This window comes from Pseudophryne corroboree, chromosome 1, assembly GCF_028390025.1.
Source record: "Pseudophryne corroboree isolate aPseCor3 chromosome 1, aPseCor3.hap2, whole genome shotgun sequence".
NCBI classification, from domain to species: Eukaryota; Metazoa; Chordata; class Amphibia; order Anura; family Myobatrachidae; genus Pseudophryne; species Pseudophryne corroboree.
This window is the reverse complement of record NC_086444.1, coordinates 251,654,342-251,726,430: the sequence shown is the minus strand read 5'-3', so window position 1 is coordinate 251,726,430 and position 72,089 is coordinate 251,654,342.

Genomic DNA, 72,089 nt, shown 5'->3' with positions numbered 1-72,089 from the left:
GTATATTTGAATGGAGAAATAAAAACTTTCCAGATTTGCCGCAGTAATAAATCAGTGATTAATTATTCTGTTTTTTAACACTCCAATTGGTGCTGTATATGTAAAAGTTGTCACCTCTAAAGCGCTTGATTTATGTGTAGTACAAGTATTTGCAGGCCAAGATTACACTTACAGTAAAGATGAGAAAAGTTTGCCTAAATGGGGTGTTCCTTGATAAAGAGGAACCTGGCTCTGAGTGTACCTACCTTTGCTCTAACCTAACAAAACTTAACTTTTGCTTTGCAGATGATTATTCAAATGCGATAAAGGATCAGGGTAGGTATATTTACATGGGCATTTTCTGCTTTCAGGGAAGACGCAAAGTCATTCTCTTTATACAAATTGACTTTTTTGCTTGGTTATACTTTTAAAGTGACACATTTTGCATCTTCCAATTGCACTCTGCATTATGTCTACGCATATTTACATTAAGGCACCATAAGCCTTCAAACAAATAAAAGTGGCACGTGTATAAATACACTCTTGATAGTCCACCACTTTCAGAAGTCATTTAAGCCTGAAGCTAAACCAAGTGGTATTATTATAGAAAAACACCAATGTTTAAATCAATAGAGGGAGTTTTTTTTACTAAATTTTGATTTTTTTTTTGTGTGTTATTTGCACTGTTGTACCTTGTGCAGTTCATATCCACCAACTCACATATAGGTGCTGATTTCATGGGAGCACTGCCAAATACTGTAAAGTGAGTATATACATGACAGATAAGGAGTCATATATTATATTTCTGCAAAAAAAGAAGCATTGATGGTCATAAATAACCTACATATTATAAATAGTATTTGGAGTATAACAGACAGCATTTGCATAAACTTCACACGTCAGATGCATTCGCACGCCACTCAAGCACACTTATCTTAGTAAATAAAAACACAACAACCATAATTGCCGTGAAAGGGGTCAGCTTTTTATTTTGACTGAGAGGAAGGCCTATTAATACTAAAACTAAAAATGCAGACTTCCGTCTCTAACTAAGGTGGCGGGGAGAAGAACGGTTAAGCATGATAAACAACTTAATAAGGGTGACCCAAAATTATATGACAAAATAGAGCAATAAACATATGTGTGAGGGGGCCTTCTGCCCAGATGTTCCGGGATCGGCCTCCTGCCTCCATCCTGAGCAATAAAAACATATGTGTGAGGGGGCCTTCTGCCCCAGATGTTCCGGGATCGGCCTCCTGCCTCCATCCCAGACATCGGAAATCCAAAATCCAAGGCCAGGGGTCGACCTTCTGCCACTACCCCTGCCCACCAACAGTTGTAGGGACGGAGGTACGCTCCGCCCCTACGGGGTAAAAAATTGGGCCTACGGCCCCGGTATCCACATATGTTTATGATCTATCATATGGGCCCACCAGGTACGGTGGTGCCCATCAATTAATAATAAGACTATAAAAATATCTAAAAGTTCACCCGAACTTACTAACAATAAACTCCTTAAATTAAACTAAAATAACCATTCCGAAACCGGCCACCAAAAGCTGACACAAGTAACCACACTGTGGCAGCAAAAACCAATTCCCCAGGGCGGGAGGGTGGGTCACGGAAAAACTGGAAAGAGGCAGGATGTCCTAGGTCTGAAAACTATATGTATGTCAGACCAGCCCCTATACAGAATCCAGCCAATCACCATCCAGGCAGTTTTCCTTACGTTCCTCCCACAAAAACTGTAACCCCTTCCGTGCCAGAGTGATGCATTAAGAGGCGTGCAGCAAGCCCAGCCAGTGAGTTTATGCTGTTTCAGCCACATTATGTGACCTACGCAGTCTTAAACTTCACACGTCAGATGCATTCGCACGCCGCTCAAGCACACTTATCTTAGTAAATAAAGACACGACAACCGTAATTGGCGTGAAAGGGGTCAGCTTTTTATTTTACTGAGAGGAAGGCCTATTAATACTAAAACTAAAAATGCAGACTTCCCTCTCTAACTAAGGTGGCGGGGAGAAGAACGGTTAAGCATGATAAACAACTTAATAAGGGTGATCCAAAATTATATGACAAAATAGAGAAATAAACATATGTGTGAGGGGGCCTTCTGCCCCAGATGTTCTGGGATCGGCCTCCTGCCTCCATCCCGAGCAATAAAAACATATGTGTGAGGGGGCCTTCTGCCCCAGATGTTCCGGGATCGGCCTCCTGCCTCCATCCCAGACATCGGAAATCCAAAATCCAAGGCCAGGGGTCGACCTTCTGCCACTACCCCTGCCCACCAACAGTTGTAGGGATGGAGGTACGCTCTGCCCCTACGGGGTAAAAAATTGGGCATCCGGCCCCGGTATCCACATATGTTTATGATCTATCATATGGGCCCACCAGGTACGGTGGTGCCCATCAATTAATAATAAGACTATAAAAATACCTAAAAGTTCACCTGAACTTACTAACAATAAACTCCTTAAGTTAAACTAAAATAACCGTTCCGAAACCGGCCAACTGCCAGGTTACCAACCTGCCACCGCCACCGAACCGAAAACTCAACTCAACTAAACAAAGCAAAACACGAAGCAAACTCAACTCAAACTAAAGAAAACAGAACACGAAGCTAAACAGACCTCAAGACCCAGCGTACCAGACCATTGCCACCCACATGCAGGACCGAAAACACGGATATCCAAATCGGCCGACTGCCGACCTCGGCCAATCCAGCAGGCCATCCCAGCAGAGGCCTCTACGCCCCAACCAGCACACAGCCCGCAGTTCCGGAAACCGGATCATGTCGCAAGCCAGAGCCGACACCGACAGCCAGTACACGTAGGAATGGCCGACAAACCATATAAAGTGCTGATCTAGCCGCCGTCCTGCAAAAGAAGGGTGTAACTGAGGTTAATAAATGAAATATAGGTAGTATGGAGAAAATGGGTAACCTAACCTGCGTCCCTAACAAGGGGGGGGTCGCCCAATTTGACTTGATGCAAAAACACAAAACTTCGTCAGCCGGCAAAGGCCGTAATTAAAACCGACGATAAAACAAAAATTCCTCAAGGCCCCCACAATCGCAAAGGGTGACTGTGACGAGCGGCTAATCCTCAAAGGGAGCGCACCAAGGAGGAAAAGGCCTGATATAGCGCCTGACTGCACCAGACCTCCACCTACCCAGTGCCCGGACTTCGACTTCGGACCAACCCACCGCAGCAGCCGCCAAAGCGCCGATGCGGAAAGAGTGAGTGCCATAGTCAGCCGGAGATAGACCCAGGTATAAAATACAATGCCCCAAAACCGACCGGAATTGATATCTGGTCAACGGGGAACCGTCCTATGGATGAGCCACCCATCAGGCGTAGGAGGCTGTACGGACGAATAAGACCGGGCCGCGGTAACTGGACAAATGCCCCGCACACGAGCCTGACCCATCCGAACCCACTGCTTTCCGCTGACTACATCAGTCTTGGAGCGCTGAATCCCACACCACAAACCGTCGGGGCGTATGACGACGTGGGCCGCCAGTATGGGCGAGGCAGAAGTCCGAGAAATGGACACCAGCTCACCCACCCTGAACGCACCGTGAAAGGCCATCGTAAAGGCCGTCATGAAGAGGCGAACTTCATACCCTGAAGAGCAAATACTCCAGAGGGATCCTAAAATCCGCCTCAACAAAGACCCAGTGATTGGCCGGCGATTGGCCGACAGGGGTGGGAGTGCCCGTGCCCATCCTTTCAACACCCTCAGGAGGAAAAAGGACTCAGTAAAGTCCTCTTCCCCCGAAGCCGCAGAAAGCATGCCAGCGCCCACCCCACATACGCTCGCGAACTCCCGTCGGTATACAAAACCCAGATGTAATCCAAAAGTAAGCCATGAGAGGTCTTACCACCATGCCCTCTCTCCAGAAGGTAGTGACTCCACCGCTCCCAGGCGGCTAGAATGTTGCAGGAGCCAACGACCCATGGGCTAAATCCTCCTATCCATTCCCCTTGATGAGAGCTGCAGGAGCCAATCGCCTAAACCGCTGCCAGTCGCCGCGAGAAAGGGCATCAGCAATGTCATTACACACCCCGGGACATGCGTGGCTCGCAACGTAATATTGTTCACCAAGCATAGCAAGACTATCTGCGCAATGACCTGCAGGACCGGCAAGGACGTGGATCTCTGCCGGTTAATGGCAAAAACCACGCCCGAATTGTCGCACCAGAAGACCACCTGTTTGTTACGCAGGGCAACGTGCCACAAGTCCATGATGGGAAAAATTTCCAGGAACAGCATGTTTGTCGTGAGGTGCTCTCTAATCGAGGCCCTCAGCCAAGGAGACCCGCACCAGCGGCCAGCGAAATAGGCAATGAAACCGCAAGCACCAGAGGCGGTCGTGAAAAGCTCCAGGGATGTGCTAGACACAATCGCCTCTTGCCAAATACAGGCGCCGTGGAAACGAACTAGAAATTCGTCCCATGTACGTAAATCCCTCCGAATTTCGAGGGATAATCTAATAAAATGATGCGGGCGTCTAATCCCAACTGTTGCCCGCCCCAATTTTCTACAGAAAACCCTACCCATGTGGAGAAACTTGCAAGCAAAATTAAACAGGCCCAATAAGGATTGAGCCTGCCTGAGGGCAAGCTTGCCTGCAGCAAGCGCTTAAAGGATACCATCGTGCAGACGCAACACCTTATCCACTGGGAGCCTACATAGACCAGCGACCGTATCAATCTGAATCCCAAGGTAAACTAAGGAGGCAGAGGGACCCTCAGTCTTCTCAGGCGCAACAGGGACCCTGAAGTGTGCAAAGAGGGCCACTGCCCTCCGTAGCAAGCATACGCAATGATCTGAGTCCGGTGGGCCGATCAAAAGGAAATCGGCCAAATAGTGCGAAATACCCTTCTCGCCCGTCACATGCTCCAGACACCAATGAAGGAAAGAACTGAATCTCTCGAAGTATGCGCAAGAGATAGAACAACCCATAGGGAGGCGAGACGGAATGCTGACTGGATATCCAATTTACACAGAATTGCCCCCGGACCAAAAGACCTAATGGTGGCTATGGCCGAATAAAAAGGCAAACGACCCTACACTGATCATCAGGGATCGCATCCTTAACCGAGGACCCGAGAGGACAGGAAAGATGTTGAATGAGCCCAAATTTTCCCGGGGTCTTCTTGGGCACTATACCTACGGGGGACAAGACCAAATCAGCCAAGGGGGGTCCCGAAATGGGCCTATCATCCTGCCCAACGACACCTCAGCCACAACCTTCTCCCGCAGCACGTCCGGAAGCTCCTTAGCCAAACGCAGGTTCGTACCAGCCCCGGGACCCACAAGCCCATGTATCGGCAAGGGGAAGCCAGACGTGAAACCCGAGTGTAAAAATTGGGCGTTCTCCTGCCGCGGGTACTGTCACAGCCAGGGTATGAGCGCCAGAAGTCTAATTGGTGTGGGGGCTGTGGCCAGCGACTGGGGCCACGGGAACGCGGCTCTGCAGGTCGGAATTACCCCCTGTCCCTGGACTGGGGCAGTCCTTGATCCCGTGGCCTCCGCCACATCTGATGCAGGAGTGACGAAAACGACACCGCCCTCAAGTCACATTGGGCATTATTGAAAGTAAAGCATTTGCTATGCCCCGCGTGCGATGGACCCCCTCAAAAGCCGGTAGAATGAGAGGCAGGCTGTTGCGCCCATCGTCTCGCTGTACCGCCCTCCTCAGTGCCCACTGAGCCCTGCGTTAGCTCCGAGCACAATTCAACAACCTTTTTACCAAAATTATAGATCTCCCGCCTGTGCTGTCTGCGCCGGAAGTCCTCATCGTAATGTCGCCAGGCCGACCCATTGTACTTATGGTACAGCACGTGTATAAGGTGATAGCGCACGAGGTTCATGTGTTCGTCCGGGCGCTTTTCTAAGTAACACGCCGCAAAGATTAACATGCACCGAACCCAATTCGGGTAGAAGCGCAAAGCGTCTTCGCTGCCCTGTCCCTTTGTCTTAGCTGATAGCAAGGCTTTACGATCATCGCAAGTAAGAGCAAAATATTGACGTATAGGCCCTCACGGATCCGGTCCGGACCCGGGGCCCAAGACCACGTTGCACTGCTGTGTTAGCGCAGTGAACAGTGTCCGACTCAACCGACACTTGCGAGGTGGAAGAGGTGGAATACCGATGCAAGTGCAAACCACTGTCGGAGGAGGACACACCCTACGAGGACGTGGAGGCAAGGGAAGAGTCCATGCCCCAGCGCCAACACCTGTGTCTACTGCGCGTGACGGAAACCCTACGCGTATGTCTGCCCCCGGTAGAGGAGCGGGACTGAGTACTTGATCCCAATCCGGTACGGGGGGGGGTAACTGCGCTCCCATCGGACCAATCAGGGTCCGATGAAGACTCACCTGCACGAGAGGCTACTCCGTCTGTCCCTGCTCCCTCCGGATGACTTGCTGAGGCACCGGCCGACTCCATTCCAGTCCCGACATCCACGGCTTGGGAGACAAGAGACATTGTTCCCGTGCACCCCCACTGGTCCCGCAGCCGCCGTGAGCGGGGCGGTGGGCCGACCGTTCTGCCAGAGGACAGGAGCGGCGTAAGAGTCTGATGCTATCAGCCAAAGAAGCGTTGGCCTGCCCCTGTCCCCCGGGTATGGTGGAAAACAAGGGAGTCACTGCCGACACGACTTCGGCACAATTGGCGGACAAAACGGAGGCATCAACCAAGGGTGCAGCTGCCGTCACTAGTGCACTGAGCCCCGACACAGCAAGCGAGTTCCACTCCCGACGAGAGGTTTGCAAACCACCCGTCGGAAGCAAAAACCTGGACGAGCCCTCACTGTTGGTTATCGTGGCATCTCTGTCCCCCACCGACAAGCACAACCCGGCGGGTTGGCATCCGACCTGCTCCTATCCCTAGCATAGGTCTCAACACCAGATCCCCGAACGCTGTCCTGCCATAGATACGCAGCGCATCTTCCGACTGTGGGCCATTTGCAGCAGCATCCGGAGCAGAAGGCTGTCTCCAGCTGGGCCTAGATAATGCGCTGACCTGCAGCTGCGCTTCCTGTCTGTGGCTGGCCGGGAAAAACACGGGCACGTAGGCCAGCATTACTACGTGCCGCTAGTGCACCCCCAGAATGTGCTGTTGCCATAGGCCCATTCATGGCAGGGGCATCGCATTGACCCGTCTCACCATGGGCGGCCATCGTGCGGCCCTGTGAGTCTTTAATATCAGCCGCAAAGTGGCCAACCAGAACATGGCTCCGGAGGGACCTCCTGCGAGGGCCGATGGCATCACCAGCCCAGCAGCAGCGGGGCAGATGCATTGCCCCGACCTACCGGGGGCAGCCGCCACGTGGCCCTGTGCCTGCGCATAAGCATCCCTATTTTCATTTAAAAAAAATTATTTTATTTATATTGTTCATTTCATTTGTTAACTGAGGAGGCCTCATGTGGGCTCCCCTGGCGTCGGCCGGCGACGATATTGGCCCAGAGTGGGTGATCTGCACCTGAGTGCTGCGTGTGCTGCCCCCCCCCCGACGGAAGCACACAGCCGCGTTGGAGGCGGTAGCGCTGGCCGGGCCGTTCAGGCATAGCGCGGCTGGCCCCCGCTCCGACTAGCAGCTGCAGGGACGTAAGAATGCCCGTCCAAGCATGCCGTCCCTGCTGCCCAAGTACTTCCGGTGCCTCATCTTCCGTATCTGCTGAAGCCAGCGGCGGGGCCAGAGACGGAGATTGTGCTCGGAGGGGAGCACAAGCGGGTGGACGATCCCGGGCGCGGACGCTCTGTGACTCAGGCGCCACAGGTGCAGCAGGCATGTCCCGACTCGGCCGGACCCCAAAGGAGTCCAGTAGCTAATCAGGCAGGCCCGTGCTGCATCCAGGTGAGGCGGCAATTGGTAAAACACACAGGGGATGTCCAATTTACACAGCCAACTGTATAAGAGAATGTAGGAACAGTAAAAGAGGGAAAAGTAGGACAGAAGGGGGAAGAAGAGAGGTAGAAATTATAAGTTGCAGAGAGAAGTATAGATCAGGAGGGCAGGGAGAAAGTGAATAGCTTGAAAGAAATAAAGAGTTTTAAAAGGAAACACTGGTAGTAGTAGGTAAATAGTGTACTTAGCAGTTCCACTGAAAAACTGGAAAGAGGCAGGATGTCCTAGGTCTGAAAACTATATGTATGTCAGACCAGCCCCTATACAGAATCCAGCCAATCACCATCCAGGCAGTTTTCCTCACGTTCCTCCCACAAAAACTGTAACCCCTTCCATGCCACAGTGATGCATTAAGAGGCGTGCCGCAATCCGAGCCAGTGAGTTTATGCTGTTTCGGCCACATTATGTGACCTACGCAGTCTGTAATGTAGTAATGCATGTACTTTGATTTTTAAATGCATATTTTTATATAAAGCATACAGTATTTTACGTTAACTTAAAAACAAAATGTTTTCAAATATATTGCTCTACAGGTCATGTTTTGAGGATTTCTGTCTGTAGAAGCAGGTGGGATAATTACCGACCCAGCAAAATAGATTACTGTAGATCACCTGTGCATGATTAAGGACATCCAGAAAACATAACCTGTTGCGTGAGGACTGGAGTTTAGAACCCCTGCTCTACTGTCAACTAAAAATATAGTGGCACTATCACTGGTAAAAAAATGCAGTCAAAATATTATTTTTGTGACAAGGAGGTGCAGAGAGCTGGAGAAACTGCAAGGAGGAGTAGCTGTGATGCAGGAGAGGGTCCACTCAGATAAGTATTGATTACCTACTTCATTGTGTATGAGATTGAATTAGCTATTTCTGTTGTGCTGTGAATATTGGTTCTGTTCACAGCTAGGTCATAGTCAATATCGTATTGCATAGTTTTGTATTGTTTTGCATTGCTCTTCGGAACGTATTAGGGAGTTGAGTTGTCAGCAATGGGAGGGGCCCTGATTGAGAATCTCACTGAGTGCGTGTCGTGCAAGATGTATGCACACTTGGGGCAGCCGACCCAGTGTGAATACATCTGCACGAGGTGCGTGCGAACGGTTGCCCTGGAAGCCCAGGTTCCTGATCTAGAGCAAACTGTTACGCAACTGAGGGATATTCACAATCTCAAGCAGAGTTGCATGGACACACACCGGTAGACGAGGATAATCAGGTAGTTAGCTGGGTCACTGTTAGAAGGCAGAAAAAGAGGGGGAGGCTGAACTATCAAATTTGAACAAATTCGCCCGATTGAACAAAGATTCGGAGGATGATAGCGGGGAAATTATGGAGACGGAAGAGATTGTTCCCTCTAGCATCCGGAGGAGTGGTCCCTCTAGCACAGATGGGATGAAAGAGAGAGAGGTACCCAGGCAGATTGTGGTGGTAGGGGACTCTATCATCAGGAAGACAGATAGGGCAATCTGCTACCGGGACCGTGTTTGCTGTATGGCCTGTTGTCTTCCGGGTGCTCGGGTACGGTACATTGCGGACCAAGTAGATAGATTGTTGGGATGGGCTGGGTGCACGTTGGCACCAACAACAAAGTTAGTGGTAGGTGGGATGTCCTTAAGAAAGATTATAGGGACTTCGGCCGTAAACTTAAGGAAAGGACATCTAGGGTAATATTCTCTGAAATATTACCTGTGCCACATGCTAGCCCAGGGAGGCAGAGGGAGATCAGGGAGGTAAATGTGTGGCTAGAGACTGGTGTAGGAAGGAGGGTTTGTGTTCCTGGAACAATGGGTGGACTTCTCGGTCAGGCGCCATCTTTTTTGTCACGATGGATTGCACCTGAATGAGGAAAGGGCTGCGCTGCTGGGGGGAAAGGATGGTTAGAAGGTTGGAGGAGCTTTTAAACTAGGAACCTGAGGGGAGGGTATAGTTAGAAACTACGGGTCATGCAGTGAGAATAGCAAGGATGATGGTAGTGAACTAAATGGGGGTGGAGAAGAGGGGAGGGAAAGAACAGCCGGCAACTGTACTTACAAGTGTACTAAAAAGGGTATTACCAAAGGTATTGCCAAAACTTTAGCTAACAACAATTGCGGGTCTTCATTACAGCATATAGAAAATAATGTAAGTAGCATAAGGGAAAATATTTATGTTGGGTCGGAGAGTTTAGAAGGACTAAATGAGTTGATCAAAGAGAATGGTAAGTATGAGAGGGGGGATGAGGGAGGGAGCAGAAGAACTGTCAGTAAGAGTAACTCTAGGGAGGCACATGTAAACAAACGGACAATGGAAACTCTAAACTAAAATGTATGCTTGCTAACGCAAGAAGCCTAGCAGGTAAAAAGGGGAATTGGAATTGATAGCATCAAAGGCTGAGTATGATATTATAGGTATTACGGAAATATGGTGGGATGACTCTCACGACTGGGTGGCAAACTTGGAGGGGTATTCTCTTTTCAGGAGAGACAGTGCTAACAAAAGTAGAGGAGGTGTATGTCTTTATGTTAAACCATCTCTTAAACCATACTTAAAGGAGATTATCTACAAGGCGATTGGAGATAATGTGGAGTCAATATGGGTAGAAATCTCAAGTGGGGGTATTGATGCAAAGAAACTAGTCATAGGCACGTGCTACAAGCAGCTGGATATTAGCATACATGAGGAAGAACAACTCTTGCAGCAAATTGAAAATGCTGCGGGATTAGGGGACATCCTAGTGATTGGGGATTTTAATTACCCTGATATAAACTGGAGTAACGATTCATGTGGTAAGACTAGGGGCAACTGGTTCTTAAATACACTAAAGGATCACTACATGTCTCAACTAGTCGAGGACCCAACTAGAGGTAAAACTACTCTGGATCTAGTAATTACTAATAATGTGGTCATTATATCAAACACTAAAGTTGGGGAGACTTTGGGGAACAGTGATCACTATATGATCACATTCGAAATCAGTTTCAAGAAACATAGCTATAAGGGATCAACCAAAACATATAACTTTAGAAAGGCTAACTTCAGTATGTGGTGAAGTGCATTAAACGACATAAACTGGGAAGATATGTTTCATGGCAAGAACACTACGGAAATGTGGGATGCGTTAAACGGGTTGCTAGATAGCAATATTCACAAGTTCATTCCCATGGGCAGCAAACGCAGGAGTACCAAACTCAAACTGATGTGGCTTAATTAGAAGGTCAAGGAAGAAATGGATAATGAGAAGCATGCTTTCAAAGCATTTAAATCTAATGGAACAGAGGAGTCATTTCAGTACAACAAGGAATGCAATAAGAAATGCAAAAAAGCAATAAGAGCAGCTAAAATTAAGAAATGAAAAGCAAATCGCTATAGAGAGCAAAACCAATCCTAATACGTTTTTTAAATATGTAAACAGTAAAAGGTTAAAAAAGGAGAACATAGGTTCAATAAAATATGAATTTGGAGTATTGATAAATGATGACGAAACAAAAGCGGAAATACTGAACAAATTTTTTTAATCGATGTTCACCAGAGAAGAACTGACGGTGGGAGTAGTGCATAACGATAGTGACGGCAATGATTTGTGGCTAGATACTTGTTTAAGTGAAGAAATAGTCCGGGAGAGACTAAGCAAAATGAAGATTCTTAAATCACCTGGCCCAGATGGACTTCACCCGAGGGTACTTATGGAGCTTAGGTCACAACTAGCAAGACCCCTATACTTGATTTTCAATAGTTCAATTAGATCAGGCATGGTACCAATGGACTGGCGTATAGCTGAGGTGGTGACATTATTTAAAAAGGGATCTAAAAATCATCCAGGTAACTACAGACCAGTTAGTTTGACATCTACAGTGGGAAAATTATTTGGAGGGAATTTTAAGGGATAGCATACAGGAGTATCTGCATGCCGCTAAGTTTATTAGCAAGAACCAGCATGGGTTTGTGAGGGACAGATCATGTCAAGCTAACTTAGTTAGCTTCTATGAGGAAGTGAGCGAGAATCTTGACTAGGGAAAAGCAGTGGATGTGGTATACTTAGATTTTGCAAAAGCCTTCAAAACAGTGCCTCACAGGAGACTGATCATCAAATTAAAGGAGCTTGGCCTAGGAAAAACTATTTGTACTGGATAAGTAATTGGCTGGATAACCGGGTACAGCGAGTAGTGGTCAATGGGATGTCCTCCAACTGGGCACCAGTAGTCAGCGGAATACCACAAGGGTCCGTACTCGGGCCACTACTGGTCAATATAGTTATCAATGACCTGGAAATAGGCCGGAAAGCACAGTGTTAATCTTTGCAGATGATACTACACTGTGTAAGGTAATTATTTCGGAAATAGATGTGGAGTCTCTACAGAATGACTTATCTAAACTTGAAATCTGGACGTCTAAATGGAAAATGGGATTCAGTACAGAAAAATGCAAAGTTATGCACTTCGGGACTAAAAACAAACTTGCAACCTACATATTAAATGGAGAAAATCTAGGTGTAACAGTATTGGAAAAAGATTTGGGGGTACTCATTGATAATAGGCTTAATTGCCGTATATAATGTCAAAGTGCAGCAAAGAAGGTAAGTAAGGTGCTAGCGTGCATAAAACGGGGAATTGAGACAAGGGACGAGAGTGTAATCCTGCCGCTGTACAAATCATTGGTACGTCCGCACCTGGAATATTGTGTTCAATTTTGGGCATCACATTATAAAATTGAGTACGAGGAAAGGCTCACTAGGTTGAATTTGTATACACTAGGAAAGAGGCGTCTAAGAGGAGACATTATTAATATCTTCAAATATATAAAGGGAAATTACAAAGAGTTATCAGAGGAATTGTTTATTAAAAGAACTCTGTATAAGACACGAGGTCACTCGCTGAGGCTAGAGGAGAGAAAATTCCATATGCATTGTAGGAAATGGTTCTTCACTGTTAGGGCAATAAGGATCTGGAATTCCCTGCCAGAGAAGGTGGTAATGGCGGACTCTATATATGCATTTAAAAACGGATTGGATAAATTTCTGACTGAAAAAGATATCCAAGGTTATAGCATTTAAAATATTGACATTGCTAATCTGGGAGGGAACATGATTTACAGTTGATAACTAAACATAAAACATTATTTCAATTGGGACATTATAATGAACTCGGTTTAAGACAAATTACAGGTTGAACCCGATGGGCATTTTGCCTCTTTTCAACCTCATTAACTATGTTACTATGTTACTATTTGCATTTTAAACCATGCATGCTGCACGTTACAAACTGGTGTGCCTCTCAGAGGCGTCACTAGAGGGGTGCAGGGATGTGGACTGAACTTCTGTATCAACCACACAAAGGTGACATTATTGTGCAGCACCCAGCTCTTGTCACTGAGAAGGATCCACACTGCAGGCAGAGACTCCAGGGGCAGCCTAGCATCTTCAGAATTTTGGGCACACCCTCTGGGTGATGTAGTCGGGGGCTTCCCATGAGGCCATGTCCCCTCCTCATGAAGCTACAACCTCTTTGCAGCCTCTAGTGCCCCATACATACAGTATATACGTTGAAGATTGAATAGACAACTTTTCACCATACCTTTTCTTTCACTGTAGTTTAGTGGTATCTGAAATGATCCAGTTTAGTGTGACTAAATATAGTTTGAAATGGGGGAGTATGAGGGAGATGTAAAATGTCGATTGATAGAACCACCTTCTAAAGAAGAGAAGGACTGTAGGTCTTAAGCTTTCTTCTTACTCATGCACATTGATTTATTTTAGTTTTGATTAAGGGCTCATTAGAAAATAATGGGGAAAAACTCTGCTATACGCTATAACAATACACTTTGATAAACTGTTTTAAACTGGTTGCAATTTTCCTGTTAACGAAATAATTGGCAGTACATACTGTAGATTGTACCTTTACATTATATTTTCACCTATATGACATAGCCTATGAAATAGCACCAAATATTGAGAAGGGTTTGTAAAATTATTGCTACTGACTTTTTGCTGCATTGCTGGAACAAAATAGTGTTATACTGGAAAGAACAGACAGCAGTAACAGCAATCTTATAGTAATCTATAGATCCCATAGTGTTACAGATACACCGTTCATATTAAATACTCTTAAATCACAAAGGAGCAAAAAATATAACAATATTTTTACAAATTACAACATATCCTTATGGGGCTTATTTATAGTAGGGGAAGAAGATCTTTCAATTAATTAAAAACTGACGTTTTGGGCGTGGCTTAGCAAGCAAACAGGGAGGACGCGCTGCACAGGAGCTCCTACAGTAAGGGCCAAAAACTACCTTACCTAAGGTGCCCGACGGTCCTGTTCCGCTTCTCCCGGCCAGCCTAAGCTCCGGACATACGGTGTGACAGGTCACGAAGCCGGGGGGCTGTTAGATCGGTCCCTGCAGGTTGTGGCCTGTCCACCTTCTCAAGCCGGGACCTCGATTGCCGGATCTCTCCCGCGGCACCGGAAGTGCCGCTACGGCAGCGGGACCTCCTTTGTTCTATGCTCGGTGCCGCTGGCGGGACGGGAGCCGGCCTGACTACTCCTTCCAGGATCGGGGAAGCTGCTCGGCGCTCTGTGGAGCGGGTCACGGCTCCCCTGTGAAGACCTCCGGCTGGTGCAGCTGGAGCTGGCGGCCATCTTCCCTTCCTCCGGGAGGGACCCGCGGTGAGGTGCCCCACTGGGAATTTACTGACGACTATTAGGGACACACTCCAGACCTCTATTTGCATGACTTGGGCCCCAGATACTCCACACTAACAGCTGAAGCGGGGAGTGTGGCCTGACCGCTGGGGAGAGGTGTCCTGTTTGCCCTGGGCTCTGCTAATTGTTAGGGGCCTCTGGTCTCCTGGAGATACAGTGCAGTCTCCAGCTTACCAGTCTGCACGCCATCTTCTGGCCGCCCGGGGAGAGGCATTTAGAGAAGCGTCATAAACGCCGGTTCCCGGCGCCGCACACTATCTTCTGGCGGACCTGACTGTGGACGGGCTTCAGTGGTCCTGGTACTGCCCCGGTCACTGGCAGTTCCTGGACGGAGGTGGACCCCCAGAGTGCCCTGTACCCTGCAGCCTCTGACTGTCTGGCTCCTCTCCAGGACCACGTGGACCCTCCTCTCTACCGAAGCTCCCCAGCCCTGTCCCACCCACCTTGCTCGGCTGGCCACGTCATGATCCTCCTCTAGAGCCCCCGCCTTACCCCCCCTGGTCCTGAGCCTTACTGCTGGAGCGCCTTCTCTACCTCCCACCCTGCTGTCCACCCCCTTTCTCATATGTTCACGATGCCCAGGGGCGGCAAAAAGTCACAGGGGTCTGACCTCACACCATTCCTTACTAAAAAGAGCACCCCGGCCAAGAACAGGCCCGATGCTCCTGACCCCCATGGTCCCTCCGATTCTGAGGCCGAAGACGACGATCTCACACCCCTTACCCGCAGGGACTTCCTCTCCCTCCTTAAGGAGATGCGGGATGTTAAAACCTCTGTTCAGGCTCTCCACTCCCTGAAATTCGATATTGCCGACATCTGCTCCAGAACGGATCAACTTGAATGACGGGTGGAAGAGGTGGTGTCATTCCAACAAGCGGTCGAGACCGACTTCCATCAACTCCGCCAAGATGTAGCCCAATTGCGGGAAGAGCATGAGGACCAGGACAATAGGGTGAGGAGAAATAACCTGAGGATTCGGGGTATCCCTGAGGAGGTCGAAGCGTCCCACCTTGACCTTTACCTTAAGCGCCTCTTTGCCCACCTATCACCTGACACTCCTGAGGATCATCTTCTCCTGGATCGTGCACATTGAGCCCTCCGACCTCGCTCCCAGGACTCCTCCCAGCCCAGGGATGTCATCCTCCGACTGCACTGCTTCACTGCGAAAGAGGCCATTATGAGAGAAGCTTGACGGCTGGGGTCTGTGACTTTCCAGAATGCCCCCCTTCAGATCTTTCAGGACTTATCCCCGCTCACCCTGGCCAAACGTAGAGACTTTAAACCTGTCACTTCCCTGCTCTCCCGTCATAATGTTAAATACCGCTGGGGCTTCCCTTTCCGTATCCTGGTCTGGCACCAAGGGAACCTGGTGCCAGACCTGCTCACGGCCAGGAACCTATCCGAGGCTCAAACGCTGCTCTCCAAGCTGGGTATCCACACCGCCGAGCAGGATATTTCTACTCAACGCCTGCCACCGCGGACACTGCGGACCTCGCCTCAGCCTCCCCCCGATCTGAGTGGTTTACGGTCCCAGCTTCTGCGGCCTCCCCAGCTCCACCTCCAGTTCCCTGATGGACTTCTAGCTCTCTGATTTAATGCCTCCTCTTTATAATTGCCTCGACCTTTCCTGGTCGTACTCCCCTAGCCGGGGAGCTGTTTCACTTTAGATCTCCCGCATCCTTATTTCCCGACCCCTTAGTTGATTCTCGACTGTTTTGATTGTTACCCCTTGTTAAAGTGTTACAATGTTAACATGTTAATATCCTAAAAAGTGATAATCTGTTTTTTCTCTACCCCCTGCTCCTCCCTTTCTTTCTGGAGCTGGCGCTCCATCTGTTCTTTGTTCCTGCTTCCTTTCCAGCCTTTTACCTCGGGTCCCCCCAGGGGAGGTTTGCCTCCTACCCATTGCTACGTGGTTTGTGATCCATCATCTGGATCCCATGCCGCACCCCCTTCAGGCTTTGAGCCCTCTTGCTGACCTAGGTGCCCTCCCGACACCTAGTATCCCTTCTCTTCTGTCAGCACTACCGGTCCTGGCCCCTTTTTCCGGATGACCAACTACCCTCCCATCCCTCCCGGTTTCCTTTCCTTCCTCCCTCCTCTCTGACCACGTTGTCTCCCGCTTTGTATCCTTCTTCTCTATCTCTCTTCTTCCTTCCCCTACTTTCAGTCTTATACACTCCTACTACTCAGCCTACCTCTTTGTTGCTTGCCCATGGGTCCCCAGATACTCTCCTTTAATGTGAAGGGCTTAAATAGCCCTCAAAAGAGAGGTAAGCTTTTTGCCTCCCTTAAACTCCATAAGGGCAACCTGGTCTTTCTCCAGGAGACTCACTTCCTACATAACTCGCACCCTACGCTGCAATGTAAACCATACCCTGAATCTTTCCATGCCTGTGATCTTTCAGCCAAGAAACAGGGGGTCGCAATTTTATTTGCCTGCCACCTCACCTTTGAGCTTCTAGATTCCCATGCCGACAAGGATGGCTGGTTTTTTGTTTTAGTTGGGAAACTTATTAACAAACTATGCACCCTAGCTAACGTCTATGCCCCTAACCAACGACAGGAACTATTCTTTGCAAAGCTAGATACTCTCCTTACTCGAGTCCGGCAAGGCAACCTCATACTTGCTGGGGACTTTAACTCTGTTTTAGATCCTAAGATAGACCGCTCTCCCTCTCTCCCCACTGCTTCTCCGTCGGACTCCCACCGCTCTAGATCCCTCCTCTGTCTCATGCGATCCCAGCTTCTCTATGTCTCCTGGAGGATAAAAGACCCCTCTGCTCGTGACTATACCTTTTATTCTGCTCCTCATAATTCCTACTCGCGCATTGATATGGTCCTGCTCAGCCATGATCTCGCCCTGAATCTCCACGCTGCCCATATACACCCATTGATCTGGTCTGATCATGTCCCTATCTCTTGCGACCTCTCGGGTCTGCTCTCACGCCCCCGCCCCATGACATGGCGTCTTAACTACTCCCTCCTTCACAACCCGGAGATACGTTCCCATCTTCGGGACAAGATTTCTGACTATTTTACTCTGAACGATTCCCCTGACATTTCTAGGTCCACTCTCTGGCTGGCACACAAGGCCGTTCTTCGTGGGCACATTATCAGCCTGGACTCCAAAACCAAAAAGCAGTCCCTCACTCAGTTTAACAAACTCTCTATTAAATTCCACACACTCGAGACCCAGCATAAGGCGTCCTCCGACCAGGCTGTCTTGTCTGAACTCCTGATAATGCTGGAATATCCTTAGGAAAGAAAGCTATACCTTAAACACACCTTAAATACACTTTACCATGGAGCCGCTGCGGCCGCTGTACTTAACACACACTCTGCGCACTTTGTACGCTATTAGCGTACAAAGTCCCGTACTGCGTACGGACTTCGCGTACAAACGCCGCGCTGACGGTACAAAGTACTCACAGCGTGTACACACCCAGAGATACACCACAAACCCTGAACAGTTATGCAATGCAATGAAAATACGCTTTAAACCTTAGCAGGGCAATGAAGACACGTCACCAATTGTGATTTTACCGCTGGGTTCCGACACCACAATGGATTATTGATAAAAGGGGGGTTACAATACAAACAATACAATATAATATAACAGAGTAAATGGCTACATTCAATGGTACCTACGTGAGTAGATTCGCTTGCGCTTCCCGGCCCGGTCCTCGGTCATCTGATAGATAACTTTGTGAGTCTTGTGTCAGACCAGGCCTGCAGCAGCTCTCTTTATACTATTCTTCCAAAAAGCAATACAATAGATTATGTAATCTCTTTGTCCATTGGACACAGGAATGCACATTTACAGTACAGGAGAGGTCATAGGTCGGTTTGAATAGGTAGGCGATGTCTTTCCCAACTGCTCTTGTGGGTGGTCTCCTCTTGATTCCCGCCGCCTACATAATGTACAGTTAATACAGTTTATATCTATATTATGCTCCTGCACATAACTATCCGCAGGAACATGCGATCTTTCTCAAACCAACACCAGAATGTTACCCTTAAAATACCCTTCAGCTGGATACCAAACACCACCTTATGACCTTGTTCTGTCCCCTCCTATTCTGTAAAGGTGAATCCCTTTGTTCTGTTAACATTTAAACTGTTGTTACTTTCTGATTTGGTGCAGGGATACTATGTGTACATTGTGCACTATTTGGATTAAATATGTAATGTGTTTTGATAGCCTTTCGTGCGTTCACAAACTGTACCGTAAATACTCATACGACGCGCTAATGCGCAGGACCGAGGGAGCGACCATACGCAAATTGCGGATATGCGCACGCACAACAGAACAAGTGCACGCAGGGAGGCCATCTGTGTGTAGTTTGTACGTGATGTGTGTACTGCAATATTTTTCGACTTTGACAGTCCACCCTTTGGCAGTCACCAATAACTGCCACTATCTGATCACTAAACAGAAAAATATCTATACAATATCTACAGAAGCTTTTATGATCGGAGAGAGTTGTAGATGGGAAATGTATGACCTAGTGGGATAGTAAAAAGCATGTATGTATGAATCCATGTCTGAGGGGCATGTATCATCGTGCCGTATATGTTCTAAATAAGCTTCGAGGTATTGCGAAGTATACATTAAATCCTTCTCATCCCGTACTAAGGGTCTGTAAATGGGCCAATAAACACTACCGAGCTCTTTTCGGCTTCCTGTTCCAACAAATGGGGTGCACATTTATTTGATGATACATGGAGGGGGAACATATGTGAGTGCTAGTATGTGGATATCACCTGTTGACTATGTGTGCCATTAACTGGAGGTTGCAGAGATGAAGATAAGACACATATCTAAAATACATTCACATAAACATTTTGGGTAGGGCTGATGTCTTTTCCGGATGGATGTATCTGGGCAGAGGGGGAAACAAAAGAAAAACGGGTGAAAGAAACAGGCCATGAAATTCATTTGCAATCCTTATCATAACATGGTCTCTATGGATGGGTCATAAATTAAATCTGCTGCTGTAACAGTGCCCTTGCTCCTTAGACTCATCAACTTTGTGCCGTGCTTGCGCCGCGTCAGAATTCGAACACACCTAAATATCAAACCAATAATTATGACGACTCCCAGGATACAAAGGAGAAACTTCCCTTAACTCATAATAACATTTTGAGCCCACTCTCCTAAACCTGAGAACAAATTTTCGGGGATTCAACCATGAGACCCAGCCGGTCAGTTCATTACTCACAGTCGCCAAGGTAAGGTTGTGTTTCCTCCTGAACTCCCACTTCAACTGCAAGATATCGTCCATCTTTTGATCGATAATCTCCGTTGGGTCGTCAGTACTGTTCGTAATATATGTACAGCACTTCACCCCATATTGAGTTGCCAGAGTAACACAGTACCCACCTGTCACTGCTGTGATATAATTTAGGACCATCCTGTGCTGAATCAGTTCCTTCTTGTAAGCTTGTAACTCCCTTCCCGTATACCTGAAGGTGTCGTCATACATCTCAGTGATATTATCTATCAAGTTCGCTAGCGCATGGATATACCTATAATTTATAGTTCCTCTGGCAGTACGGGTGATGTCTAATGCGAGAAGGAACTGAATCCCGGTGGATTCATGGATTAAATCAGAGGCTGCGTGCTCTGTCCTATCTATGAGGTGTCTCTTGATGATGTGTTCATAGTGAGTATGAGTATAAGGAGCCTGAGCACTGCGGTGACCGTCTTTCATTTTATCATGGGTTATGGTCATGACCTCCGGTAGTACTCTCCCAATATAACACAATCCCTCTGAGCTCGGGGCAAGCCACTTGTACGCCTTCCTCCCACATATGAAATAGGCATCATCTGGGAGAACATAGGGGACAAAATATAACATCACCATATTACAAACTTTCCAAGTGAAGAAACCAATCCCTAGTTCTCCCATCTGCTCAGTACAAGTATCGGGCTGGATGATATGAGCACAGTACCCTGGCAATACTTTTCCAACCCACATGGTCTTGCTTCCACGAGTATACCTATACCGGAAATACCTCCCACTGTTGGCTATTTGGCGTACAAGTTCAGAGTCTATGGGTATCCTATCAGCTCTGTGTGAAAAGGTCATTGTCTGGTTATTCCACGTCACTTCCCAATTTCCCGGTTTTCGGTAATTGGAAATATTGAAACATAATAAGGATCTGTCTACATGATACTGGTGGAGCGTCAAACTAGGGGGCCTAGAAATATTGAATTTCTTGTCCACCGGTCTCCCACCCCGTAATTCGAGTACCTAGTCTATTGCTAAAGGGTATGGTACTAATCCTGACTTGCTCTGACCTTGAGGTACCTGTGAGCACACCCAACATTCTGTCTGGTTTAAGACCTTACCCACTAGTGAGTGGTAATCACTCAACGGATGACGGTCCATGTCAATATTAAGGTTGGACTGACATCTCCGGATGCACCCATCCTCAACTATATTCTCACAATTCCTACAAATGTAATATTCACCAGACAATAACCCCTCACAGTGCCTCCGAGCTCCTTGACTACCAGAGCGCTTACTGATGCCAGCCTTTACCAAAATGATGTGCTGATCCTGAGATCCTACAAATTCGTACTTGCCATCAGAACCCATTCCAGATCCCTGCTCGACCTCTCTGGGACCCTCACCAAAACAAACTGTCCTTATCAAAACCAGAATTATTAACAGAACCCGAAACGCAGTATCTTGTGATCGATCTATTTCGTTAGGGGAAAGGAGGAAAATAAGAAGGAGACAAGAAAGTAAAAAATGTAGGGGGAGGTGAAAAAAAGAAAGTGGTATGACAACCAATCTAGCTCTTGTTACTCTCTGTGCTCAGATGCCCTTCAACAGTCCTGCCTCTCAACTTTCCCGGAACAAACACTCCAGTGATACGAGATTCTCTACACTCTGCTCTTTGTCACGAGTTCTCTCCGGGTCAGCGACCTTCTTGCAGTGGGACGAGTGGATCCACGTCTCTCTTTCGGCGACTTTCAATGCTGTTGTGCTGGTTAACAAGACTTGATATGGTCCTTCCCACCTGTCTATGAGGCAACCTGAGCGTAAGAAATTTCGAATCATCACATAATCCGCAGGTTCAATGTCATGGCAATTACTGTTCGGTAGGTTAGGAATCACCAGCTTTAAATTTCTCTGTTGATTTCTCAGCTGCTGGCTCATCCCAACCAAATATTTCACAGTCACTTCATTTTTACATTTCAAATCATCCTGGGGGTCTATCATTACATGAGGTTGTCGACCAAAAAGGATGTCAAAGGGTGATAGGTTAAGGGGAGACCTGGGAGTGGTTCTGATGCTGTACAACACTAGTGGCAAAGCTTCTGGCCACGACAATCCAGTTTCAACCATTAATTTGCTCAGCTTGTTCTTAATAGTGCTATTCACTCTCTCCACCTTTGCACTCGCCTGTGGACGGTACGGAGTATGCAGCTTGCTATTAATTCCCATCAGTTTGCACATGACCTGAAAGACTTCACCTGTACAATGGGTACCCCTATCACTTTCAATTATTCTAGGGATACCATATCTACACACAAATTCCTGCACAATTTTCTTTGCAGTGAACGTAGCAGTATTTGTGGCAGCAGAGAATGCTTCTACCCAATTTGAAAATACGCCAATACAAACTAACACATATTTTAAATTCCTACAGGGTGGTAACTGTATGAAATCGATTTGTATTACCTGAAAAGGGCCGTCTGTCGGAGGGATATGGGATGGCTCTGTTGGTATTGACTCTCCAATATTCTTCCTCAAGCAAGTAAAACATGTCATTGCTCTCTTTCCTGCATGAGAAGAGAATCCTGGCGCACACCAGTAGGCTCTCACCAGCTTACACATACCCTCTTTATCCAGATGAGTCAGACCGTGTGCCGCCTCAGCTAAGCTTGGAAGATATGCTCTGGGGGCTACTGGCTTACCTTGTCCACCTGTCCACAGTCCCGAGGATTCCTGGCCATATCCCTTTGACCTCCAGACTGCCTTTTCCTATAGAGAACACAAATCTTGCATTTCAATTAATTGTTGTGTATTGATCGTGTTAAATGTCATCAGTGATGTGATGTTCGTTTGTATGGGGGTGCTGGCTGCTGATTTAGCAGCTTTGTCTGCCCGGCTGTTACCAAGTGAAATTGGGTCTTGGTTGTAAGTATGTGCTTTGCACTTGATAACAGCCACTCTGTCTGGTTCCTGTATCGCTGTTAGAAGTCTTTTTATGTGGGACGCATGCGCTACAGGTGTGCCAGCTGCCGTCATGAAATTTCTGAGGCACCATTGGGCCCCGAAATCATGCACCACTCCAAAGGCATACCTAGAATCTGTGTATATATTAGCTGACTTACCCTTGGCCAATTCACACGCTCTGGTTAGGGCGACCAACTCTGCAACTTGTGCTGAGTGCGGAGGGCCCAGGGGTTCAGCTTCCATGATACCTCTGTCGTCTACAACTGCGTATCCAGTGCACAGGTTTCCCGAGTCCGTCTGTCTGTGGCAACTACCGTCAGTGTAAAAGGTAAAGTCTACCCCTTCCAGTGGGTTGTCACTGATGTCAGGTCTCGCTGTGAAAGTCTGATTCAGGTATTCCATACAATCATGCGTATCAGTGTCTGCACCAAATCCTCCTTCACCATTATTCTCATCCTCCACCCTTTGTGCCTGTCCAGGCACACTTGGCAAGTGAGTTGCAGGATTTAGTGAGCTGCATCTCTTAATGGTGATGTTTACAGGGACCATCAGTGATAATTCCCACTTTGTAAACCGAGCAGATGAGACATGTCTGGTTTGGGCGGAGTTCACTAAGGCTGATACTGCATGAGGTGTATGGATGGTCAGGTTGTGTCCTAACACTACGTCCTCGCTTTTACTTACTAGCAAAGAGGTATTGGCTGTCAGGGTGCAGAGGGACAGAAAAGAAAGCAGAACAGAGGTCAATAAAAGTGAAAAATTTCGCAGTAGGGGGAATTTGCATGAGGATGACAGCTGGATTGGGCACTACGGGGAATTGGCTCTCAACTATCTTGTATATCCCCCTTAGATCCTGCACTAGCCTGTAACCCCTCCCCCCACTCTTTTTCACAGGGAAGATGGGACTATTGGCAGTGCTGGACGTCCTGACTAGGATGCCCTGTTGTAGCAACCGTTCTATGACGGGGTACACTCCTAATTCTACCTCTGGCTTCAGAGGATACTGAGGGATTTTTGGAGCTATCCTACCATCTTTTACTTGCACTACTACTGGAGCTACATTCGCCATCAATCCAGTGTCTTGTCCATCTTTGGTCCAAAGGGAACCCGGTATTTGTGAGATCATTTCCTCTACCTTTGATGGACACTTGTCTATAACAGCAGAGTGCGACATTAGCCTTTGAGGGGTGTCTAATATATCTTGCACTTCTTGAACGTGATTCTCGGGTATATCCAAGAAGACACCCTCAGGAGTACAATATATGACACACCGCATTTTACACAATAAATCTCTGCCGAGCAGATTAGTCGGAGCCGATGCAGCCAGCAGAAAAGAGTGTTTGGTCTGCAGGGGCCCTATCGTAATCTCTACCGGTCTACTCAAAGGGTAGTGTTGCACTATTCCTGTTACTCCCATTGCCGAAATTGTTTTACCCGTGGTTTTTATACCTACAGTTGAATTTAGCACTGACCTGGCCGCCCCTGTATCTACAAGAAAAGGTAATGGTACACCAGCTACATCAACCATGACCTCAGGTTCACTACCAAGGCTAGCAATCAACTTCACTGGCTGCAGACTACAGGTGTTGCCCAACCCCTATTGTGTGGTGAGACCCTCCTGCAGCACATTGGCAGCTACGATATGTGGGGGAGGTAGCTGAGAATTTCCGGAGGTCTGCTCCTCTCTCCTTGGTGGGTACCTCCTTGTTTCCCCTGCATGTGGCTCGTAACTTCTCCTATGTGGTCCCTGATCCCAATTATGTGAGTAGTAGTGTGGTTCGTATTCTCTGTCTAGGGGTCTATCTTAGCTATGCACTCTACTACTCTTACAGTCTTTGGCAAAATGCCCTTCCTTCCTACAAATGTAACATGTTCTAGGTCTGTCCCAAACAACAGGGGTCCGGGTCTGTACCCTTGTTCTGAGTGCCTCCTTCAACCCGTCCATTAATACTGAAACAGCTACCTCCCTATGATGTACATTGTCTCTAATGTCCTCGATCCCAGTGTATCTAGCCATTTCCTGCAGTGTTCGATGGGAATATTCGGATGCCGTTTCACCTTCCTTTTGTCTTATGGAAAAGATTTTATTCCATTTGACAACAGTAGGGAAATATATTCCTAATTGCAGATTGATTTGTCGTACATTCTCCTGAGTGTACTCATCAGTGAGAGGTACTTCTGCGTCTAAGTTGCAATCAGTTATAAATTTCGTGGGGTCAATATTGGAGGGTAAACATTACCGTAGCACTGTTCGCCAATCTTTGTTTGTGGGTTCGGTGGCGTTACCTAACTCTTTAATGAACCTCTGGCATGCGACTAGATCTTTTCTGGGATCAGGAAATTCTGACACAATTGACCTTAATTCTGTCCGGGACCAGGGACAATGCATGGCAATGTTCCTGACGGGAGTTACTCCCTGAGCGTCAGTCTTCCCATTGGGGACTGCGATCACCCTGACAGGATTTAATTCAATTACATCATTTTGATTTGACTCTACAATGTGAGGTGCTATTGTCTCTGCATAATGTATGGTACCGTACTTACCTGTGGACACGACCTCACTTATCCCTCCACTAGGGGGCCTGACTACTGCTCTTGTTGTTTGGGCCGTGCCCACCTGAGTGTCTTGTATGGTGGCTGCTAGAGAGAGAGTGCCGATATCGTGCTGGGCTCATCTTCTTGTTCGCAGTCCTGGGGAAAATTTAAAACAGGGTACAACTGGCAAGGGTTAGCGTTAGTACATTTTGCAATTACACTCCTATTCTGTACCAATGTATCATTGCCTGTAGCCATTTTCTCCCCAACAATATATGGTGGTGGTGGTGCGGTCCCTATTGTTTTCCCGCTAGGTTTGGAACCTGCTGCGCGAGCTAATTCCCTTTGCATATCCCCCTCCTGTTGCCATAAATTTAAACAGTCTGTATGTTTAATCCTTTGTTTCTTGGATTTTATCAGACATATCCTTAACCTTAAGTTCTGTAATACCTCTGGTTCAAAGCTGCCCACTCTAGGGAATGGTACCCTATCATTGTTAGTCATACATACCCACTCATTGCATAAAACTTCTGTGTGTGAACCATATTTTTCACACATGATAAACCTTGCTGAGCCTTTTGGCCACATTTCTGCCTGTACCCTGTCTAAACGTCTCTTACTTGAGCAACTGGCTCCCATATTTGTGGGTCTCTTCTAATAATTAAAAAAAAAATTCCCACAAACACCAAAATACTCAATATAAGTAAACGGTGGAAGTATACCCGAGCGCCTTCCACTCGCTCTCGCCCACGCTGGCCAGTACAACGATACACTGTTGGTAGCGGATCACAATGTACCCAACTTAGGGCTCCTATCAGACCTTACACCGTAATTTCTTTCGGTGGAAGTTCTGTTTGGAATATTTTCCTGAGAGAGGCAGTGAAAATTTCCTTTTCGGTATCTTTCAACTGGAATTGTTTGTAGGGTGAAAAACAGAGAAATTAGATAACTATCTTTCACCCTTTCCAGTGAAGCCCACCAGGGAGATTTCCCGAAGTTATCAAAGAAAAACCCCTTTGTCTATACAATCACGTCTGCGTATGCTCTTCCACAGCGCATATGACACAATAATATCACGTTGCGCTGTGCAGAACAAACGGACATGTGATGCAATAGCACAGCCTATAGATACTAGTTATCTATATACCCTACGATTGCTGTAAACCACCTAGCCTAGACCACTTCAGACCACTAAGAGTTGTATGGGATACCACTCAGTCCACTAAGACCACCTAGTTAATAACGCAGGGTTGCAAACCCTACGCCACCGGGCCTCTACTAACCCAGTGTGTTCACCTAGACCACCTAGCTTCGACCACCTAGACCACTTCAGTTCTTGGGTTCAGTATCCACTTACTCCTGCATTCGCTCACTCAAATACACTTTATTTTTCTGTACAGAAAATTAGGATTCATTCAAGTTGGCAGCTTTACCCCCAGAGGCAATTTAAAAAAAAAATATTTATACTAAATTTTGTTTTTATACTAAATTTCTTTAGAAACCGGGTGGTTTGGTGCTATTGTAGCGTGGCTACTGTCCCACCTTTAAACTAAATGAACCTATCATGTGGTTTTATTATGCGCGCACAACCCTACGCAACCTTGCGTAATTACGCAACCGTGCATACCTCTAGGCCACGTGTGCGGCCTTGCGCTACGTGCACCTTTTTGTATGCTGTCCTCACGTTTCGTACCACATATACCAATGTGCGTACGCAATAAAACAGATCACACAACTTCTATAAATGTAAGCAATAAAACTACTATTGCCCACTAAACACAACACAGTTTCTTTCTGTATAAACCTTTACAACTAGGCCAGACTGTGTTTGTGCTTTACGTTTGCTTCCTTAAATATTTATTTTTTTAACTATATAGCAGCAAATATCTCCGGTTTCACACAAGTCTAAATGAATCTAGCAATCTGAATGTTATGGCAACAATGTGAGAGAGTATGCAAAGAGTATGGGTGCTGTGTACATTTTTGGCGCCAAAAAGAAATTCACAGATTTTAAATAGCTTTTTTCCTGTTTACCTTACGGGTTCTACCAGCATCTCTACAAACCATACAGAGCAGACGCCATCTAATCAGCAATCAAGCATGGTTTTCAGCATCCATCGACCAAGAAAAGGATACGTAGGATACTTTCTGTCCACCCTTTTGCTGATAGATTGAGTCTGCTGTGACCTGTTAGGTAGTAAGTATGTGGAAAACTGGAGAGCCCCCAATTGATAATGCTGAAATATCCTTAGGAAAGAAAGCTATACCTTAAACACACCTTAAATACACTTTACCATGGAGCCGCTGCGGCCGCTGTACTTAACACACTCTGCGCACTTTGTACGCTATTAGCGTACAAAGTCCCGTACTGCGTACGGACTTCGCGTACAAACGCCGCGCTGACGGTACAAAGTACTCACAGCGCGTACACACCCAGAGATACACCACAAACCCTGAACAGTTATGCAATGCAATGAAAATACGCTTTAAACCTTAGCAGGGCAATGAAGACACAACACCAATTGTGATTTTACCGCTGGGTTCCGACACCACAGTGGATTATTGATAAAAGGGGGGTTATAATACAAACAATACAAACAATACAGTATAATATAACAGAGTAAATGGCTACATTCAATGGTACCTACGTGAGTAGATTCGCTTGCGCTTCCCGGCCCGGTCCTCGGTCATCTGATAGATAAGTTTGTGAGTCTTGTGTCAGACCAGGCCTGCAGCAGCTCTTTATACAATTCTTCCAAAAAGCAATACAATAGATAGTCTGCTCCTGCACATAACTATCCGCAGGAACATGCGATCTTTCTCAAACCAACACCGGAATGTTACCCTTAAAATACCCTTCAGCTGGATACCAAAAACCACCTTATGACCTTGTTCTGTCCCCTCCTATTCTGTAAAGGTGAATCCCTTTGTTCTATTACCATTTAAACTGGTGTTACTTTCTGATGTGGTGCAGGGATACTATGTGTACATTGTGCACTATTTGGTTTAAATATGTAATGTGTTCTGATAGCCTTCCGTGCGTTCACAAACTCTACCGTAAATATTCATACCACGTGCTAATGCGAAGGACCGCGGGAGCGACCATACGCAAATTGCGGATATGCGCACGCACGACAGAATAAGTGCACGCAGGGAGGCCATCTGTGTGTAGTTTGTACGTGATGTGTGTACTGCAATATTTTTCGACTTTGACACTCCGTACCGTCAAAGCAGAACTTGATCTCCTTCTCTCCAGACGGGTGGCCAAACATCTCAAATGGCTTCGCCAGTCTTTTTACGAGAAGGGAGACAAGGCAGACAAGATCCTAGCGGCACGACTCCGTTCCACGAGAGCCAAAACTAATATTATTTCTATCAGAAACTCTCTCAATCACCTTGTTCATGACCCCACCGCCATTAGGGCTACCTTCCAATCCTACTACGCTGACTTGTACAACCTTCCACCCCCCTCACCTGGTTCTTCCTCTCTGCCCCACTCTGACCTAGTCTCTCACTTTCTTTCAGCTTCTAACTTGCCTAGATTGCCTCAGGACGCCATGGACCATCTTAACAGCGAGATCTCGGTGGAAGAAATTGCCCAGACTATACTCATGCAAAAAATTGGTAAATTCCCGGGTTCGGATGGGTTCACGGCTCTTTACTACAAAAAAATTTCCGATCTTCTCTCCCCCCACCTTCAGTCCCTGTTTAATAGGATTGTCCATGGCGACTCCTTTCCTCCTGAGATGTTGGAGGCTAGAATTGTGGTGATCCCTAAGGAAGGCAAAGACACCCTTAACTGCGCTAGCTACCGACCTATATCTCTCTTGAACCTGGACTTGAAAATCTACGCTAAAATCCTAGCCAACCGCCTTAACCCGTATCTCCCTTCCCTTGTCCATTACGACCAGGTGGGGTTTATCCCGGGCCGCCAAGCGAGGGATAACACCAGACGTGCTATTGATCTTATACACATCTTGAACTCCAGGGGATCCCCCGCTATCATGCTCTCCTTGGATGCTGAAAAAGCTTTTGACCGGATCTCCTGGAGTTTTCTGAGAGCCGCCCTGGAGGCCTATGGCTTGTCTGGTGACTTTCTCACTGGTGTCCTGGCACTATACTCCACCCCCTCCGCCACAGTCTTAATTAATGGCGTCCCGTCTGCTCCGGTCCGCATTTCAAATGGTACACATCAGGGATGCCCTCTCTCACCGCTAATATTTGCCCTCATTATTGAGCCCCTCGCTTCTCAAATTAGAGCCCATCCAAATATACACGGTATACAAGTAGGCCGTATCGATCCTAAAATCTCCCTCTTCGCTGACGACATTCTACTTTCTCTGACCCAGCCCCTTATCTCACTCCCAAATTTATTTTCAGTCCTGCATTCTTACAGCCTTATATCAGGCTACAAGATCAATTATTCCAAATCCGAGGCTATGCTGCTTCATGTCCCTCACCGAGAGGCTGAATCCCTTCGCGCCAACTTCAATTTTAAATGGCAGCCGACAAAGATTCAATATTTGGGGATTTATTTGACCTCCCGCTACGACTCTCTCTTCCGGGAAAACTTTCCACCCCTCCTCACCAAAACACTCGCTGACCTGACATCCTGGAACAGTCTCTTCATTTCGTGGCTGGGCAGGATCATAGCGGTTAAAATGACCATAGTCCCCAAATGGCTTTACCTTTTCCAGACCCTCCCTGTGGCAGTCCCGGCCTCCTTTCTTCGCACTATCCAACGAGCCCTCGTGCGTTTTATCTGGAACCACAGATCACCCCGCATCGCTGCCAACACCCTGAAACGGCCAACCTCCGCTGGCGGTAGAGGTCTTCCTGATATCAAACTCTACTACCTAGCCTCCCTACTATCCCATATTGTCACCTCTTATGCTCCTCCGGGGTCTGTATCCTGGTTGGATATCGAGGCTGCCCTCGTTAGCCTCTAGGACCTGACCCCCCTATGGGGTCTGCCCTCTACCTCCCGACCCCCAATCTCTAAACTCCTCCCCACTATTAAATTTAACCTTAAAATTTGGGACTCCCTCTCCCTGAAGATGGGTCTTACCAATACCCCCTCACCCTTAACCCCTATCTGGCAGAACCCTATGTTTCCTCCTGGATTCTCGATTACGAGATTCCATACATGGATAACGCTGGGCTTCAAATTTCTGACTAATTTTGCCGATCGGGGTCAATGGCTGTCCCTACCTGAACTCCAACAGAAGACCCCTTCGTACTCACTTAATCCCTTCCAATTCCTACAAATCCACCACTTCCTAGGCTCTCTGCCCTCCTCCGCTTTGCTTCGAGTCCTCACCCCCTTTGAAAGTTTATGCATTAACTCTCACCTCTCCAAAGGCTTAATCTCCCAACTTTACTCCCTTTTACTAGATTCTTCCCTTCCCTCCTCCCGGCCCCACGAACTCGCATGGGAACGTGATCTTGGACCTCCTCCAGAGAGCGAAGATTGGGAGGACATGAGACTGGGGATTGCTAAATGTTCTATTGCTACTGCTTTTAAGGAGATGGCTTACAAAATTTACTACCGTTGGTACTACACCCCTGACAGACTTAACAAACTCTTTCCGTCTTCCTCCCCTAGTTGCTGGAGGAACTGCAGATCTAGAGGCACTATGCTACACATATGGTGGACCTGCCCGTCCATTGTTTCCTTCTGGAATCTAGTCCACTCCCTCCTTAACTCGCTTCTGGAATCCCCCGTGCTGAAGGATCCCTGGATTTTTTTGCTGTGTTACCCTCCCCCGATGCTTAATAAATTCTCCCAAAAACTGGCTACACATATTCTAACGGCGGCGAAATCGCTGATAGCTCTTAACTGGAAGAACCCCTCCCCGCCCTCTCTCCCGTCTCTTAAAACCAAAATTTGGCATATTGCGTCAATGGAGAAGATTACATATTATCTCCACGACCGGGGTCACATTTTTGAGCAGGTTTGGTCCCCCTGGCTCGCTGCTGAACGTAGATCACCCCCCCCTCTTGCTCCTAGTTCCTTCCGTAGACCCATGGGCATTGCCTACTGCTCCTCCTCCATCGCCTACCTCCTCTTCTTCTCTTTTCTCTTCCTCTCTCCTCTTCTCTTTCTTATCCTTATCTTCTCTCGTTTCTCCCATGACCTCCTTCTCCCTCTTTCTCCTGATCTCACGACTGCCAGGATATGTACTGTGATTGGATTATACTGTGGTCTCCCCCCCCCTGTCCCCCTCTCCCTCCCTCCCCGAATTTCATACTTGATTACTATTGTTAATTTTTTTATTATTCTCGCTGTTTATTTTAAAATTGTGGTTTCTGCTGGACGTTGGGTCTTATGACCACCTGTCCCATATGTCCATGTATTGTTTGTCTATCTTGTTTAACCACGTACAAATAAAGAATTAAAAAAAAAAAAAACCCTGACGTTTTATTAAAGTCCGAAGGAAGCAGAGTGCAATGGACATCATACTGTAGGGGCTAAATTTACTAAAGTTTCTACAAATAAAAACTGGTGATGTTGCCCATAGCAACCAATTGGATTCTGTCTGATAGTGTAGGGGGTGTACACACCCACATGGCACTGGCCACACCCACAGAGCATTGGTCACAGCTCCTCCCCTTCTCAGCAGCCCCTCCCCTCCCTTGAACATTTTCAGCCCCAGGACCGTGTGGCCCTTGATCTGGTCCTGGGACCTGCATGTTGTATAGAAGAGGCCCCATTTGCCTGGCGATGCAGTAACTTATTGCTTATTGCTTCCAGCTAGTATTGCCATGGAGCTGAGCAACGCTCGCTGCCAAAGTAATTTTGGAAAAAAAAAAAACCTGGGGCTGTTTGATAAGGGTACAATTAACTAATAAATGTCATAAATTTATCTTATCAATTAAAAAAGGATCAGTTTATGGCATGACATTATTTTAGATAACAGATACTGGGAATACAAGGCAAGTTACTGTATTTACAGTACACCAGGATAAGGTGTCAAGACCACTGATGAACTCCACTTATCATGGCAATTCACACTTTAGTTGCACGGGAGTTCATCAATCCGGGGTTCCTTTTTTGGAATCTCTGCAAAAATCCTGCTGCTATGTGAATTTTGTCTCATACTCCCCGACAACTTAACGCTATTGGAGTCCCTGCATTAGCCAAGTGTGCACATTGAGCTTTGACCCAAAAGAGATTTTGTGCAGCCTCTCTGCTTTGCAAGTCCACTATAGACAGGAGTGTAACACTTCCATAGACAGAAGGGTAACACCATTTTAAGATGGCATTATCTAACAACAAAAGATCTTCTTTTCATTGCTTGTTAAACCAAGCCTGCTATGAGGACTGAAGTAACAGCAAAATTAGAAGGACCACAGGAAAAAGCAGTGCAAACCCCTTACTTCACTGGAAATGAGGTTATTATTGCTTCATAAAACCAGATTCTAAGCAGAAAGCTATGACCCTACACTCATGTGCACCTACATTGGAAAAGCAGTTTGTCTCTATAGGGCAGCATAGGCATATGCCCAATCTGCCCCACCTTAGTTTTGTATCTCTATTGGTGTGAATTACGGTGGTGTATATTAAATTACCAGAGCTATTTAATATTGCTTAAATACAGGGATGGCTGCTCTGAAAAGCAAATGTCCCCAAGATTCCTAACACTACAAATCCCTCCACTAAGTACACAGACGAGTCACATTATTATGACCACCTCCTACATTTGACATAGGCAGTGCCCCCATGAAGTATGTCACATTACGTGCACTGGTTTGGTGGGTATATAAGTTGTGCGATAGGCCGTCTACACACATACTGTATCACTCATTGTTGTCATGGGTGAAAGGTGTATCACGACTGGACAAATGGCAACATTGCGAATATCCGCTGCGTAAACTGCGGAGCACCACGTGCCATTGACGTGAGAGGTGAACGTCGGCTGCAGAGATGCATGAGGGCCGACGACACGCTACAATGGAACAGCTCACCGTCAGCTCACTGTCAAAATGACCCTGAGGGCTACTAGACGTGTTTAAACAAAAGTTAGGCAAACCATACTGCGTATAAGGCTCCAAATGGATGGCACCTGCACCTAGCTGGTCGTCATAACAATGTCACTTGCCGTGTAGTAGCAGCAGAATTTTACACTGCCTAATTTGACTTGAATTTAAATACTATATAGTCATTGCACATAAACAAAAAAAATATGTTCCCTTAGTGTTACTGCGCATGCATGAACTGAGTTCTTCAATGTGCGCTAATGGAGGGGACACGGGGATTTAGGGATCCAGATGCATCCCTCTTTGCAACTTGAAGGGCTCAGGGAACTTAGACCAATTGGGGGTCCCAGGTGACAAAACTGTCCACACAAACCACAAAAAGGCAAAAAAATGGTTGTCTACATTTTTATGTCGACCATTTTCATGTCGACCTTTTGACCCTGTCGACCTTTTGTTCTGTCTACTTTTTTCATGTCTACCTTTTAACCCTGTCGACCTTTTGACTGTCTAACATGTGGTGTCTATCCATTTACTGTCTAACTAGACACTGTCTATCTGTTATACCAAACCCAGTTTAGACTTCTAAAAGTTGCTTTGTAATTGCCATGCTCAAAAATATTTTCTTTTTCAATAGAACTGCTTATTTTATTCCTATTATCTCTAGTAATAATAATAATAATAATAGTAATAATACATGCTTACATATAAAGGTACCTTTTACCAATATCTATTTATATTTTACACGGCTCTTCCTTAAAAAAAAACAAAAAAACACAGCTCATCAAACATTTGCCAATTTTTTAGTTAGTTCTTTGTCCCTGTTTAGATATGCTTTATATAGTGGTTAGATGTACAGATATATATCTTTCTTTCCTTTAAATTCCTTATTTCCCTTACTTAAAAGCAATTCTGTGACCGTGCTAACATTCTTTGCTGTGCAGTAAGTTCTAGTATGACAGACTTACAGTCTTCAGAGACAGCTTTGTAAATAAGTATGTCTGATTGCCTTATTGCCTTAAGTCATGCTTCAGGCTTTTATGGGTCACAGAGCAATATTGTTTTCAGTTTGCCTGGATTATTCTTCAGAATGTTATCATTTCTCATGTTCTTCATCATTGTAGGTGCTGCAACAAAGCATAGGAAATATAAATGTGTTCTGGTATTAGAGCCCTTCACCAGTAATATAAAGCTGAGTTTCAGCCTGATTTAGTAACAGAAATTGCTGCAAGTAATACAGTGATGTTGCAATGATGAATCAAAAGTGATGTGTTTAAAGCTAACAATTTGTGAGAGCAGTTTCCACCTGCCAAATACACTATATTTTGATTTCTGATACTTGAAATGACAATACAAGTGCACATTTTACATGCAATTCTAAAGTCACCTCACTGTATAAAGTGCACTTAGATTCCTTGTACTGTGTACTGCATGTGAAATTATTTTGATTGATTGTTCTTGATATATTTACTGTACTGTGTGTTGTAATTGTGCAATTTATTAATGATGTTGTTAATGATACATAGGGCCTAGGTCAGAGATAAATGTATATCTGCAATGTTTTTGGATCTGTGCATGCACAGAAGCCACACTTCGCATGTGCAGAATTGGGAGTGCAATGTCACTCGCAGTACCTCCAACATAGCATGATTGAAATATACTGTATACATAATTTACATATATACATAGTATAACTAGTAGGAGGCAGAACTAAGCATGCATTCTCCCACCTCTCTAAGCACATATTCTCCCATTCTCTATTATTCTATAAAAGACACCTTCTATTTAGAGATGAGAGGTTCGGATTTTAGGAAATTCAAACCCGCCCGCAGCTTGGATTTCCTTCTCTGCCCCGGATCCCTATCCAAAGCAAAACCTTAAGATCTCGCTGTCGAGACACGTGATTTTGCCTCGGGCGCCAATTTCAAAAATCCCTTTGAAATCAATGGGCTGACCGCTGATTGGCTGAGAGAGATGTCTGTTACGGCCCTCAGCCAATTAATTGCTTCCCCATAGAGTTCAATGGGGCAGACACAGACAAGATGGTGGCCCCCACTGCAGTGAACACACCTCCGCCCACATTGCCAACAATGGCGGCACCTCCGCACTGTCAACAAAGCATGCACCCCGCACTGAAGTCATTGCTGCCACTCCCACACTGGCGACACCGCCAGCACCCCCTTCACTGCCGACACCACTGACAATGCTGGTACCCCTGCACTAAGAAGACCACCGGCACCCCTGCACTGCTGACAATGCCAGCACCCCCACACTGCCTACACTGCTGGTGTCCCCGCACTGAGGACACTGCCAGTACCCCTGCAGTGAGAACACCACCAGCTCACCGCACTGCTGACACCTCTTGCACCCCAGCAGTACCAACACCGCAGACACCTCCGCACTGGGGACACCACCAGCACCCCTGCACTGAGGACACTGACAGCACCCCCTGTCCCAGTAAGTGCACTATTGGATTATCCAGCCTGCACTGTATCCCGCTGTGTGTCCGACCCACACTGTATCCGACCCATACTGTATCCAACCTGCATTGTATCGAACCCACTCTGTATCGCACACTGTATCTAACCCATACTGTATCCAACCTGCACTGTATCCCACACTGTATCCAACCCACATTGTATCCGACCTGCACTGTTTTCCAGTTTATCCAACCCACACTGTATCTGACCCACACTGTATCATGCACTGTATCCAACCCGCAGTGTATTCAACCGAAACTGTATCAAACCCCACACTGTGTTCAAACCTGCACTGTATCCTACCCCCACTTTATCTGACCCGTACTGTATCCGACCTCCACTGTATCCAACCCACATTGTATCCTGCATTGTATCCAACGATCACTGTATCCTGCATTGTATCCAACAATCACTATATCCTACACTGCATCCAACCCACACTGTATCCCGCACTATATCCAACCTGCACTGTATCCCACTCTGTATCCAACCTGCACTGTATCCAACCCACTACCTGCACTGTATCTAACCCACACTGTATCACGCACTGTATCTGACCAACACCGTATCCAACCCACACTGTATCATACACTGATTCTGACTGTACTGTAGCCAACCCGTACTGTATCCAAACCACACTTTATCATGCACAGTATCCAACCCACACTTTATCAAACCTGCACTGTATCCAACAAATACACAGGGGTAAAATTACTAAGATGGTAATTCTATTTAAGATGGCATGTTGCCCATAGCAACCAATCAGATTCTTCTTTTTTATCTAGCACCTTCTAGATTATACCTGGATTCTGATTGGTTGCTATGGGCAACATCCCATCTTAAATAGAACTCCCATGTAGTAAATTTGCCCCACTATATCTGACCCACACTGTATCCAACCCACACTGAATCCCTCACTGTATCTGTCCCGCACGGTACCCAACACATACTGTATCCAACCCACACTGTATCCGGCACTGTATCCATTCCACACTGTATCAAACCTACACTGTATCCAACATTGTGTAGTAGGAATACAACAGTCTCTATTTGTGTTGTGCTTTTATTAGTGATTGCACTATCCAGTCCAGGACACCATTCCTAATGAGGGGGTTGTTTGCACCAACATTCCTGAGGAGGGGACTGTTTGCCCTATGAGCTGATGTATATGTAGCTGTTGTACTGTATATGCTACTAGTTAACTTTTGTAACCAATCCAGTGTGTATTCTATACTTTGCATGTAACTGCTAGGTACATTAAATTTCTATTTCATTTTTATATGTTGTAGTGTGTGTATTTTTGTTTTCACATAATGCTCCATTGCATTATTGAAACCCTACCCTATAACCAGTTCAACTGGTAATACACTGTATCCGACCTGTACTATAATCTGCACTGTATCTGACCTGCAGGTATGTAACACAGTTTTTATGGTTGGGGAGATTTTGGGGAACTGCTCAACAAAAAGGCTGATTGATCAGAGCTTTACATGGGCAGCGAGTGCCAGTCATCAGTGACCGAGGGCATTCACGGGGGGAGGTATAGATTGGGCACTGAGAGTAGGCATGTGTTGTGGGCATGTACATTTGTGTAGGGGGCATCAATGTCTACTGTTGCTATTTTACACATGGTTTAGGCTTTTTTCTTTGCTGTTTGTTAACTATTACTATTTCAGAGCAATGATATTCCACACACAATTTTTAGTACATTTCTGTGTTGGATTGTTTTCTATTGAAAGTGCTTGTGAGTTGGTTAGGTTAGTTATTACTAACACATTAATAATTTGCAAAATATTTTTAAACAGAAATAACTGTCGTCTGTTTGTGCTGCTGCTCTGTTGCTTAGTTCAGCCAGCCTACTGTATATGTTGGTGAACAATGGGGTTAATTCCAAGTTGATCGCAGCAGGATTTTTGTTAGCAATTGGGCAAAACCATGTGCACTGCAGGGGAGGCAGATATAACATGTGCAGAGAGAGTTAGATTTGGGTGTGGTGTGTTCAATCTGCAATCTAATTTGCAGTGTAAAAATAAAGCAGCCAGTATTTACCCTGCACAGAAATAAAATAACCCACTAAAATCTAACTCTCCCTGCAAGTGTAATATCTGCCCCCCCCCCCCCCCCCCCCTGCAGTGCACATGGTTTTGCCCAATTGCTATCCAAAATCCTGCTGCGATCAACTTGGAATTACCCCCAATATTGTGAACTTTGAGATGGTATTGCTGATTGAGAGATCAGATCCACATGCCACTGAGCATATATAGCAACAACACGCCTTCTCTTATACTACAGTACATGTTTTAGCCACAGCTCTAGTAACAAAAAAATTCTGTAACATTTTGCCACTATTACTTTCATAATTGAGCGACAGGGCAGGTGGGGTCTTCAATAATAATAACATTAATTATAATTATTTAATTTATATAGTGCCCTTTCTCCAACAGGACTCAAGGCGCTTTATAGACATCAAAAACAATGTACATAATACAGAAGATTTAAGGAATACAGCATTAGACAAGCCACACAGACATACAAAAATAAAACCTACAGCAAACTGTAAGCATAATGCATGATTGGTGTAGGCAGTTAGAGTATTAACTTCCACAGGTTGTGTAGTCCATCCTCACAAGGTACCAGGTGAGGCAGCCATCTTGGGCGCACTGCGTAGGATTACCATGGGTGGAATGGTCCACCCCTGGAATCGATGACACAAAATGGGGTGATTTCAGTGTCCTAATGCTCAGAGTAGGGTCCCAACAAACTGTCAGGTCCTTGTATTTTTTATCTCATCCACAAGCGTACCAGATAAGGCAACCATGTTGAGCACACTACGAAGGTCACAATGTGGGAGGTGAGCTATACATACATGAGAAAACTGACACATGTGCTAGTATGATATACCCTGTAAGGAAAGAACCACATGAAGATATGTACATCTTACCCATGGAGGAACCATCCAAGGCAACCATCTTGGATGTACTGCGTAGGTTGCTGCTGGCATGGTTTGCAATTAGTGGAGGTACATATTATAGAAATAGCACACGGTGGGGTGTAACTCAGCTATAAGAGGGAAAAAAAGCACATGGTAAAGAAGAAAAAAAGCACATGGTAAGAACACATTTGCTGGTAACCTGGCACCTGGAATCCCCCTCCCCCTGCATTTACCTATGCGGGGACTGGTTCAGACTTTGGAGCAAAGTATGTAACTTTGCACCTGTGAAAATCCATGTTGCGCAGTGCATGTGGGGAATAATTAATATGTGCAAAGGTTTAGATATAAGAAGGGTGTGTCCAAGCTCAAATCTAAATTGCAATAAAAAATAAGGCTGTTCTACAGTTGTGAGCTACATGTATGAGAGCAGGGCACTCACCAGTCTTGCAGTAAAAATATTTATTCCAAAAATACTGTACCATCTCACAGTAAAAAAGACAACCGGAATTCGGTCCTTTCCAGGACCTTAATCATGGCAACCCATATCTCAGCACAGAGAAGATGACAAATGAGATCCCAGAGCAGCTTTAAATACCGTCCTCACAGCAGCTGTGTACTAAATGGTGTCACACAATCATGTATAATAGACACACTAATCAACCATATATAACACTAGGTGGTTCATCGCGCCCTACGGGTGCTCTTCACACCGTCGGAAGGGGCTACGCCGCCGTTGCCCCTGCACGTAGTTGTGTGAGTGGGTAAATAGTGCACGACGAAAGTGCGTTTGATGGTGAAGGGGGCGTAGGCCCTTTAGTGGGTGTGAACAGTGGCTGCAGGGCATGATGTACAGAATGTAGTGGGTACAGGGGTGACCGCGTATGGGGGAGGGTGTCTGGGGGTGGAGGAGGGGCGGATGCCGGGAGTGTGTGCGGATAGGAGAGGGGGGCGGGAGGTGGTGTGGGTGGGGGAGGAGCAGGGGACTGGGGGTGGTGGATGGGGTCTGGATGCGATGTGGGTGGGGTAGCGTTGGAGCGGGTGGGGGAGGGGTTGGTGCAAGGCTCTCGTGGATGTGGGAGGGGTTCTGGAAGCGTTGTGGGTGGGTAAGGGGTAGGTGTGCTTGCAGGTGGTGTTGGGGGTCCGGTGGTGGCGGGTGAGGGGCTGGGGTTCATTGGGTGGGGGAGGTGTAGGTGTACGGGGTGCAGTGGATGGTCGAGGGGGTCCGTAGGTGGTGTAGGGGCAGCCGTGGGTTTGCTGTGGGTGGGATGGAGGTAGGTATCTTTTATATATTAGGACAGATCTGTGACTTTTGACTCATTGCTAAAGCTGGGTGGAGTCACAATGATGGGCGGAGTCAAGTTACAGATCTGGCCAAATATATAGGAGAAGCATAGGCGAAAATAGGAGAACACACTGGCCAAATATATAGGAGAGAATAGGAGAACACACTGGCCAAATATATAGGAGAGAATAGGAGAACACACTGGCCAAATATATAGGAGAGAATAGGAGAACACACTGGCCAAATATATAGGAGAGAATAGGAGAACACACTGGCCAAATATATAGGAGAGAATGGGAGAACACACTGGCCAAATATATAGGAGAGAATAGGAGAACACACTGGCCAAATATATAGGAGAGGATAGGAGTACACACTGGCCAAATATATAGGAGAGAATAGGAGAACACATAACAGTACATTGTAATAACAGTACATACATAGTGAACGCAGGAAAGGCAGCAGCAGCAGCATGTTAACGTGACATACAAGCACCGCCTCCAGGCGCCAGCCATTGGACACATGCTGAAGGGTGCGCTGTGATTGGCCATCCGTGGGTGTGATGGGATGTAGCTACTGCTGCTGCCCCCGTGGTACAGAGCATCCCCAACTCCCTACATATAGTGGGGACGCGGGGTGAGGGCGGGTACGAAGCGGGGCTCACTGCCAGGGGACGGAGCGCACAGGCATCTTACTGCACTCTCCGGCGCCTGGCACTGTAGTGTCCGCCAGCGTCTCCCTGTGTGAGCGGGGACCCAGGTGCTAGTTGCATTGGCGGCCAATCACAGCGCACTCCTAAGCCATGTGTCCAATAGCTGGTGGCTGGGGGCGGTGCTTGTACGGAGCTTTAACATGTGTCCAATAGCTGACGGCTGGGGGTGGTGCTTATACGGAGCTTTAATCTGCTGCTGCTGTCTCTCCTGCGCTCACTATGTATGTACTGTTATCACCATGTACTGTTAAATGTTCTCCTATATATTTGGCCAGTGTGTACTCCTATTCTCTCCTATATATTTGGGCAGATCTGTGACTTGACTCCGCCCAGCATTGTGACTCCGCCCAGCGTTAGCAAATTAATCACAAAGTCACAGATCTGGGCAAATATATAGGAGATAATGTGTGCCAAATATAGAGATGCAAGTGTCTACATTATTAAACATTACCTATTGTGGTGAGAGGGCTTGTGTCTCACCACAATTGCCCACATTCTGGTGGTATCAGCTTACTCCAAGGGAGAAGAAACAAGACCTGCACATTCTGCACCTGTAGTGGAGATTTATAACTCTGAGCTTTCTGAATTGCACAGCTGCAACTGGAGAAACAGAGGTCCAGGTTTTCCAGATCACCCTGAGACAGCAGGAAGTCAGAAGCAGGAGAGATGTTTAAATGACCAATTCACCCAGAGCTCTAGGCACTGATGCCTGTTAGAGGCCAGTGAGCAGGGAACAGTTTGCATTGCCAGTAGGGATCTGCACCGGCCCAAATCATGGGGTACCTCAAACATAGCATTATTGAAATCTACTGTATGTATAGAGTTAGATGAGAGAAAGGGGCTGGGCTTTATGGAGCAGAAGGGGTGGAGTCTGGGCCAGGAAAGGGAGGGAACACATCACAGCCCATTTTTGGCAGTGTTATGGACTGCAGTGCCTACCCAGATGATGGCACCCAGAGACGGAACTACCACTAAGGGGCCTACTACTGCCCAGACCAGAAATGTGTTTGCCCCCTCCCCCTATCCTGCAGACCATTTTGAGAAATATCTAATGAATGTCCTAGTGCAGAGAGCAGGATGGACCTCACTGCCTGAGGGACTTGCCCCTTACCTTAAGGAGGCAAGGCTGACCTTTTGCGTGCCAGACTGAGTCCTGCCACCTATCAGCAAAGATAATCACAGTCGCAACCTGTCTCTACTTAACATACAGTTGTATCTATTTTTCTGATTCACTGCTATCAGTGAATTAAAGGCAGCCAAAACCTGTATAACTGGCACTGTCAGAGTTTGCCTGACCAAGTGCCAAACTGAGAAAGGCACAAAGGTCTTGTACCCTTGTCACCCGCTGTTCTCTCACTGTCACCCTCTGCCTCCCCCTGCATTCCGCTGTTACCCTCTGCCCCTTTATGTCAACCTCTGCCTCCACCTGCGTTTTGCTGTAACTATCTGCCTCTCCCTGTCACCTACTGCCGTGTGGCATATAGTGAACTTGGTTTGGGGTGGAGGAGGGGGAACCAAAATATATTTTTGCACCTGGGCCCCCCACTCACAAGTTCCGCCACTGATGGCAGCAATGCAGCTGCGTGATCTTGTGGCTAAACTAGTAACATTCCCTATGAGTCCTGGTAACCCTTGTGAGAGGGGGCCCAGTGTAATTTGCTTCCTGTGTCCCCCCACCCCCACCCTCCATTTAATCCAGCTCTGGTAGTTGCTAAAGGACTCCAAATCAAATTCCAAGATTAGAAGTTTATTTTCCAATATGGAAGATAGGTTACAGCCATAGTCAAATCAGATGTTTTATCTAAAGAAACAGGTGAGACTAGGAACACATAAAAGCACCAATTTCCAGAATTAGTAAGTGGAGAACTTCACAACACAATAATGTGTGTGGTCCTATGTCATTACCTACACCTGATTACTGAAGATATACAGTTTCTTATCTAGTGAAGAAAGAAGATGACGTATAAGACCATTTACAGCATACCAAACAATTGGGGTGGGGGGACTAATTTCAGGGAAATCCATTTATATTTTTGAATAGAATTTATGGAGGTAAAGGTGCATACACACGGTGAGATTTTGACTAAGTGCCAATTTTGACTATGCGATTTCCCTTGAATTCACGGGAGCCCAGAAGCACCGATTTTGACTATATTTACTTGTGATTTTGAATAAGTGCCAATTTTGACTATATTGTGTACTAGATTATACACAATATAGTACAAATTGCCTTGCCTGCACATACTGACCCCACTGGAGCGCACATCGGTATTGCAAGCTGTATGCTGTAAACACATAGTGTGATATGTCCTAACTTTTCTTACGATTTTGATTATTTAGTCAAAATCGCTAGAATAAATTGCATCATGTGTATGCACCGTAACTTCTTCTTTTTTCTTTATTATTACTACTGATATAGTGTGTGTGTGTGTGTGTGTGTGTGTGTGTGTGTGTGCATTTTGTTTGTGTTTATGTCTTACAGCTTTTGTTATAAACCTCCTAATGCTAATATGTGGACCTCCATTCTAAAAGTAAAACATTCTATACCCTTAATACCAAGAAATAATGACACAGAGACTTGAATTTGGCAGAAAATTGTTAGCTATTTATTGTACCCTAACCACTAGAAAAACCTGAAAAGGAAATATTAAGTTAGCATGTCGTATCAACCGAAATATGTTGGCAGAAAACAGAACGGCTACAACCCACTGAAGATAACCTCAGAAACATTAAAACTCAAACAATCCTAATCTACCACAAAAACCATGGAGGTGAGTGCACCTAAACCACACCAATACTGTAAAAACTGTGACTAACAAGTCAAACTAGAACCTGCCGTTCTTTTCCGCCAACAGCGAAAGACTCTTCCACAGAGTCTTCGCACCGCCACCATACCCTCAACCTAACTCCTGCAGCACCTGAAACAGATCCTCCAGGAAAAACATCATCCCTTCCTTGGACAAATGCACACCATCAGGCCGAAAAAGGTGACTTTCACGGAACTGAATCCTAGGGTGGCGGACCACTTTCCCTCCGTGGGCCAATACCCACTTCGCCACCGCAGCGTTCACCTTTTGCCTGGCCTCATCAATAGGGTGACCGTCCGCCACTCCTTGCCAACGCAACCTTGGCACCATCATGGAGAACACCAAAACACAGCTGGGCCAAGCTGTGGCAACGCTGGCCAGATTTTCCATCATGGACCATCTCATCTCTAAAGACGTCCTCTTCCCCAGATCGTTGCCACCCAAGTGGACAACCAGAACCCTAGGGACTCCATGCTCCCTGACTTGACTGACCAATCTACTCTTCAAATCTTGCCACATCCACGCCAACCAAGCCAACGAACACCATGAGCCCGGGGAAAAAACTGCGCCCCTTCAGAGGCCAAAAACCTAGCTGCCAAGTAAACATAAGAGTGGCCAACCACCCATACTGACAATTTGTCTTCTACCCAACCTAAAGTGAAGGAGAGGAATAAAATTAGGTTAGTAGCCAAATAAAAAGGGGTGAGGTGAGGGGGGGGGGGGGGGGGAGTTAAATGGGAAAAACATGTAAGAACTCAGCTGGAGGTGAAAGCATAAAAAACCTGCTGAGGAACTTTGTATTGGAACTAATCAGCCGAATTGTGTAAATAAAGATTCAGTCCGTCAGGTCAGGCAAAAAATCGCAAAAGAACTCCAGACCCCCGCTGCCAGCAGCGGCGAATAGCTAATCCCTGAGTAGGATGAACAGGGGAGACAAACAGACACAAACTGCACAATGATGTACTTAACCATCCAACATTAACTTATTAACATTTAATAAAACTGAAAAACTCAAGAAACCGGGCGAATATAACGTTTGTAACTGGAAGACTTCCAGCACCCCACCGCCTGAATCTCCGCAACGGAAATACCCGCCGACGCAGCCGATGTTGCGGCCTCGATATGGAAAGAATGCGTACCAAAAGCAGTGGGTGAAAGGCCCACGTCAGCCAGACAGCGACTAAGCATCCAACAAAATTGATATTTCGTCAATGGTAAACCGTCATAGTGCAGCAGCCATGACCCCCTCACATCGGGCCGAACTGCTGCATATTTCAATGCCAATCTCACCGGGCAAATGCCCTCCTCCAGAGACGGTACCAAAGTGACCCATCTTCCTCTACCTACTTGGTCCGTCTTAGAGCGACGCAGTCTGCAGAGCAAAGACCTCTCACCCACCACCACGTCATCTTGAAGTATGCGCGAATCTGCCCATTTAGATGGCGCTACCAGCTCCGAAACCCGAAAGGCTCCGTGATAAGCCATGGAGAACACCAACTGGAACAACAGCGACTCAAAAAGTGATGATGCGACACCGACTACAGCACCAATGACAGCTGGTAGCAAGGCCGCATCGATGGGGCGCCGCCTATCTGGCGACGCGCCCACCCTTTCATCGCCTTCACAAGAAGCCCGCTCTTTGTCACGTCAGGAAGACCCTTGATTTTATTAAAAAATGAAATCCCTGCTAAGTACCGGGACACCACCGCTTTGGACCTACCCGTGACAAAAAGCTGCCAAATAAAAGAAAGCATCAGCCGATGCCCACTCTTACCTTTTTGACCCCGTCCTCGGACAAACTCTTCCCACTCACTCCAAGCTTGACCGTAAGCCTTGAGCGTGTTCGGATCCACTGATCGCATCGCTAGTCCGGTCCGATCACCTGCCAGACATAACCGGGACATTGAAACCCTCGCTCATCGGCCTCAGGTGCCAACAGCCGAAATCTTTCCCACTGCCCGCAGGACAACGCGTCGGCAATTCCGTTCTCAATTCCTGGAACATGTTGCGCGTGGAACCATACATTCCTACGCAAGCATGTCAGCAACAATTGCGCAAGCACCCTCAAAACCACCAGCGACTTCGCCCTCTAATTATTGATTGCATGCACCACGCCCAGATTGTCGCATCTGAACAAAATGCTGCGATCAGCCAGACGTTCACCCCAAACCTCCAGGGCTACCATAATGGGGAAAACCTCTAGCAGCAAAAGGTCCTTAGTGAAACCTTCGCAACACCATTCCTCCGGCCAAGGGGCCACACACCAAGATCCCTCTAGGTAGCAACCGAACCCAGAGGAACCTGCCGCGTCAGTATACAGCTGTAATCCAGCATTGTCAACCGTTGAGACCAACCAGATACGCACCCCATTGAAGTCCTCCAGGAACGAGGCCCAAACGGCCAAATCCCTCTTAATCTCGGAGGACAAGCGAATGAAATGATGCGGTCTGTCACACCCCGCCGTCGACCTCTCCAGATTTCGGCAAAAAACCCTGCCCATCAGGATGACCCGACAAGCAAAGTGCAAGATGCCCAGCAAAAGACTGCGCCTGCCGCAGCGTAATTTTGCGTAACCCCATGAACTGCCCGATCACCTCGCGAAGCTTGGCAACCTTGGCCTGAGGAAGGCGACATGAGCCTGCCACCGTGTCGATTTCAATCCCCAAGAACGACAAACAGGGGACTGGCCCCTCCATTTTATCCTCGGCCACAGGAACGCCACAGTGATAAAACAGGGCTCGGATGAACAACAAATCGCTGCAGCGCGGTGAATTCGCCGGGCCCACACACAGGAAATCATCAAGGTAATGCGCTACACCATGACCTCCCGTAGAAGACTCCATGCACCAGTGTAAAAATGTGCTAAACTTTTCAAAGAATGAGCAGGAAACGGAACACCCCATAGGCAAACATTTGTCAATGAAATATTCCGTTCCGATCCGAAAACCCATAAAACGGAATGAGTCCGGATGCAAAGGGAGCAACCTAAATGCGTATTCTACATCAATCTTAGCTATCAGTGCTCCTGGACCGTAAGTCTGAACAATCCCCAGTGCCTCGTCAAACAACTGGTACACCACCGAACATTGTTCTGGCGGTATTGCGTCATTGACTGACGACCCTGATGGGTAAGAGAGATGCTGAATGAGCCTAAAAGCACCCGGAGTGCTGCCGAAGGAACAGGTCGCGATTAGCCGATCTTCCTTTCCTGTCCGGCCCCCCGCCGCGTTAAACCCCAGGGCGGATGACCCAGCGCGCTGCCCATCCGCCCCTGGATTCCGGGGCTCCTTTGCAGCTTGAGAGGTCCAGGTGACCTGGAGCCATACCTCCACGTCTTTGCATCCAAAATCTATTATCTGCAAGCAGTCCTGCTTTTCCCGAAACTTCTCATCATACATTCGCCATTCTACTCCTGTTGACGCTCGTTGCATGTCATGTATCAGGAGCAAGTACCGGATGATGTTCATGTGTTCATCCGGCCTATCCTCCAGATAACACGCCGCAAAGACGCAGAAACCAGCCAGCCAGTTGTCAAACGAACGGAAAGCCTCAGCTCCTATGCCCTTCTTAGCCTTCGCTGCCTTATACTCCTTCTACGCATCCTTAGTCAGCACGAACAGATCCACGTAATCGCCTCTACTGATTTTTTTCTGGCAGCTATCCCGCAAACCCCTCAACAGTGAACCACTCCGGGCAAATTATGGGGCTTCTTGGCCCTGGGGGCACTCTTGCTAAGATGCTTGCGCCTCTTCCGCTTCTCCCGCTGCCCTGCCGCCTTTTTCGCATACCTCGTCGCCCGCTTCTTCGCTCTAGTCGTGCTACTAACCTCGGACGCTTGCGACGATAGGGATGAAGAAGAGGAGGAACTGACAGAACTAGAGCGCGCGGAGGAGCCCGATGCCGAATTCTCCATCTCACCTGATGTTGCCGACCACTCGGACACGGACGCCCCCGCTGTGGAAACTTCGAAGTCCTCATCTTCGCTCACGTCTACCGCGGCCTCACCATGAACACCTGAAAAAGACGAAAAAGCACGGGACCCGGAAACCACTCCCGGAGCATGCCTACTATTCTGGGGTACCTCCGCCCGCAACTCACGTCCGCGCTCTGTTCCTACCTGTTGGTTGCCTAACTGCGCCGTGGCCACCCCCAGGTCATGACAAGCGCGCGCTATCTGCCTGACTGCCGACCCCGTCGGCATGAAGGACGCCCCCGCTACTGTGCGCGTGCCTGAACGCCTCGCTGTCCCCAGAGATGCTGCTGCGATCAATGGGCCCAATGCCGCTACCACCAATGACAGCGCTGAGGCTAACTCCTCGGAGGCCTCCTGTCTGCCCCCAAACTCGTGTCCACGACCGGGGAAGGCCCACGCGGTAGCCACCCTCCGCCTACTGGCCTGCCGTCCGGTGGGTGCCGAGAAGGACCCCACCGGTAAATAGTCTGCCTGCACCCCTGTTGACCCGCTGGCCCCCCTTGCGTGTTCTTGCCTGCTCCTCTGCCCCTCGCCTCTCCCATCCGCCCTGCGCCCATGCAGCTTCCCCCGGCGCACGTGCCCTCCTCCTGCAGCCCGGAGCTCCCTCCGGCTGCAGGGAAGGCAATCCTATGGGGCGCAATGGCGTTATCATTATATGCCCCCCCCCGCCGCTCTCCGCCGGACTCCGGCTGTAAGGGAGACTGCGGGGGAAGCTCAGAGCCTTGTGGTGCCGCTGCGCGCACACGTGCGCAGTCGGCGCCACTAGCTGAGCAAACGGCCGCGCGTGTGCCTTGCCGTGCGTGCGCACCGCCGCTCACAGCCAGTCTCTGGTCCGAAATGGGGAGCACCGCTGCCCGAGCACTGGCGACAGCCCTTCCCCGCCCAGCCGCCGCACTCCGTCCGCCTTGCCGCCCTCGGCCGGCATCTGCCTGCGGCCTTGAAACGGAGGGCGGGAGGGAAGAGGGTCCGGAAGCTTCGGTATGTTGCCCGCTCCGGAGCGCATGTGCGTGTCCGAGGGTCTGCAACTCCGGCACCTCAGGAGGTGGAGGTGCAGGCCGAGGCCCAGCCACCTCACCTCCCCTCTCTTGTGCCCCGCGTCTCGCCCGCCGCCCGCGGCCGGAGGTTACCTCCGGACCAAACTCCTGGGGCAGGGGAGACAGAGTCCGCCTGGCTACCACCGCGCGGGTACGCGCGCCGTCGCCAGGGAATGGGGAACCATGAACTAAGGACATAGGCCCAGCCGAGGCTCCCTCTCCCCCGCCCTCAGAGCGGTAACGAGATGGAGCCCCGGCCGAACGGTGGGGGCGAAAGGTGGCCATTGAAGCAGCACCTGCCCTCAAGGAATGCACTGGAAGGCGAGGGGGAGCAGGAGGGCAAATAACGCCGGGCACAAGCTATACCTATACTGTTGTTAACTATAATAAACTTCTCAGGCAGACAATTTAACTAATATATGACCTGTTTAAATCCCTAATGAAATGCTCTTAAACTGAGAAACACTCACCAGCTAGAAGGCAAATTAATAGAGACCCCTAGATGACCTATACATCCCTATATATGCTGATCCCTCCCCTATATACCATTGGCTGTAACCTTTCATAAAAATTTGGTCCACACCCATCACAGGAGGTTTAACTCTCTCCATTCCCATGCCTGTCATTTCGTTCTCCTAAATTTTACACTTGTCTTATATTAAATGAGGTTTTGTTTTTTTCTCTTGTCTCTTCACACAGTTTATATATTTTCGTATACAGGTTTTTTGTAATGGAATATAAGTATTGTTTGACAATTATTTTTCAATAAAAATGTTTAAAATATAAAAAGCTGCTTTCATGTACACCATAGCAATAGGGGTAACTGAAAAGAAAAACATAAATCCGACTGATATGATCAGATAAGTTTTGACTCTGGATTATCTGAGAAATACTGGAGTGAAGCAGCAATGACAGCTACTGCATTACAATAAAGATTATTCTCCATAAAAAAGAAAACTCCATATGAACTTTCGCATGTGGAGAAGCCTAACAAAAAAACACATCAGAGATTTCGGATGCAAACTATTTGTTTATCTGAACAAACACGCAGCAAGCTAAAACCAGTGGAACGAATTCTTGTTAAACTACAACTACTGAATTCAGGCTCTCTATCCATGAATAAAAATATTCTTGACTGTGTAATATCAAAATTAAAGCCAGCTTCTTTGTTTACATGTAGTAGCGTTGCAAGTTCTGTATGAAAGATCAAGACAAAGGGGGTCATTTCGACCCGTTTGCTCGCTGCGTTTTAATGCAGCAGAGCGAACGGGTCCCTGCTGCACATGCGCTGGTGCCGTAATGCGCATGCGCATGCCGGACGGCCGAAGGCCATAGCAGGACAGTGATCGCCTCTGCCTGATTGACAGGCAGAGGCGATCGATGGGCGGGAGAGGGCGAAACGGTGGCGTTTGGCCGCCATTTCATAGGCGCGGTCCGGCCAACGCAGGCATGGCAGGACCGAAGGGGGGCGGCCCGCAGCGGCTGCGTGACATCATACGTAGCCGCTGTGGGCCGGGGAGCGAGGAGTAGCTCCCAATCAGCTCGCTAAAGATGCGCTGGCCGGGAGCTACTCCTGAAGTGCAAAGGCATCGCCGCTGTGCGATGCCTTTGCACTTCTGTGGGGAGGCCGGCACTGACATGCGGGGCGGGCTAGCCCTGTGCAGGGCATATCCCCGCATGTCAGGGAACATGATCGTAACTGTGCTAAATTTAGCACAGCTACGATCAACTCGGAATGACCCCCAAAAAGCACTAAAAACCAGCTGAGATGTCTCATCTGTGTCAAGTTTCTAAACGCAAACTATACAACTTGAAAGTGGTCTATTTGTCCTGTTCACCATACTGCAATCTAAAAATCTCATTAGTGCTTTGCGCACTTGTGTGACAGGGGTGTTTTCACTTTGTGGTACATAGTATTTGCCCTTTTACTAAGCATAGAGATTATTCCATCATAAAATTTCTACTTAACTAAAATACATATGAAAATAGCTAAATTTAATATGTAACTGTAGATTCAATTGGGACTTTATTGTGGAGGAGACACAGGCTACTGTACTAATCACACACATTTGTACTTTAGTGCAAAGTCCATTACAGTACGCTGATTCATTATGTGGCCTTTCCTCACCTCTACCATGAGATCTCCAAGACCAGGCTTACCACCTCTCCGGCTGAGAACATCAAGTCTGCCCCTGGGCCTAACGATCAAGATGAGCAAGGAGCTGGGGGGGGGGAAGCACCAGGACCAGGCTCAGCGGGGACATCTCCATCGGACTTGAGTGTGCTCCCCACATTCTCATACCCACCCGTACTATGATTTTATCAAAATGTTATCCCAACTTTCCTTCTGCCACTGGTCCTCCCACAGTGTAACCTTCAAAGTGCGCCCAACATGGCTGCCTCATCTGGTGCGCTTGTGGATGGGATGAAAAATACATGGACCTGGTGGTTTTGTTGGAACCCTACTCTGAACTGTCACGGGGCTTGGATCTTGAATATCCGGAGTTGTGGCTTGGGTTTCGGTGTCGGTAGCTTTCCACAGGATAAACCGGGCAGGCTGGATAAAAGTCTTTTTCATAGGACTTCTGAGAGGATTATGCTGAAGCTGAGAACTGAGGATTCAGTCAGTGAAGTGAAGAAGCCTGGAATTGTAGGAACTTGCAGAGAAACTGGAACAGAATGCTGTAGATTCAAGGCTGTGGAGCGCAGATTGACACACACACACAGACAGTACTGTGTGAGAGACGTTGCACTGGCGATTTCTTACCCAGAAATCCCCAGATTTATACCTGCAGACTGTTTCCCATTGGTTTTTCAAACCTTGCAGGTGACTGAGTGTTTTAGATTAGCTGATCCTTCCAAGGCGGCAACGCCCATCCCATACCTCTGCAGCTGGAAGCTGCACAAATGTTTGCTGCTGCCTCTGAGACCCCTCCTCCCAGATATGCCTGCAAGTCATGCCCCTCGCCAGCAGCCCGCACCCCCACCAGAGGGACCGCGCCAGAGCGTCCGGACAGGTAAGTACCGCTGGTCCCGGAACCCGATCCGCCGGACCGTGACATTACCCCCCCTTTTAGGGATGGCCACTGAACAGCCACCAGGCTTGCTAGGATTCTCTTCATGAAACTTGTGAAGCAACGCAGGGGCGTGTATATCTGATGGATCCTCCCAAGAATGCTCTTCAGGACCATACCCCTTCCTGTCCAGGAGATATTGTAGACGACCGTGTCGCATCCGGGAATCAAGGACCTTCTTAACCTCGAATTCGACCCTGCGGTCTGTGACCACTCTTGGAGAACGGGGAAGAATTTTACAGAACTTGTTTAAAATTAGGGGTTTTAGAAGCGAGATATGGAAGGTTGGGAAGACTCTTAAATAGGAAGGTAACTTAAGTTTGTAAGTTACCTGTTCCACTGGGAAGGGACCGATGTAGCGAGGAGCAAATTTCATGGATGGAACACGTAACCTCAAGTTACGAGTTGAGAGCCAAACTTGATCACCTACAGATAGTTTAGGTGCAATTCTTTTTTTCTTATCCGCCCAGAATTTATAACGGATGGATGTCTTTCGTAGATTTTGATGAACTATTTTACAAATTCTGGAGAGTTCCTTAAAAGTTTTTTTGTACTGCAGGAAGATCCAGATTGGGTAGAGCCAAGAACTGAGGAACCCGGGGATGTAACCCATATACTGTGAAGAAGGGAGTATGACCTGTGGAAGAGTGGTAGGAACTGTTATAAGCAAATTCTGCCCATGGCAGATGTTCGAACCAGTCGTCCTGGGAGGACGAGACATGAATTCTGAGGAAGGTCTCCAAATCCTGGTTGACTCTTTCCGTGCTCCCGTTGGTCTGAGGATGATACGCTGTCGAAAATTTTAGTTGAATTTGTAAAGCTGTGCAAAGAGCTCTCCAAAACCTTGCCACAAACTGGACTCCGCGATCAGAAACTATCTCGGTTGGCAGACCATGGAATCTGAAGATTTCTGAGATGAAGAGCTGTGCTAATTCAGGTGCCGAAGGAAGACCCTTGAGGGGTACAAATCGAGCCATCTTGGAGAAGCGATCGACAACTACCCAAATGGTTGTGTACCCTTTAGAGGTGGGTACATCTGTGACAAAGTCCATAGAAAGATGTGTCCAAGGCAACTTGGGAACAGCTAACGGAGACAATTCCCCAACGGGACGTTGTCGAAAGATCTTGTGTTGTGCACATTTGGTACAGGAGGCAATGAAGGTAGAGACATCAGACTTTAAAGAAGGCCACCAATAAGAGCGCTGAATAAATTCTGTCGTCTTGTGGACTCCAGCATGACCGGAAAACCGTGAAGAATGAGCCCAGGATAACAACCTCTTTCGGAGAGAGAGAGGAACGAACACCCTCCCCACTGGGGGTTGAATCTTAGTCGAAGCAAAATTTAGAGTCTCTAATACCGGCTGAGGAGGAGGTGAGTCCTTAGAGTCATCTGAGGAGTAGGACCGGGAGAGAGCATCTGCTTTTTGGTTTTGAGCCCCGGGTCTAAAAGTAAGAACAAAGTTGAATCTGGTGAAGAACATAGCCCACCGAGCTAAGGGAGGGTTCAGACACTGGATATTCCTGAGGAAGATTAGGTTCTTATGATCAGTGAAAATAGAGATAGGGAATTTGGCTCCCTCCAAGAGATATCGCCACTCTTCTAGAGCTAACTTTACGGCCAAAAGTTCTTGCTCCCCTATAATATAATTCCTCTCCGATGGAAGAAATTTTTTGGAAAAGAATCCGCATGGATGCAACTTGTTATCCTCCGACCTCTGGGAGAGGACTGCTCCCACAGCGTCGGCAGAAGCGTCAACCTCCAATACAAAGGCTTTGTTGGTATCAGGTTGCCTTAGAACCGGAGCCGTAGTGAAGGCCTGTTTCAAGTGTAGGAATGCTGCTTCAGCCGCTGGTGACCATTCCCTAGGATTAGCCTCCTTCCGGGTAAGAGCGGTGATAGGAGCCACTATAGCAGAGAATCCCTTGATAAATCTTCGATAGAAGTTTGCAAAGCCCAAGAATCGCTGTATAGATTTAAGAGTGTTGGGTTTGGGCCAATTGAGGATCGCTTGTACCTTGGCTGGGTCCATCTCCAACCCAGAGCCTGAAATTATGTACCCCAGGAAAAGCATAGAAGGCTGTTCGAAAACACATTTTTCAAGCTTGCAGTATAAGTGGTGTTGCCGCAGTCTCTTAAGCACCTCTTGAACTTGCAAACGATGGTCTTTCATAGAGAAAAATCAAGATGTCATCTAGGTATACTACGACCGAATTATACAGTAGATCTCTGAAGATTTCATTCACAAAGTTCTGGAAAACAGCTGGCGCATTACTAAGGCCGAAGGGCATAACTTGATACTCGAAATGCCCATCTCGAGTTTTAAAGGCCGTTTTCCACTCATCACCCGCTCTAATCCGGATCAGATTATATGATCCTCTGAGATCTAATTTGGAGAAGATTGAAGCACCCTTAACTCGATCAAAAAGCTCCTAGATCAGGGGTAATGGGTAACGATTTTTGATAGTTATTTCATTTAAACCCCGGTAATCGATGCAAGGGCGAAGACCTCCATCTTTTTTCTGTACAAAGAAAAACCCTGCACCGGCTGGGGACATGGAAGGCCGGATGAACCCTCTGGCCAGATTTTCCTTAATGTACTCCGACATGGATTCTGTCTCAGGAGCCGAGAGAGGGTATACTCGCCCCCCTAGGAGGTGTTTTCCCAGGTAGAAGATCAATAGGACAGTCCCAAGATCTGTGAGGAGGAAGAACCTCTGCTGCTTGCTTGCTAAAGACATCGGAATAAGAAGAATACTGAGGCGGAATTAGAGGATGAGATTCCAGGTTGCATTTATTCAGAGGTTTGATACAAGGAAGACAGGAACGGGAACAGGTCTCTTCCCAAGCCAAAACTTGCATATTTTCCCAAATAATTCTTGGGTTGTGCCTTTGGAGCCAAGGAAGCCCTAAAACCATATCATGAGTAGCCTTTGGAATAACTAAGAAATTAAGTAACTCCTTATGGAGTGCTCCTACACATAACTGAAGAGGGAGAGTCTGTTGGGTGACAATTCCACTGGATATTCTGCTACCGTCCACAGCGGAAAGAGAAATCGGACGAGGAAGCTTGACTGTAGGTATCTGAAATTGCTGCACCACATCTGCTGTGCCGAAATTCCCAGCGGCTCCCGAATCTAGAAGAGAATGGAAATTTTTAGGACCCTGCGGCAAGGTCAAGGTAACTTCAAAGGCTGGTTCAGAGTGAGATGGAGACGAATTCAACACTCCTAACCTAGTGTCTCCACGGCTGGTTAGGAGGTCTAGTTTCCCGGACGCTGAGTGCAGGAAGCCACCAAGTGGCAGGAAGCTCCGCAATACAGACACAAGTTCTCCCTGCGTCTCCTTTGACGTTCCCCAGGCGTGAGGCGAGCCCTATTAACTTGCATAGGCTTGTCTTGAGTCACCTCAGGTCGAGAGGTAGAAGGAGGTGGCAGAGGACGGAATCTCGGACGTTCCCCTCGATTCTTTTCCAATTGTCGCTCTTGGAAGCGCAGATCCACCTTGGTACACAGGGAAATCAGATCGTCCAACTTGGGTGGTAAATCCCTAGTAGCCAGTTCATCCTTAATTTTCTCTGCTAGACCACTCCAGAAGGCGGCTACTAATGCTTCCTCGTTCCACCGGAGTTCAGAGGCATAGGTCTGAAACTGTACTGCGTACTGACCGACGGTCCGGTTCCCTTGCCGGAGACGCATTATCTCAATAGAAGCCGATGTGGTCCTTCCGGGTTCGTCAAAAATCTTCCGGAAGGAGACTAGGAATTCAGAGTAATTATCAAGTAGGGGATCGGCTCTTTCCCACAGAGGTGACACCCAGTCCAGAGCAGAGCCTGCCAGGAGAGATACTATATAAGCAACTTTAGCTTTCTGGGACGGGAAGTTGAAAGGCTGCAGAGAGAAATGAATCTCACACTGATTCAAGAACCCACAACATATCTTCGTGTTCCCGTCGAACTTGGTGGGCTTGGGTAAGCGTAAGGAAGAAGGTGACGCAACCATCGGCACTGGAGGAGGCGCAACTTGCTGAGGTTCAGTTCGTCGACTGGCGGCCATGTTGGCGATGTTGACCTGCATGGAATCTTGCCGAGTAGATATACCTTGAAAAAATTGCGCCAACTGACGCTGGGACTCCTCCAGACTCCCGAGACGAGAAGCGATACTCTGTAGAAGGTTCCGTACCGGAACCTTGCGCTCCCTCCGGATCCATTGGGCTAGTGCAAACTGTCACGGGGCTTGGATCTTGAATATCCGGAGTTGTGGCTTGGGTTTCGGTGTCGGTAGCTTTCCACAGGATAAACCGGGCAGGCTGGATAAAAGTCTTTTTCATAGGACTTCTGAGAGGATTATGCTGGAGCTGAGAACTGAGGATTCAGTCAGTGAAGTGAAGAAGCCTGGAATTCTAGGAACTTGCAGAGAAACTGGAACAGAATGCTGTAGATTCAAGGCTGTGGAGCGCAGATTGACACACACACACACACAGACAGTACTGTGTGAGAGACGTTGCACTGGCGATTTCTTACCCAGAAATCCCCAGATTTATACCTGCAGACTGTTTCCCATTGGTTTTGCAAACCTTGCAGGTGACTGAGTGTTTTAGATTAGCTGATCCTCCCATACCTCTGCAGCTGGAAGCTGCACAAACGTTTGCTGCTGCCTCTGAGACCTCTCCTCCCAGATATGCCTGCAAGTCGTGCCCCTCGCCAGCAGCCCGCACCCCACCGGAGGGACCGCGCCAGAGCGTCCGGACAGGTAAGTACCGCTGGTCCCGGAACTTGATCCGCCGGACCGTGACATGAACTTTAGGACTCTGAAATCACCCCCATTTTGTGTCATCTTTTCTAGGGGTAGACTATTCCACCCTGGGTAATCCTACGCAGTGCACCCAAGATGGCTGCCACACCTGGTACGCTTGTGGATGGGATGAAAAATACACAGACCTAGTGGTTTTGTTGGGAACCTATTCTGATCTTTAGGACTCTGCAGTCTCCCCATTCTGTGTTATCTCTTCTAGGGGTAGATTATTCCACCCTGGGTAATCCTACGCAGTGCACCCAAGATGGCTGCCGCTCCTGGTACCTTGTGAGGGTGGAATACACAACCCTTGGAAGTTATTACTCTAAATGCCTACACCAATCCTGCAGTACACTTTCTGTGTGCTCAAGGTTTTCTTTTGTCTATGTGGCTTATCTATTGCTGTATTCCTTAAATCTTCTGTACTATGGTGGTCATTCCGAGTTGTTCGCTCATTGCCGATTTTCGCTATGCTGCGATTTGTTGCTAAATGCGCATGCGCATGGTACGCAGCGTGCATGCGCTTAGTTTTTTAACTAAAAACTTAGCAGATTTGCTGTTGTCTGTGCAGAGCTTTTCTGTCGCTCTGCTGATCGGTGAGTGATTGACAGGAAATGTGCGTTTCTGGGTGGTAACTGAACATTTTCTGGGAGTGTGATAAAAAATGCAGGCGTGTCAGGGAAAAAGCGGGAGTGTCTGGAGAAACGGGGGAGTGGCTGGCCGAATGCAGGGCGTGTTTGTGACGTCAAACTAGGAACTAAATGGACCGAGCTGATCACAATCTAGGAGTAGGTCTGGAGCTACTCAGAAACTGCAAGAAAATATTTAGTAGCAATTCTGCTACTCTTTCGTTTGCTAATCTGCTATGCTAAGATACACTCCCAGAGGGTGGCGGCCTAGCGTTTGCAATGTTGCTAAAAGCGAACAACTCGGAATGAGGGCCAATGTGCATTGTTTTTGATGTCTGTAAAGCACATTGAGTCCTGTTGGAGAAAGAGTGCTATATAAATAAAATTATTATTATTATTATTATTATTATTATTATTATTGTGCTCTTCGAGTTAATGAGTGTAGCCACCAAAATATGCCAATAAATGGAAGAGGCTGAAAAATACACTTAACATCAGTATTACCTACTGAAAAGTGCATACATGCAAATAATCAGATGTATTCTATAGTATCGCTCCATTGTAATGGTCTCAGTAAAGTTTTGTTACAATCTATCACTCTGTGTTGATGCTTGAACAAAGTGACAATCTGTAATGAGTAGTATGGTTTAAGTAGATTACTGATTGGGGTACATGGGTACATTGGGTCTGGGAACATGCAGGTTTTAGTGTGACAGGGACCAGAGCTGAGACTAAGTAATAATGCTCTTCAATGGACCCTAATGTGGATGCCCTGAAAGAGCTGCCGCAGCAAAGCAAGAATGTACCTACCTGGCAGAGTAGGTCTTTCCAGGATCTGGATTCAACATCAGTGTTGTGTTTCAGCATTGGTGGTCACGAAACAAAAGACATTCTGTCAATTGTTGTATGGAAAATTAAATCTGCCATAAGTCAAGAGCCACTTTAGTTAGCCAATCCAGAGCTGACATGGTGGTCAAATCATGGTACACCACATCAAAGCTCTGCCTCTCTCGGCATCTAGTATTAGATGCTGCAAATCAGAAGAGTTCAGTTCGATGGTAGAGATAGAAGGAATATCAGCAGTGACAGAGAAGAGATCAAGTGACACAAATAAAACCCAGAAGGTGCCATGATCAAGAAAGAAGATGCTGGACTCACTGGTAGAAGACCCAGATACCACAGCTGAATATTGACTGTTACTTTCCGCAGAGCCACTGGTTGAAGTTGAGCACATGAGAGGCCTGCAGTGGAGGGAATCATAATAGCTGTATGAAGCTTCCCACCACAACCTATCCCCATGACACTTGTAGAAGACCTCGGGCCACTACTACTTAAATCTAAAACCCCAAACCCTTAGACCACCAGGGTGCTAGGCACTAGGCCCAAGGGTACAGAGTTAGACAATAGGCTCTTGGTGCAAATACAGTTGTTGCAAAGCTTGTGAGCACCAGAAACTTCAGGTGCTAGGCCCATGGTGCATTCAGTTTTGATTACAAGGCCTATGGCCCTCGAGAACTAGAAATGTACATTATGCCTGCACACACAAGTTGATGCTTAGGTTGAAGGGCTTATTTCCCCCAACACCTTTCCTAGGGCATTAGAGGTTAAATAAACCAGCCAGTTCCCACCAATCCACCTGTTTCCAGACAATCTACCCATTTCCTGCCATCATAATTCCCACCAAAACAAAACTGAAGCCTGATAGATGTAGGAAGCCTTAATTGCACTTTGCAAAGGCTGATGTTTCTCTGTGTCACCTTGAGACTCTGATATTACATGTGTTGTGATTCTTACAGTGTTTAATTCTAACTAGTGATGTGCACCTGACATTTTTCGGGTTTTGTGTTTTGGATTTGGATTTGGTTCCGCGGCCGTGTTTTGGATTCGGACGCGTTTTGGCAAAACCTCACCGAAAAATTTTTGTCGGATTCGGGTGTGTTTTGGATTCGGGTGTTTTTTTCAAAAAACCCTAAAAAACAGCTTAAATCATAGAATTTGGGGGTCATTTTGATCCCATAGTATTATTACCCTCAATTACCATAATTTCCACTCATTTCCAGTCTATTATGAACACCTCACAATATTATTTTTAGTCCTGCAATTTGCACCGAGGTCGCTGGATGGCTAAGCTAAGCGACACAAGTGGCCGACACAAACACCTGGCCCATCTAGGAGTGGCACTGCAGTGTCAGGCAGGATGGCACTTCAAAAAAATTGTCCCCAAACAGCACATTATGCAAAGAAAAAAAGAGGCGCACCAAGGTCGCTGTGTGACTAAGCTAAGCGACACAAGTGGGTGGCACAAACACCTGGCCCATCTAGGAGTGGCACTGCAGTGTCAGACAGGATGCCACTTCAAAAAAATTGTCCCCAAACAGCACATGATGCAAAGAAAAAAAGAGGCGCACCAAGGTCGCTGTGTGACTAAGCTAAGCGACACAAGTGGCCGACACAAACACCTGGCCCATCTAGGAGTGGCACTGCAGTGTCAAGACAGGATGGCACTTAAAAAAATAGTCCCCAAACAGCACATGATGCAAAGAAAAAAAGAGGTGCACCAAGGTCGCTGGATGGCTAAGCTAAGCGACCCAAGTGGCCGGCACAAACACCTGGCCCATCTAGGAGTGGCACTGCAGTGTCAGACAGGATGGCACTAAAAAAAATAGTCCCCAAACAGCACATGATGCAAGAAAAAAAGAGGTGCACCAAGGTCGCTGGGTGGCTAAGCTAAGCGACCCAAGTGGCCGGCACAAACACCTGGCCCATCTAGGAGTGGCACTGCAGTGTCAGACAGGATGGCACTTAAAAAAATTAGCCCCAAACATCACATGATGCAGAGATAAATAAAAAAAAAGAGGTGCAAGATGGAATTGTCCTTGGGCCCTCCCACCCACCCTCCCACACACCCTTATGTGGTATAAACTAGAGATGAGCGGGTTCGGTTTCTCTGAATCCGAACCCGCACGAACTTCATGTTTTTTTTCACGGGTCCGAGCGACTCGGATCTTCCCGCCTTGCTCGGTTAACCCGAGCGCGCCCGAACGTCATCATGACGCTGTCGGATTCTCGCGAGACTCGGATTCTATATAAGGAGCCGCGCGTCGCCGCCATTTTCACACGTGCATTGAGATTGATAGGGAGAGGACGTGGCTGGCGTCCTCTCCATTTAGATTAGGAGAGAGAGAGAGAGATTGACCTGAGGCTGATACTGAGTGCAGAGTTTAGTGACTGACCACAGTGACCACCAGCAGTGCAGTTGTTTTATTTAATATATCCGTTCTCTGCCTGAAAAAAACGGTACACACAGTGACTCAGTCACATACCATATCTGTGTGCACTGCTCAGCCCAGTGTGCTGCATGCCTGCATCATCTATGTATATATTATATATCTGACTGTGCTCAGCTCACACAGCTTATAATTGTGGGGGAGACTGGGGAGCACTGCAGTGCCAGTTATAGGTTATAGCAGGAGCCAGGAGTACAAGACAGTCACATACCATATCTGTGTGCACTGCTCAGCCCAGTGTGCTGCATCATCTATGTATATATTATATATCTGACTGTGCTCAGCTCACACAGCTTATAATTGTGGGGGAGACTGGGGAGCACTGCAGTGCCAGTTATAGGTTATAGCAGGAGCCAGGAGTACATATTATATTAAAATTAAACAGTGCACACTTTTGCTGCAGGAGTGCCACTGCCAGTGTGACTGACCAGTGACCTGACCACACTGACCACCAGTATAGTTAGTAGTATACTATATTGTGATTGCCTGAAAAAGTTAAACACTCGTCGTGTGACTTCACTTGTGTGGTGTTTTTTTTTTTTATTTTATTTTATTCTATAAAAAACTCATTCTGCTGACAGACAGTGTCCAGCAGGTCCGTCATTATATAATATATATACCTGTCCGGCTGCAGTAGTGATATATATATATTTTTTATATCATTATTTATCATCCAGTCGCAGCAGACACAGTACGGTAGTTCACGGCTGTAGCTACCTCTGTGTCGGCACTCGGCAGTCCGTCCATAATTGTATACCACCTACCCGTGGTTTTTTTTTCTTTCTTCTTCATACATACATACTACGACATCTCTTTATCAACCAGTCTATATTAGCAGCAGACACAGTACAGTACGGTAGTTCACGGCTGTGGCTACCTCTGTGTCGGCACTCGGCAGTCCGTCCATAATTGTATACCACCTACCCGTGGTTTTTTTTTCTTTCTTCTTCATACATACATACTACGACATCTCTTTATCAACCAGTCTATATTAGCAGCAGACACAGTACAGTACGGTAGTTCACGGCTGTGGCTACCTCTGTGTCGGCACTCGGCAGTCCGTCCATAATTGTATACCACCTAACCGTGGTTTTTTTTTCTTTCTTCTTCATACATACATACTACGACATCTCTTTATCAACCAGTCTATATTAGCAGCAGACACAGTACGGTAGTTCACGGCTGTAGCTACCTCTGTGTCGGCACTCGGCAGTCCGTCCATAATTGTATACTAGTATCCATCCATCTCCATTGTTTACCTGAGGTGCCTTTTAGTTGTGCCTATTAAAATATGGAGAACAAAAATGTTGAGGTTCCAAAATTAGGGAAAGATCAAGATCCACTTCCACCTCGTGCTGAAGCTGCTGCCACTAGTCATGGCCGAGACGATGAAATGCCAGCAACGTCGTCTGCCAAGGCCGATGCCCAATGTCATAGTACAGAGCATGTCAAATCCAAAACACCAAATATCAGTAAAAAAAGGACTCCAAAACCTGAAATAAAATTGTCGGAGGAGAAGCGTAAACTTGCCAATATGCCATTTACCACACGGAGTGGCAAGGAACGGCTGAGGCCCTGGCCTATGTTCATGGCTAGTGGTTCAGCTTCACATGAGGATGGAGGCACTCAGCCTCTCGCTAGAAAAATGAAAAGACTCAAGCTGGCAAAAGCAGTAGCACCGCAAAGAACTGTGCGTTCTTCGAAATCCCAAATCCACAAGGAGAGTCCAATTGTGTCGGTTGCGATGCCTGACCTTCCCAACACTGGACGTGAAGAGCATGCGCCTTCCACCATTTGCACGCCCCCTGCAAGTGCTGGAAGGAGCACCCGCAGTCCAGTTCCTGATAGTCAGATTGAAGATGTCAGTGTTGAAGTACACCAGGATGAGGAGGATATGGGTGTTGCTGGCGCTGGGGAGGAAATTGACCAGGAGGATTCTGATGGTGAGGTGGTTTGTTTAAGTCAGGCACCCGGGGAGACACCTGTTGTCCGTGGGAGGAATATGGCCGTTGACATGCCTGGTGAAAATACCAAAAAAATCAGCTCTTCGGTGTGGAACTATTTCAACAGAAATGCGGACAACAGGTGTCAAGCCGTGTGTTCCCTTTGTCAAGCTGTAATAAGTAGGGGTAAGGACGTTAACCACCTCGGAACATCCTCCCTTATACGTCACCTGCAGCGCATTCATAATAAGTCAGTGACAAGTTCAAAAACTTTGGGTGACAGCGGAAGCAGTCCACTGACCAGTAAATCCCTTCCTCTTGTAACCAAGCTCACGCAAACCACCCCACCAACTCCCTCAGTGTCAATTTCCTCCTTCCCCAGGAATGCCAATAGTCCTGCAGGCAATGTCACTGGCAATTCTGACGAGTCCTCTCCTGCCTGGGATTCCTCCGATGCATCCTTGCGTGTAACGCCTACTGCTGCTGGCGCTGCTGTTGTTGCTGCTGGGAGTCGATGGTCATCCCAGAGGGGAAGTCGTAAGCCCACTTGTACTACTTCCAGTAAGCAATTGACTGTTCAACAGTCCTTTGCGAGGAAGATGAAATATCACAGCAGTCATCCTGCTGCAAAGCGGATAACTGAGGCCTTGACAACTATGTTGGTGTTAGACGTGCGTCCGGTATCCGCCGTTAGTTCACAGGGAACTAGACAATTTATTGAGGCAGTGTGCCCCCGTTACCAAATACCATCTAGGTTCCACTTCTCTAGGCAGGCGATACCGAGAATGTACACGGACCTCAGAAAAAGACTCACCAGTGTCCTAAAAAATGCAGTTGTACCCAATGTCCACTTAACCACGGACATGTGGACAAGTGGAGCAGGGCAGGGTCAGGACTATATGACTGTGACAGCCCACTGGGTAGATGTATGGACTCCCGCCGCAAGAACAGCAGCGGCGGCACCAGTAGCAGCATCTCGCAAACGCCAACTCTTTCCTAGGCAGGCTACGCTTTGTATCACCGGTTTCCAGAATACGCACACAGCTGAAAACCTCTTACGGCAACTGAGGAAGATCATCGCGGAATGGCTTACCCCAATTGGACTCTCCTGTGGATTTGTGGCATCGGACAACGCCAGCAATATTGTGTGTGCATTAAATATGGGCAAATTCCAGCACGTCCCATGTTTTGCACATACCTTGAATTTGGTGGTGCAGAATTATTTAAAAAACGACAGGGGCGTGCAAGAGATGCTGTCGGTGGCCAGAAAAATTGCGGGACACTTTCGGCGTACAGGCACCACGTACAGAAGACTGGAGCACCACCAAAAACTACTGAACCTGCCCTGCCATCATCTGAAGCAAGAAGTGGTAACGAGGTGGAATTCAACCCTCTATATGCTTCAGAGGTTGGAGGAGCAGCAAAAGGCCATTCAAGCCTATACAATTGAGCACGATATAGGAGGTGGAATGCACCTGTCTCAAGCGCAGTGGAGAATGATTTCAACGTTGTGCAAGGTTCTGATGCCCTTTGAACTTGCCACACGTGAAGTCAGTTCAGACACTGCCAGCCTGAGTCAGGTCATTCCCCTCATCAGGCTTTTGCAGAAGAAGCTGGAGACATTGAAGGAGGAGCTAACACGGAGCGATTCCGCTAGGCATGTGGGACTTGTGGATGGAGCCCTTAATTCGCTTAACAAGGATTCACGGGTGGTCAATCTGTTGAAATCAGAGCACTACATTTTGGCCACCGTGCTCGATCCTAGATTTAAAGCCTACCTTGGATCTCTCTTTCCGGCAGACACAAGTCTGCTGGGGTTGAAAGACCTGCTGGTGAGAAAATTGTCAAGTCAAGCGGAACGCGACCTGTCAACATCTCCTCCTTCACATTCTCCCGCAACTGGGGGTGCGAGGAAAAGGCTCAGAATTCCGAGCCCATCCGCTGGCGGTGATGCAGGGCAGTCTGGAGCGACTGCTGATGCTGACATCTGGTCCGGACTGAAGGACCTGACAACGATTACGGACATGTCGTCTACTGTCACTGCATATGATTCTCTCACCATTGAAAGAATGGTGGAGGATTATATGAGTGACCGCATCCAAGTAGGCACGTCACACAGTCCATACTTATACTGGCAGGAAAAAGAGGCAATTTGGAGGCCATTGCACAAACTGGCTTTATTCTACCTAAGTTGCCCTCCCACAAGTGTGTACTCCGAAAGAGTGTTTAGTGCCGCCGCTCACCTTGTCAGCAATCGGCGTACGAGGTTACATCCAGAAAATGTGGAGAAGATGATGTTCATTAAAATTAATTATAATCAATTCCTCCGCGGAGACATTGACCAGCAGCAATTGCCTCCACAAAGTACACAGGGAGCAGAGATGGTGGATTCCAGTGGGGACGAATTGATAATCTGTGAGGAGGGGGATGTACACGGTGATATATCGGAGGGTGATGATGAGGTGGACATCTTGCCTCTGTAGAGCCAGTTTGTGCAAGGAGAGATTAATTGCTTCTTTTTTGGGGGGGGTCCAAACCAACCCGTCATATCAGTCACAGTCGTGTGGCAGACCCTGTCACTGAAATGATGGGTTGGTTAAAGTGTGCATGTCCTGTTTTGTTTATACAACATAAGGGTGGGTGGGAGGGCCCAAGGACAATTCCATCTTACACCTCTTTTTTCTTTTATTTTTCTTTGCGTCATGTGCTGTTTGGGGAGTGTTTTTTGGAAGGGTCATCCTGCGTGACACTGCAGTGCCACTCCTAAATGGGCCCGGTGTTTGTGTCGGCCACTAGGGTCGCTAATCTTACTCACACAGTCAGCTACCTCATTGCGCCTCTTTTTTTCTTTGCGTCATGTGCTGATTGGGGAGGGTTTTTTGGAAGGGACATCCTGCGTGACACTGCAGTGCCACTCCTAAATGGGCCCGGTGTTTGTGTCGGCCACTAGGGTCGCTAATCTTACTCACACAGTCAGCTACCTCATTGCGCCTCTTTTTTTCTTTGCGTCATGTGCTGATTGGGGAGGGTTTTTTGGAAGGGACATCCTGCGTGACACTGCAGTGCCACTCCTAAATGGGCCCGGTGTTTTTGTCGGCCACTAGGGTCGCTAATCTTACTCACACAGTCAGCTACCTCATTGCGCCTCTTTTTTTCTTTGCGTCATGTGCTGATTGGGGAGGGTTTTTTGGAAGGGACATCCTGCGTGACACTGCAGTGCCACTCCTAAATGGGCCCGGTGTTTGTGTCGGCCACTAGGGTCGCTAATCTTACTCACACAGTCAGCTACCTCATTGCGCCTCTTTTTTTCTTTGCGTCATGTGCTGATTGGGGAGGGTTTTTTGGAAGGGACATCCTGCGTGACACTGCAGTGCCACTCCTAAATGGGCCCGGTGTTTGTGTCGGCCACTAGGGTCGCTAATCTTACTCACACAGTCAGCTACCTCATTGCGCCTCTTTTTTTCTTTGCGTCATGTGCTGATTGGGGAGGGTTTTTTGGAAGGGACATCCTGCGTGACACTGCAGTGCCACTCCTAAATGGGCCCGGTGTTTGTGTCGGCCACTAGGGTCGCTAATCTTACTCACACAGTCAGCTACCTCATTGCGCCTCTTTTTTTCTTTGCGTCATGTGCTGATTGGGGAGGGTTTTTTGGAAGGGACATCCTGCGTGACACTGCAGTGCCACTCCTAAATGGGCCCGGTGTTTGTGTCGGCCACTAGGGTCGCTTATCTTACTCACACAGTCAGCTACCTCATTGCGCCTCTTTTTTTCTTTGCGTCATGTGCTGATTGGGGAGGGTTTTTTGGTAGGGACATCCTGCGTGACACTGCAGTGCCACTCCTAGATGGGCCAGGTGTTTGTGTCGGCCACTAGTGTCGCTTAGCTTAGTCATCCAGCGACCTTGGTGCAAATTTTAGGACTAAAAATAATATTGTGAGGTGTGAGGTATTCAGAATAGACTGAAAATGAGTGGAAATTATGGTTTTTGAGGTTAATAATAATATGGGATCAAAATGACCCCCAAATTCTATGATTTAAGCTGTTTTTTAGTGTTTTTTTAAAAAAACACCCGAATCCAAAACACACCCGAATCCGACAAAAAAAATTCGGTGAGGTTTTGCCAAAACGCGGTCGAACCCAAAACACGGCCGCGGAACCGAACCCAAAACCAAAACACAAAACCCGAAAAATTTCAGGCGCTCATCTCTAGTATAAACAGGACATGCACACTTTGACAAACCCATCATTTCAGTGACAGGGTCTGCCAAACGACTGTGGCTGAAATGACTGGTTGGTTTGGGCCCCCACCAAAAAAGAAGCAATCTCTCCTTGCATAAACTGGCTCTACAGAGGCAAGATGTCCACCTCCTCCTCATCGTCCGATTCCTCACCCCTTTCACTGAGTACATCCCCCTCCTCACAGATTATTAATTCGTCCCCACTGGAATCCACCATCTCAGGTCCCTGTGTACTTTCTGGAGGCAATTGCTGGTGAATGTCTCCACGGAGGAACTGATTATAATTCATTTTGATGAACATCATCTTCTCCACATTTTCTGGAAGTAACCTTGTACGCCGATTGCTGACAAGGTGAGTGGCTGCACTAAACACTCTTTCGGAGTACACACTGGAGGGGGGGCAACTTAGGTAAAATAAAGCCAGTTTGTGCAAGGGCCTCCAAATTGCCTCTTTTTCCTGCCAGTATACGTACGGACTGTCTGACGTGCCTACTTGGATGCGGTCACTCATATAATCCTCCACCATTCTTTCAATGGTGACAGAATCATATGCAGTGACAGTAGACGACATGTCAGTAATCGTTGGCAGGTCCTTCAGTCCGGACCAGGTGTCAGCACTCGCTCCAGACTGCCCTGCATCACCGCCAGTGGGTGGGCTCGGAATTCTTAGCCTTTTCCTCGCAGCCCCAGTTGCGGGAGAATGTGAAGGAGGAGCTGTTGACGGGTCACGTTCCGCTTGACTTGACAAGTGTCTCACCAGCAGGTCTTTGCATCTCTGCAGACTTGTGTCTGCCGGAAAGAGAGATACAACGTAGGCTTTAAACCTAGGATCGAGCACGGTGGGCAAAATGTAGTGCTCTGATTTCAACAGATTGACCACCCGTGAATCCTGGTTAAGCGAATTAAGGGCTCCATCCACAAGTCCCACATGCCTAGCGGATTTGCTCCATTTTAGCTCCTCCTTCAAACTCTCCAGCTTCTTCTGCAAAAGCCTGATGAGGGGAATAACCTGACTGAGGCTGGCAGTGTCTGAAATGACTTAATGCAAGTTCAAAGGGTTGCAGAACCTTGCACAACGTTGAAATCATTCTCCACTGCGCTTGAGTCAGGTGCATTCCCCCTCCTTTGCCTATATCATAGGCAGATGTATAGGCTTGAATGGCCTTTTGCTGCTCCTTCATCCTCTGAAGCATATAGAGGGTTGAATTCCATCTCGTTACCACCTCTTGCTTCAGATGATGGCAGGGCAGGTTCAGGAGTGTTTGCTGGTGCTCCAGTCTTCGGCACGCAGTGGCTGAATGCCGAAAGTGGCTCGTAATTCTTCGGGCCACCGACAGCATCTCTTGCACGCTCCTGTCGTTTTTTTAAAAATTCTGCACCACCAAATTCAATGTATGTGCAAAACATGGGACGTGCTGGAATTTGCCCAAATGTAATGCACGCACAATATTGGTGGCGTTGTCCGATGTCACAAATCCCCAGGAGAGTCCAATTGGGGTAAGCCATTCTGCGATGATGTTCCTCAGTTTCCGTAAGAGGTTGTCAGCTGTGTGCCTCTTCTGGAAAGCGGTGATACAAAGCGTAGCCTGCCTAGGAACGAGTTGGCATTTGCGAGATGCTGCTACTGGTGCCGCCGCTGCTGTTCTTGCTGCGGGAGGCAATACATCTACCCAGTGGGCTGTCACAGTCATATAGTCCTGAGTCTGCCCTGCTCCACTTGTCCACATGTCCGTGGTTAAGTGGACATTGGGTACAACTGCATTTTTTAGGACACTGGTGACTCTTTTTCTGACGTTTGTGTACATTTTCGGTATCGCCTGCCTAGAGAAATGGAACCTAGATGGTATTTGGTAGCGGGGACACAGTACCTCAAGCAATTCTCTAATTCCCTGTGAATTAACGGTGGATACCGGACACACATTTAACACCACTGCAGCTGCCAAGACCTGAGTAATCCGCTTTGCAGCAGGATGACTGCTGTTATATTTAATCTTCCTCGCAAAGGACTGTTGGACAGTCAATTGCTTACTGGAAGTAGTACAAGTGGTCTTCCGACTTCCCCCTGGGATGACGATCGACTCCCAGCAGCAACAACAGCAGCGCCAGCAGCAGTAGGCGTTACACTCAAGGATCCATCGGAGGAATCCCAGTTAGGAGAGGACTCGTCAGACTTGCCAGTGACATGGCCTGCAGGACTATTGGCGTTCCTGTCTAAGGAGGAAATTGACACTGAGGGAGTTGGTGATGTGGTTTGTAGGAGCTTGGGTACAAGAGGAAGGGATTTAGTTGTCAGTGGACTGCATCCGCTGTCACCAAAAGTTTTTGAACTTGTCAATGACTTCTGATGCATGCGCTGCAGGTGACGTATAAGGGAGGATGTTGTTAGGTGGTTAACATCCTTACCCCTACTTATTACAGCTTGACAAAGTCAACACATAGCTTAACACCTGTTGTCCGCATTTCTGTTGAAATAATTCCACACCGAAGAGGTGATTTTTTTTTGTCATTTGACCAGGCATGTCAATGGCCATATTTGTCCCACGAACACCAGGTGTCTCCCCGGGTGCCTGACTTAAACAAACCACCTCACCATCAGAATCCTCCTTGTCAATTTCCTCCTCAGCGCCAGCAACACCCATATCCTCATCCTGGTGTACTTCAACAGTGACATCTTCAATTTGACTATCAGGAACTGGACTGCGGGTGCTCCTTCCAGCACTTGCAGGGGGCGTGCAAATGGTGGAAGGCGCCACCTCTTCCCGTCCAGTGTTGGGAAGGTCAGGCATCGCAACTGACACAATTGGACTCTCCTTGGGGATTTGTGATTTAGAAGAACGTACAGTTCTTTGCTGTGCTTTTGCCAGCTTAAGTCTTTTCATTTTTCTAGCGGGAGGATGAGTGCTTCCATCCTCATGTGAAGCTGAACCACTAGCCATGAACATAGGACAGGGCCTCAGCCGTTCCTTGCCACTCCGTGTCGTAAATGGCATATTGGCAAGTGGATCTTGATCTTTCCCGATTTTACCCTCCACATTTTTGTTCTCCATTTTTTAATGTGTGGAATTATATGCCAGTAATATATCAATAGCAATGGCCTACTCTACTGTACTATATATGTATACTGTTGGTCACCAAAATTCTGCACTGTAATACTAGAAGCTATAGAAAAGTATATATATTATTGTATATATCAGTACAGAGCGGTGTAACTGGGACACTTGTGTCCTGACAAGCAGTATAGAAGCTATAGAATAGTTTATATATTACTGTATATATATATATCAGTACAGAGCGGTGTAACTGTGACACATGTGTCCTGACAAGCAGTATAGAAGCTATAGAATCTCCTATATATTTGCCTTAGTCTGTGACTCTGTGCCGGTAACGCTGGGCGGAGTCACAGTGGCTGCATGCAGGGCAGGAACAGTCCCCTCCCTCGGTCCGCCCATCCCCGCCCCGTCTCCGCCCAGTGCCCTGTCTCTCTCCTCCCCGTACACTCCCTGTATGTACCCTGGTGATCCTGCAGCCGGGGAGCGGGGACTGTAAGCCGGATGGTGATCCTGCAGCCGGGGAGCGGGGACTGTAAGCCGGACTCGCCGTCACCGCACAGTCCAGAGGCCCCCCTCCCACAGCATTCACCCCACCCGCGGCGCACGGCCCTCCTTTCACCCGCGGCACACATCGCATCCCACCCGCGCCGCACGGCCCTCCTCCCATCCACGCCGCACACCGCATCCCACCCGCGCCGCACGGCCCTCCTCCCACCCGCGGCACACACCCCTCACCCAACCACTGCACTCCCGTCCCCTCCCCCACCTGCTGCACCCCCCACCCCTCCCCCACCCGGGGCACCCCCATAACACTTATCCCCCCCCACCCTCCACCCCACACTCCCCTCCAACACCCGCAGCACTCCCGTCCCCTCCTGTAGCACCCCCCCCCGCCCCTCCCCCACCCGCAGAACCCCCCCTACCCCTCCCCCACCCGTGGCACCCACCACATCCATCCCCCACCCATAGCACCCACAACCCAAAAAACCCACCCTCTCTCTCCCCCACCCGCAGCACACCCCCTACACCCATCTCCCCCCCCCCCCCACCTACACCCACGTACCCTCCACCCCACCCGCGCCGTATGGCCCTTATCCCACACGCGGCACCCCACCCGCGCCGCATGGCCCTCCTCCCACACGCGGCGCACGGCCCTCCTTCCACCCACAGCATCCAACACATCAGCCCCCCACCCGCGGCACATGGCCCGCGCCCACCCGCACCACACGGCCCGCGGCACCCCGCACCCTCCCACCCGCGGCACCCCACACCCTCCCACCCGCGGCACCCACAGCATCCAACCCACCCGCGGCACACACCCCTCACCCAACCACTGCACTCCCGTCCCCTCCCCAACCAGCTGCACCCCCCACCCCTTCCCCACCCGCAGCACCCCCGCACCACCCCCATACCCACTTCTCCCCCCCCTGCCCCCCACCCCCCTCCCCCACCCGCGGCACCCCCCCCTACACCCATCTCCCCCCCCTCTACACCGACGCACGCTCCACCCCACCCGTGCCGTACGGCCCTCCTCCCACACGCGGCACCCCACCAGCGCCGCACGGCCCTCCTCCCACCCGTGGCGCATGGCCCTCCTTCCACCCACAGCATCCAACACATCAGCCCCCCACCCGCGGCACACGGCCCGCGCCCACCCACACCACACGGCGCACGGCACCCCGCACCCTCCCACCCGCGGCACCCCACACCCTCCCACCCGCGGTACCCACACCATCCATCCCACCCGCGGCACACACCCCTCACTCAACCACTGCACTCCCGTCCCCTCTCCCACCTGCTGCACCCCCCACCCCTCCCCCACCCGCGGCACCCCCGCACCACCCCCATACCCACTTCTCCCCCCCTGCCCCCCACCGCCCCTCCCCCACCCGCGGCACCCACAGCATCCACCACATCTGCGACACCCGCGGCGCACGGCCCTCCTTCCACCCACAGCATCCAACACATCAGCCCCCCACCCGCGGAACACGGCTCGCGCCCCCCTCCCACCCGCACCACATGGCCCGCGGCACCCCGCACCCTCCCACCCGCGGCACCCCGCACCCTCCCACCCGCGGTAACCACAGCATCCACCCCACCCGCGGCACACACCCCTCACCCAACCACTGCACTCCCGTCCCCACCCCCACATGATGCACCCCCCACCCCTCCCCCACCCGCGGCACCCACAGCATCCACCACATCCGCGGCACACACCCCTCCACCCTCCGCAGCACTCCCGCCCCCTCCTGTAGCACCCCCCCCCTCACCCGCAGAACCCCCCTACCCCACCCATGGCACCCACCACATCCATCCCCCACCCGTAGCACCCACAACCCAAAAAACCCACCCTCTCTCTCCCCCACCCGCAGCACCCCCCCTACACCCATCACCCCCCCCTACACCCACGCACCCTCCACCCCACCCGCGGCACCCCCTTATCCACCACACCCGCCGAACCCACACCATCCACCACATCCGCCCCCCACCCGCGGTACTCCCCCCTCCTTCCCGCTGCACTCCCTCCCCCAACCGTAGCACCCTCCCTCCCCCACCCACAGCACCTCGCTACA